Source organism: Brassica rapa, chromosome A03, assembly GCF_000309985.2.
Source record: "Brassica rapa cultivar Chiifu-401-42 chromosome A03, CAAS_Brap_v3.01, whole genome shotgun sequence".
Classification (NCBI taxonomy): Eukaryota; Viridiplantae; Streptophyta; class Magnoliopsida; order Brassicales; family Brassicaceae; genus Brassica; species Brassica rapa.
This window is the reverse complement of record NC_024797.2, coordinates 34,266,401-34,338,489: the sequence shown is the minus strand read 5'-3', so window position 1 is coordinate 34,338,489 and position 72,089 is coordinate 34,266,401. Positions and strand designations below refer to the sequence as shown.

The 72,089-nt window shown below is 35.3% G+C and overlaps 4 protein-coding genes, 4 long non-coding RNA genes and 1 pseudogene across 8 annotated transcripts; 5 read left to right on the top strand and 4 right to left on the bottom strand.

The window, feature by feature from the left end:
- The window catches only part of LOC117132690, a 6,690-nt pseudogene extending 2,802 nt beyond the window's left edge, over nucleotides 1-3,888 (bottom strand).
- A 9,589-nt stretch (nucleotides 3,889-13,477) lies between these two features.
- On the top strand, nucleotides 13,478-21,255 carry LOC103847833 (DNA-directed RNA polymerase IV subunit 1). Its single transcript, XM_033287713.1, has 19 exons — nucleotides 13,478-14,283; nucleotides 15,222-15,318; nucleotides 15,416-15,536; nucleotides 15,602-15,723; nucleotides 15,816-15,854; nucleotides 15,946-16,164; nucleotides 16,268-16,420; nucleotides 16,511-16,606; nucleotides 16,687-18,555; nucleotides 18,620-18,789; nucleotides 18,858-18,924; nucleotides 19,010-19,128; nucleotides 19,218-19,366; nucleotides 19,437-19,699; nucleotides 19,764-19,937; nucleotides 20,003-20,140; nucleotides 20,227-20,483; nucleotides 20,547-20,658; nucleotides 20,755-21,255. Exons 2-19 carry the CDS (start codon nucleotides 15,235-15,237, stop codon nucleotides 20,935-20,937), a joined length of 4,335 nt encoding a protein of 1,444 aa, XP_033143604.1. The 5' UTR covers nucleotides 13,478-14,283; nucleotides 15,222-15,234; the 3' UTR covers nucleotides 20,938-21,255.
- LOC103847834 lies at nucleotides 21,174-28,642 on the bottom strand. The gene is made up of 11 exons (XM_033287506.1): nucleotides 24,872-28,642; nucleotides 24,729-24,796; nucleotides 24,214-24,643; nucleotides 24,002-24,141; nucleotides 23,892-23,895; nucleotides 23,566-23,820; nucleotides 23,509-23,515; nucleotides 23,124-23,245; nucleotides 22,240-22,978; nucleotides 22,131-22,158; nucleotides 21,174-22,041 (listed from the first exon to the last, which is right to left on the bottom strand). The coding sequence occupies exons 1-10, from the start codon at nucleotides 25,098-25,100 to the stop codon at nucleotides 22,131-22,133; spliced, it is 2,022 nt and encodes a 673-aa protein (XP_033143397.1). The 5' UTR covers nucleotides 25,101-28,642; the 3' UTR covers nucleotides 21,174-22,041.
- A 60-nt stretch (nucleotides 28,643-28,702) lies between these two features.
- On the top strand, nucleotides 28,703-30,114 carry LOC103829749. The gene is made up of 4 exons (XR_004456303.1): nucleotides 28,703-28,889; nucleotides 29,196-29,310; nucleotides 29,401-29,533; nucleotides 29,810-30,114. It is a non-coding gene; the product is annotated as an uncharacterized LOC103829749 (long non-coding RNA).
- Nucleotides 30,115-30,965: 851 nt separating this feature from the next.
- On the bottom strand, nucleotides 30,966-36,130 carry LOC117132764. Its single transcript, XR_004456304.1, has 2 exons — nucleotides 33,169-36,130; nucleotides 30,966-33,070 (listed from the first exon to the last, which is right to left on the bottom strand). It is a non-coding gene; the product is annotated as an uncharacterized LOC117132764 (long non-coding RNA).
- Nucleotides 36,131-37,807: 1,677 nt separating this feature from the next.
- LOC117132849 lies at nucleotides 37,808-44,230 on the bottom strand. The gene is made up of 2 exons (XR_004456487.1): nucleotides 40,163-44,230; nucleotides 37,808-38,609 (listed from the first exon to the last, which is right to left on the bottom strand). It is a non-coding gene; the product is annotated as an uncharacterized LOC117132849 (long non-coding RNA).
- LOC103873538 lies at nucleotides 38,607-40,008 on the top strand. The gene is made up of 3 exons (XR_004456486.1): nucleotides 38,607-39,178; nucleotides 39,457-39,516; nucleotides 39,684-40,008. It is a non-coding gene; the product is annotated as an uncharacterized LOC103873538 (long non-coding RNA).
- A 9,943-nt stretch (nucleotides 44,231-54,173) lies between the features above and the next one.
- LOC117132689 lies at nucleotides 54,174-55,424 on the top strand. The gene has a single exon (XM_033287505.1). The coding sequence runs from the start codon at nucleotides 54,174-54,176 to the stop codon at nucleotides 55,422-55,424; it is 1,251 nt and encodes a 416-aa protein (XP_033143396.1).
- A 3,443-nt stretch (nucleotides 55,425-58,867) lies between these two features.
- On the top strand, nucleotides 58,868-60,182 carry LOC103849314. Its single transcript, XM_033287504.1, has 5 exons — nucleotides 58,868-58,956; nucleotides 59,046-59,172; nucleotides 59,297-59,584; nucleotides 59,648-59,731; nucleotides 59,931-60,182. Exons 1-5 carry the CDS (start codon nucleotides 58,868-58,870, stop codon nucleotides 60,180-60,182), a joined length of 840 nt encoding a protein of 279 aa, XP_033143395.1.
- The last annotated feature ends 11,907 nt before the right edge of the window (nucleotides 60,183-72,089 follow it).

The following is a 72,089-nucleotide window of genomic DNA, read 5'->3' as shown; positions in this document are numbered from 1 at the left end:
AACACCAAAAGATCATCAGCAAAACACAAATGCGTGAGCAAAATATTCTGACATTTAGGATGGTAACCAATAATCCCCCTGACAGCCGCTTTATCCAGAATGCTAGACAACACATTCATACAGATAACAAATAGATATGGAGATAGAGCACATCCCTGCCTTAAGCCCCTACGACTCTGAAAAAATCCCGCCAGCTCTCCATTGACTTGAACCGAAAAAGATGGAGAGCAAACACACAGCTCTATCCAATGAACAAATTCCTCTGGCATGTTAAGAGCTCTTAGAGTATTCAACAGAAATGGCCAGTGAACAGTATCGAAAGCTTTTGCTATATCTATCTTCATGAAGCATCTAGGAGAGACATCCTCTTTGTGGTAATCCTTCACTATTTCTGTGGCTAATAGAAGATTCTCAACAAGCAATCTATCTTTAACAAACGCAGATTGATTATAAGTGATACAGCCCGGGAGAGTACCTTTCAGTCGATTAGCAATAATCTTTGAAATCACTTTGTACAACACATTGCAGCAGGAGATAGGTCTATAGTCTCTCATCTCAGTAGCATTTTCCTTCTTTGCCACAAGCGCTAAGATAGTTGCATTTTTGGCAAAAACCCTTTGCTGAAGAATGAGTGAACTGCAGTAGTGAAGTCTTTACCAATTATCGACCAGGAGGCTTTGAAAAATTCTGCTGTGAATCCATCTGGCCCTGGGGACTTATTATTTGGCATCCGGAACAACACCTCTCGAATCTCATCATCAGTTATCGGCTTAATCAATCGCTCTCTCTCAATACTAGAACACCGAAAAGGAAGGAATTGTTGCAGCTCTTCGACTGATATGGCTTGAATTTCCGGGGGCTCAAAGGATAGGAATTCACTAAAAAATCTCTCAGCCTCAGCTTTGATATCGTCCTGAGAAGTGGCCATTACACCTGATTGGCATCTTATTTCTCGAATAGCATTTATAGCCCCTCTAATCTTCACAGCATTATGAAAAGCTTTATTATTACCATCTCCCAACTGCAACCAGTGCATCTTTGACCTTTGCTTTAACACTTTCTCCTCTATCGTTGAGATTCTTTGCCACCTCTCTTCAATTATCAGTTCTTCATGAATGTTTTCCAGATTGGGGTCTTCCATTAATCTCTCTTGCTGCTTGCAGAGATTATTATAAGCCTCTTTTACCCTCATAGACAACTTTCCCAGCTTCTCCTTACTCAATCTTCTGATCAGGGGCTTCAGGGCTTTAAGAGATTTGGAAAATCGAAAAAGAGCTGAAGTAGACTGAAAGAGAGGTTGATTTTCCTTCCAGTGGTCTTCAATCATCTTAATAAAATCCGACATCTCAGCGACTGCATTAGTAAATTTAAATGGTCTTCGCTTCCCTACAGCCTCAGTTTGCAAATGAAATCTGCCTCTAAGGTGATCAGAACAGCCTCCAGCCTCAAAAACTCCATACGATTTGTCTTGTCGTTGCAGCCAAGTATCATTAACAAGAAATCGATCCAGCTTCTTACATATAAGACCCTCTTCTCTCTTATTGCACCAGGTGAATTTCGGTCCTTGACTACCAAGATCCACAAGCCTGCAGTACTGAACTATGCTCTCAAAATCACGCATCCCAGAATTAGTTAACCCCGAGTCTTGATAACTAGAATGCTCCTCCCCATCAAGAATCTCATTAAAATCTCCCATAATTATCCACTGCTTCCCTCTAAACATTGCTGCATCTTGATGATCCTTAATATCACTCCATAACTCCTTTCTATCCTCCATGACATTTTCTCCATAAACAAATGAACAAAAGAACTCCTCTGTCTCCCCTTCTAGTAATACTGAAACGGTAATTATCTGACTTGATTTGAATACTAGAGTTAGCCGCGTCTGAGGACTCCAAACAACCCAAATTCTCCCCTTCCTGCTAAACTCATAATTATTTATCCAAGACCAACCATAGAACACTGAAGAAACAATATGCTTCGCCTTACTCTCCTTTACTCTGGTCTCCAACAGACAACCAAACTTCAAATCTTTATTAAGAATCCAATCTTTAACTACACCATGCTTCGAACTTTTATTAAACCCTCTTACATTCCAGAAGAATCATGTCATTGAGAGGTTTTTTGATAGGCGTTTCTGCCTTGATTACCAGGCCCAGGTTTCTCAGGAAAGACCTTATGATTAGCTTTCGAAGATCTCGGCAAAGACGGTCGAATGTTGTTGACCAGATCAGCTTTTGTAGATTTTTGAACTGCTTTACTAATAACATCATTCGAAGGAGATTTCACAATATCACAGTAGGTTGGTGATCTCACTACGTTCACTTCCCCCTCTGCACTTTCCACTCCCTTATCTCTGTCTTCCTTATCTTTATTTACCTCCTGTTGTTTCCCCTCTTCCCTATCAATTGCCTCTTCTCTAGTTTCATTCTCTTCTACAAGATCATCCTTTTTTATTTCTTCTATCCCTGTATTCTGCTCTTCAATATCCTCCTTGTGCTGAACTACCTCCATTTGTGTTACTTCCTCGGTACTCTTCGCTCTATCCAACTCGCCATAATCATTTAGTTCATTAAGTATCATGAATCTTGATGGCGTCACCAGTTTGTCTTGACCATACGTAAGCACTCTCTTCGTTGGGCTTCTACTTTTCCCTGCATTTACATTCTTCCACCCTTCATCTATCTGCCCCTCCTCAAGTTCACCCACAACTGCCTCTATCAGAATTCCCTCTATACCTTCAGAATTAGAAGGCCCAATTTCAAGGATGCTCACTTCTTCAATGCTTTTCCCAGTCTCCTTGGCTTTCTGCATCATATTCCTCTGTATCTGTTCAGTCATACCAACCCCATCCTTTTTATTCATCACACAAGATTTCTCCACATGTCCCCACTTGCTGCAGGTTTGGCATCGAAGTGGAAGCCATGGATAACTGAATTCCACTAAGAATGACTTTCCATTTTTTGTGAAATTTATCTTAGAAGGCAGCTCTTTTGACAAATCCACATTCACAAAAACTTTAGCCAACTTGAAGTTTGAGCAAGAGGCAGTTTCAGGATGCAATCTCACTGGAAATCCTGCTGCGCTTGAGATGAAACTCAATCCCTGCCATGAGAACATGTGCATGGGCACATTTTTAAGGTGAACCCATAATGGAATAGACTTGACTTCTGGCTTCTCCTTTAGCTCGTCTGGCGTCCATTTTGTAACAACCAACGGAATATTTCCTATATTCCACATTCCACGGCGCAGAATCCTTGCTCTCATCATCGGATTAGTGACTTTGAATTTCATTGTTGTGGAGTCTACTTCATAAACTTCAACTCTTTGAGTATTCTCCCCTTGAGTCCAAATCTTGTTTACAATGGCATGAACCCTTGCAATGTGTGGCGCCGTATCAAGAAACTTTCCAACCAGAAAATCTTCCCACAAATGGTTTGCATTCTCAAGCACTGCATCTGGAATCTCTACCACTTTTTGACCTTCACGTTCATTGATATCGATTTCATACTTCTTCAATATCTTCTTCTCTTTTGCAACCTCAGCCCACGATGAACCTTTAGTAGGAACCTCCAATCTTACTCTCCCATTTACAGCTCCATCAACGGCTCCGCCAACAGCTTCACCCACAGCTTCGCCGACGGCTCCGCCAACAGCTTCGCCCACAGCTTCGCCGACGGCTCCGCCAACAGCTTCGCCCACAGCACTCCCATGATTCACAGATCCCCGTTGTATCTCACCTTCACCCTGTTTCTCCGATCCCAGTTGTTTCCCCAAATCCTTTACCCCGATTGATTCACCATGGTTCGTCTTCGTATTCCGCGTATCCCGATCGTCTTGAACCCCCATCGGAGAGTCAGACAAACCCGGCGGATCCGCCGTATCCATCTCGAAACCCTTGATCGCCAAATCGCCTTTCTTTTCGCTTTACCAAAACCCTATGCTTCTTTCTTGCATTCTTGGGTTTCTATTATTTCTTTTCATGCTTGTCTAACCATACTGGTCGCTTCTTTCTGAACATGTACATTGTTTTTACCTTTTAACAAAAAAATAATTATAGTCAGCTAACAAGTTAACCACATGGGTGTGGTCGGATGGCGCATGAAATCCCAAGTGTCCCTAACGGACTTGGATTCAAATCCGTGCCAACTCAGATTTATCCATCCATGTGACAGGTGACATGCGTATCTAATTCCCCTTGCAAACAATCGGGTCTGGCTGGTGCTAGTGGTCAGGCTCCCAAAGAATTAGTCGGTTGGGTCTCAATCCGCTGGATATCCCGGATTATCAGAAAAAAAAAGTTACATCATTCAAGTGTCTGAAACACATAATATTAATATGAAATTTGTTTCCCCTGTCTAATACGTTGTTTCTAAGGAAACTTGATTTTGATTATGAAGATTTATTTTTCGTTTGCCTGCGTTGTATCTTAAAATGTTTTTTTTTGTTTCAATACACATTTCAGGTGGTAAAAGGAGAAAGAAAAGTTGACAGTTTATCAAAAAAAAAAAAGGAAATTTTGACAGGAAGCAATGTATACAGAGAAAGATACGTAAATCCTTTAAATACTGAAATAAGAATCTTAATATTATTTACAAGTTGGAATAAAAAGAAGGAGAAAATTTTCAAACTAAAAAGAAGAAAGTACCTCCTGCACACCAGAGATCATGAGATTCTAGTGGAAAATTATATGTCGCTTTACAAAAAGGTAGGCCCTTCATATTTTTGTTTCCTACCACGATTTGCTTACAAAACTTGTAATCAACTGACAACTATGTATCTTCTGTGTCGGTTCAAAAAATTGTTTCTCTTTTGAACACAGAATTGATTTCTTAAATTGATCTATATTATAAGTGTATACTTTATTTCTTTCCAAAATCAGCTAGCTAATAGTACCATATTGTAAATGAATCCGTCTCATCAAATGTATGATATGATGCATGATAAATGATGCACCTTAAAAGTTGATAAATTAGGAAAAAAATAAAGATAAAGGAATAAAAACTAACGAATATGTATACCAATTGTCGATTTCATGTTGATGGCTGATCAGGTACCAATGCAAAAAGAGAGAATCGAGCGTAGAAACTACGCCTCAAAAAGACTAATTGTTTGTTATACGACTTATATGATATTCGGGGGCATTTGTTGAATTTATAGACAACATTTTAGTTTTCCAAAGTTATTATACATTCATGGAAACTCGTTGCATCTTTAATATTGTACTAGTAATTTATAAATATAATAGGGCTGTTCAATATGGTAAAACCGAACCGTACCGAACCGAACCAAAATAGACAATATGGTTTGGTTTTGGTATATACCATATAAACCGAATGGATATAATTTTATAAAAACCGTAGGATTTGGATATGGTTTGGTATATAACCGATTAAACCGAATAAACCGAACAAAACCGATTAAAAGTAGAAACACGTAAATATGTATCTATTTTATAACAATACATGAAAATATATTTGTTACATAAGTTAAATTTGTGTTAATAACTATTACTATAATTTTATAGTAATAAAGAGCCTTAATTTGTAAAACACTCGAACTATAATTAAATAACAATACATCGCAATTCAGATATCTTATTTTCTAAGTCTTCTTTTGATATTTTTGCTTTATTTTAGTCTTCACTAAATTAATATGAAGATTATAAATTTGATGGACAATAATTAATGGAAAATTTTTACAACTTTTTTCTTATCTGTAAACAAACAGAGTTTCGTATTCAATTGAAAAAGCATGACTTTAATGAACAATAAATAGGGAAGAGTGAAAAAACTTTTCTTTCATATTTCTGTTTTGTTTCATATTTTTATTTTCAAAATTTCAAACTTTGATTTTAGTTATAGATTTGATTATTTTATTTGATGGTAGAAGCATTTTTATTTTTTTTGTTCATTTATTTGAACATGTAATATATTTTAATAAATGATTATGTTGACAATATGACTCTAAAATTCATATAATATGATCTCAAACTAAATAATTATGTTTTTTGGTATAAAACCGAATAAACCAAAAACCGACGGTATATAAACCGAACCGAACCGAAGTAAATATGGATTTAGAATGGTAGTTATATTTTACTAACCGAAATACCGAAAACCGAAAAAAACCGAACCGAAACCGAACCGATATCCGGATTGAACACCCCTAATAATCAATGATCAAATCAAGGTTAGAGGTTAATAACCTAAATTAATCTGATGGAAAAGTTCGTTAGATAAAAATATGCCATGTCAAACATCCAAACCGAAGCCTAGGACCAACTGGCCAACATGCATTAACCCATAAAATATCTATGAATCTAGTTCTTCAGTTCTTCTTATAATTTTCATTTCTGCTTGGTCAGAATGAGTAATATATGAATATCTAGTCAGTCTTAGTTTGTTCAGGGTATCATATTACATTTCGGTTTCCATGTGAAAACTTTATTCGGATTTAATCCGATTGATATGTCTAATTTTATTATTTTCAAACCAGAGACTAATTGAAACTTGGATAATTAAAAAATAGTGTTGCTCAAAGTTACTAGATTATAAATCATAAACATTCATAAAGTTCAAGTTCAAATGCCTATAACTATATCTTGTAATAGAAAATGGCTAGGTTTTTTCAAACACAAACTATATATACATGCATGTACTATACTTTTATACTTATATAACACAAACTATAATCTGATCGTTTGTGTTTCCGCCGGTGTTGTTTTTCGTGAGTTTGTGGTTGTGACCTTGATGGATTGTGGTCTTCTCAAGTCTCTGTTTTTGAGTTCAACTCGTGCGTCTTCGGGTTCTTGGTTATGATTGGCGACCTAGTGCAGTTATGGATTTCAGTTTGAGTTCTTTTGATCTTTAAGTATTTCAAGTCATTATCCCTTGTTTGTGTTAGTCTCTAGAGTAAGGTTTCTATTTATGTTTTTAATATGGGTCTCTGGGATTTTCGATATGTGAAATCGCCGGTTATGGTCTTCGGAAGAGTTGCAACTCTTGTCGACTTTTGTCATGCAAAGATGACAAAAAAAAAAATCTGATCGTTTGTATTGCATAACTCAAGTTGAGTTCAAAACATACACGTGTAAGTAAATTGCACATGCTAAAAGTGTAATGTTATTTTAGCGTAAACCCACCCTTTCAGTTTCAGTGCATGTAAGTTGTAATTTAAATGTACACCAAAAAATTGATGACTTTGTAAGAAAATTAAAGGAAGAAGGAGATTGTTGAGTTTACGGTTGTATCCCTCTTTGACTTCTGCGTCACACTTCCGCTTCTATCTTTGTAAGATTATCTTTTTCTTATTATTCGAGGAGCATTGATAAAAAATAACATTGACTTTATCATTTTTTAGGTGTCATCACCATATATATTCTTACCTCATTTTTTTAAAAGTTCTTTCTCAACTAGAATAATTACAAACAAATGCCACTAGTAATTACATTATAGTATAACATTTTCCATCAACATTACATTACATTCGGATTAAAAAAACGTATATTTAAATAAGGCAACATATTATTACCATTCAAAGAGAGACTTTATTGTTTGTTCGAAAACTTGGAATTGGTTCATTTAAATAAGGTAATAAAATATACGTGTGTTTATAATCATTTACGCTTGAGTAAATAATTGGTTCTTTAAACTTCTTTATAATCTGTTCGTTACGGTTTGAATTGGTTCTTTTAGCTTGATATGCCGATTTGTAAGAAAATATCATAACCAGTATTGCAGTTCATATCTAATCCTGCAACAAATTAACCATGTTTATCATAATGTTTTGAAAAACTAATATGAGCTTCAAATCGTTTTAGGATCTTTTAGATTCAAATCAACGAAAATCCTTTTTTTATTCCCAAAACTTAATGCTTCAAATTTTAAAGGAAACACAATTGACTTGATCACGTGATCGAATATATTATAGAAAAAAATGAGAATGTATAGAGAAAGATATACATTTTTATAGTATCACATGGCTGATGTATTTTTTTTTACAGTAACGTCGTCATTAAGTGTGTCGCTTATGGTGCACTTGCTCATGTTTTCAATGATTTATGGAATTCTATAGATGCAGACATAGTATTATGTGTGTTTACAGTGTTGAAAATTAATTAGGGACAAGGTAATATATTGTATTTATTGTATATAATAAATCTTTTGGAGCTGATATTATATGTATATCTTGCTAATATTTTTCATTTTTCATAATAAGGCCGACTTAAGAAGGTTACTAATATTGATGGGTTTTCCAAAATTGTCTTCGACCCCACTAGTGTTCCAGAAATTGATGCTTTATGATTGAGGTAATACATGCATTCACATATTTTGTTAAATAATGTTTTTAATTTCTCAAGATGATCTCTTTGCTATTGCTCATAATAGGATTGCAAATGAAGACTTGTGAAGATATTATTGACAGCAGTTATTTTGTCTCTATTTTTCATTTTCTTTTGTTTTCTGATACATTGTTCCTTTTATATTTTATTAGACTATTGCTTATGTTTCATTTAATCTTATATTTATAATTTAGCTTTATGCAAGCAAATATACAATTTAATTTTAAAGTCCATCGCATATAAATTTATATTGACATACTAAAATTCTTAGTTATAACTCGTACTTTTTTACATTTCTTACTATAACTTTAACTTTTATTATGTCTACATATAAAAAGTTATAATACTTTTAAATCTACTCGCTCTGCGCCCTGCGCGGGTTATCACCTAGTTAAAGGAGTTATTGGGAGATGAATTTGCATAGAATTGGTGAATTTTAAGAGTTAATAGATTTTAAGAAGTTATGTGAATTGTGAAAATTTATATACATTGACTTATGAAAATTGATCATAATATTTTTAGATTGATATAAATTTTTATGAATTTATATTACCTCTTTTCTGTATTTTTTTTTGTAAAATAAATATAGAATCTATTTATTTTTTAAATCATATACCATGATTATTTATTTTTTTTCTTTCAAATTAAAAAGTAAATAATACAGATACATACAAAATTGAACAATAAATAGCCATTTTAAAAAGATTTGTCACAAAAAGAGCATTAACAAAATGACCAAAAGAAGTTTCATTAAAAAGTTAAAAGACTATTCTACCTCTTGTTGTATAGATGTATAAGTAATAAAAAAGTTGTTTTTATATAATTTTAAATTATATGTTTTCAAATTCGAACATTTTTATAATTTTTATATTTTTTTTTATTTTGAAATTCAAAAAATATTTTTTAACTATTTGTTTTAAAAATATTTTAAAGTTATTAAGATTTGTAAATGTAATTATTAATATTTATATTAAAAATATCATATTTTTAAAAATAATTATATATTCAAAAATGTGAAAGTATATAAATGTAATAAATTATAGTTTTGAACATATAATTTGGATTTAAGGTGCAATAGATATTTGGTAAGAATAATTATATTGTTTTCTAGTTTTTTTATCACAAGGATTTTGAAAATCACATGGATACATAAGATATTTTGAAAGTTGAGTCTTATGAGTAAAATGAATATAGTTCATCTCCCAGTAATACTAGATTTAGTTAGAATTATAGAATCAATAATAAGTAAACTTTTTGAATAACAAGGGATTTGAATGGATTTTAAAAATTTGTAAACCAATAACAATGGTTCTATTAAGATTTTTGAAATCCAAGAACCAGTAACAATTAATTCTTATAATTTTCAAAGCTCATGAGTATTCACTTACCAATAACCCCCTTAAAGACTTTGGGGAAAGGTAAAATGAAAAACAATAAATTTGTTTTATATTGTTAATTTATCATATTAATATAATTATTCGACGTATATATTTCAAACATGCTTCTCTTGTAAGTACTGTTTGAGGTAGGACCCTTGAGAGGGGCCATCAAGTTGTCAAATATATATTTTCTTTTCCATTTGACCAAAAAAAATATATATTTTTTTTTTCTTTTCCAAACATAAATCTGTTTTTAGCAAATATCTCATTAGTGTAAAACCGGTTGATGAACATTAAAATTTAAAAAATATCTGATTAGTTTACAACAAACTGGAACATTTTTATATATATTTATATTTTGACAGGTATAAATTATAATTTTTAATTGTTTTTTTTAACTGGTCTCGAACTCAAGAAAAAGAAACGACAGCTACTATAAATAGTTCAGAAGGTAGACCCAAAAAAATAAATAGGTTTAAAAAAGATTGAGATTTCTAGTAGAGGGAGGATTTTAAAGTTTTGCATTTCCTTGGCACATTCAGAATTTATACAAATAAGGCAATTTAACTACGCAGAGAAACAAATAAAACTAGAAAATAATAAACCTAGGAAATAAGTAAAAAGAAACTAGGTGGTTGCCCGTCAATTCGTGGATATAAGTTTTGTAAACAAATATATTATGTAATATCATAAATTTTGAATAATTAATAGAAACATTAAAATATATAATTTTAGCTTCAATTAATTTGAAAATCAGTCGTAAATTTCTATAAATTTGATGTAAAAATAACTGATTATTAGTAATATAAAATGCTTTTGGAATTATATATGTAATTATCACATCAACTTCTGTAACATATATTATGTATATTCTTCGACCTCTATTATTTTCTTGTTTTTATTAAAAAAAATTATTTTCCTATTTTTTTACTTTTTTGTCAAATATTTATTTCTCTCTCAAAATAGTAATTAAAAACATGCAATCAATGAATTAAAAATCCATCTTAGAACTCTTTTCAATCATAACATTACATTATTCATTATATTATTTTAATTAAATGCAAAATATTTTTAAATCAAACTTTCACATATTCCGTTAAATATAATCCTTCCGATCCTCAAAGCCTAATTATTTATAAAACATATATGGATATTATAAGAGATTAGTAATTATTATAGACACGGCTATATTTTTATATGAATATGAAATCATTATATTGATTTTTATAAATTATTCTATATTCATTATTTTAAGTAGTATATAAATATAAAAATAATTGATTAAAAATTATTACAGTTTCTATATTATTTAAAAATTAGCTTCGATTAATTATTATTTATAATATCATTTATGGTACTTGTCAAGTGATAGTAATTAGTTTTAGACTTACTTTTTATTTAGATTTAATTAAAATAATTTAAAATTATAAAAAGTATTGTTCATTATATTATATAGTTTATAAATATAAAAAATAATTGATTAAACATTAATATTATTTATATAATTTCAACAACTAGTTACCATAAATTAATATTTTAAATATAATTTAGATTTTTCGGGAAGTGATATTAATTGGCTATAGAGTTTTTATTTATTTTAAATCTAAAGTAAAATAAATAAATTTAAATTATAGACCACGCAAATTATAATAATTATTTAAGACTTCACAAATGATCGATATGTAATCAAAAGTCACTTAACTGACTTCTCGTTTAATATATATCAGAATTTTTATTTTCTATAAATATTTTATAAACTCATTTAAATAATTTTAAATTAAGATAAAATAATTTTATAAGCCTTGATAGATAATTTTATATAAGAATATGAAATTATTATATCGATTTTTCTAAATTGTGTTCTACTAATTATTTTACGTAGTATATAAATATAAAAAAATAATAATCAAACATTATTACACTTTTTATAATTTTGACAATTAATTACCATTAATTATTATTTGTAATATCAACTATTTTGTAAATGATATTAATTTGTCGTAAACTTATCTTTTATTTTAGATTTAACTAAAATATTTAAAAATTAAATAGTCTTTAACCAATCAAATGATACCATTTTCAAAGTACAATTTTTCATGTTTACACTAACCACTTTTATCCTCATCATTAATGAAGGATAAAAGACATTTATAACCATTTGATTAACTTTGACAAAAAAACATATGGTTAACTTATCTAAACTTAAATCATCAACTCTTAACCCTAAACCATGAAATATCAACTCTAACCCCTAAACCTTAAACCCTAAACCCCAAAACATCAACTCTAAACTCTAAACCTTCAAATCTAAACCCTAAAGCATCAACTCTAAACCCTAAACATAAATCATAAACCCTAAAGCGTAAATCTAAACTTAAAACATGAACTCTAAACCCTAAATCATCAACTCTAAACCCTAAACCGTGAGACATAAACTCTAAACCCTAAACCCTGAAACATCAACTATAAACTCTAAACCCTAAACCTTCAAATCTAAACCCTAAAACATCAACTCTAAACCCTAAGCCCTAAACTCTATATTTTTCTGAAATTTGAACCCTAAACCCTAAAACCCTAAATTTCCAAATCTAAACCCTAAAACATCAACTATAAACCCTAAACCTTAAAACCCTAAACCCTAAACCTTCAGATCAAAACTCTAAAACATCAACTCTAGGGTTTTAGGGTTTAGGATTTAGAGTTTTGGTTTGAGAGTTGAAGGTTTAGAGTTTAGAGTTGATGTTTTAGGGTTTAAGGTTATTTTTTAGGGTTTAGGGTTTACAGTTTACTTTTTAGGGTTTAGGGTTTAGTATTGATACTTTAAGGTTTAGTATCAATGGTTTATGGTTTAGAGTTGAAGTAGGGTTTAGGGTTTAGAGTCGAAGGTTTAGGATTTAGGGTTTAGAGTTGATGTTTTGGGGTTTAAGGTTTATAGTTGATATTTCAGGGTTTAGGGTTTAGAGTTGATGTTACAGGGTTTAGGGTTCGTATTTCAAAAAAAAAGGTTTAAGATTGATGGTTTAGGGTTTAGGTTTCGTATTTCAAAAAAAATATAAGGTTTAGGATTGATGGTTTAAGATTTAGATAGGGTTTATGATTTGAATTTCGAAATAGTATAATTCGAAAAAAATTAAAAAAATTATTTTTTATATTTTTATTTATTTAAATATTTAAATATATTTTGCCACTTAATGAAGACGATATTTTTGAAAATGTCCCCGTAGCATCTCTTATATATTAAAAGAGAAGCATTGTAATAAATGCGTTCACACTAAAATAGACACATGTCGCGTGTAAAAGCATTGTAATAAATGCGTTCACACTAAAATGAACACATACCACATGTAGAGAGATTTTCAACCAAATTCTACATAAATATGTTCACACTATGTACTTTACGTTTTTTTTAATATAAAACTCACATGCATGGTTTTTCTTTACGTTATTTTTACTGTTTACGAATAGACATGGACAAATTATTCATAAATTTTAATTCGATTCGTTATCCATTTTGGTTCGAACCGAAAAATCCGGATATCTGTTACTCTACGAAACAAATCAAATACTAAACTGCAATATTCGTAAAAAAGGCAAATTACAAATATCAATATTTATAGGAACAAATAGATATATATATATATATATATATAAAGAATCATATATAAGTTATATATTATAGTTTATATAAATTTTACAATATTTTTGTTTTTAAATAATTTCATTTTAACAATTTTATTTTTCATGTATTATTTTGAAAAAAATGTCATTTAATATTAATTAACATTATATTTATATATTTATTAACCATATTTATATACTTTTACATACACATATATGTGCACATTGACGTGAACACCTTATAACTAAGTATTTACCACATGTGAAATATCTATGTTTTTTGGAAGTTAAATATTTTTTTTCTTAATGATTCTTTCACTATCGACTATATTATAGTAAAATGATTTGTCTTGATAATTTTCTTTTCTTTTTTTAACTAATATTCATTTAGAAACTATAATATGAAATCATTGGTTCGACATCACCATTATCTAAGATTCATAAGATGAAAACAAACAAATAATAGTAATTTTTTATTATTAGAGGAAAAAAACCAAAAACATCAAACATTTTAACCGAACAAACAAAATAAATATTGATTTAAAATGATAGTTATATTTTAGGAGATTAAAAACAAAAAAAACAACCTAAAACAAAACCGATATCCAAATTAAATAGATTAATGCCTTCTTATTGAAAATAAGGAAACTAATAATCATATTCCGCACAACGCACGTCGGATACCTAGTGAAACTAGTAAACTTAAAATTTCCCTTGTATAACTGACATCTAAACAAAAGGATACCCAAAAGGTCAAAGGGTAATTTAGATATTTACATTGCATCTTCTTCCTTTTCTTTTTTACATTCCAAAGTCTGGTTTTGGTTTTTAAAGGAGATTATTTGTTCTTCCGCTTCCTCTCTCCTCTCTCTTTTGTTGTCTGCCGTTTCCTTGCGGGGGAGGAGAACAAACGTCGACTTAGCCTCCGATTTCGAAAAAACAGTAAGCAAATTTGACTACATTGCTCTCAATTTTCAATCTTCTTCTGCTTTCTTTCTCTTCTTTTTCATCTTTACGATTCTCTTTGTTGATCACTCTCTCGAGAATTTAAGTTGTTTTTTTTTTTTTTGATCGATTTTCATATGTGAAATCTAATTTCTTTTACGAAGCCTTGAAAGATTTTCGATGATAGTGTGGTATTCAGCTTGTTTCGCTTATGCATGTTTGTTTAGTTTGAAGATCGTCTAATGTTTTGCAAAGCCTTTCTTGAAAATGGGTTTTTATCTTCCCTTGGTTTTCTCTCAAGACTCGATTAGTGGGTTTTTAGCTTTTTTTTTTTTTTTTTTTGCTAAGAATGAAAATTTCAGTGTTAATGTGTGGTTAAAGCTAGAACCTTTTGGTATGTGTGTGTACTTGTTTGGAATAGATTCTCCTTTTACAGGGTTTTGTAGTAGATTTCTCAGTTAATCTTTTTGTGTGCTCCAAAAGTTTGTAAACTTTCGATAATGTGTGTTTTCAAAGTTTGAACCTCTTTCTTTTCTGTGTCTTGTACGAACAAAAGAAAGTTTATTTCCAGGGTGAGGAGAGAGAGAGAGAGAGAGAGAAAGAGTAGATATCCTTTGTGGGTTCATGCTAGATTCGATATGTGATCCAATACTAAATCTCCATTAAAAAAAAAAAATCAATCTTGTTTTTGATAGGCCAGTGGGAGAGACATACTTTGCTCACAGTTTTTTTGTCCATACCAATACTTGGTCTATCTTGATCAGCTCCTAGAGAGAGTTGTCTGGTTCTGTGTGATTTGTGAACTGTTAAAAAGATTGTTTTTTTTTTTTTTTGTTCCATCTTCTGCACATTGGATATGTCACCAGTGATTAAATTTGATCACTAGAAGTTTTTGATAAAACAATTTGCCTTACTGATGAATAATCTTGTTGGAGGTACTTGTGCACCATGGAAGAAGAATGCGAGGAGCTTCAGGTGCCCATGGGGACTCTAAAGTCCATAAGGTTTAGCATTTCGAATAACAAAGACCGAGTAAGTGCTGCCCTGAATATTCAATAAAACCTATAGCTAGCTACATCTTTTGTTAGTGCGTAGAGAACTTAATGTAAATGGTATATTTGTATTACAGAAGAACATGGCTGTGATGGATGTTGAAGCTGCAAATCAGGTTACTGATTCCCGGTTAGGTCTCCCCAATCCAGATTCTATTTGCAGATCATGTGGCAGCAAAGATAGAAAAGTTTGCGAAGGTATTAATGAATCCAGTTTTGGTGATATTATTTGCATATTAATGATTGTTTTTGTTTCTGTTTAGGGCATTTTGGGGTTATTAACCTCAAGTACCCGGTGATCAACCCGTATTTCCTTAAGGAGATTGCTACATTGTTGAACAGGATCTGCCCTGGATGTAAATACATGCGGAAAAAACAGTCTCAGGTTCAAGAGATTTATTTACCAACACATTTTTTTTATGTCAGGGTTGTGTTACTTAACGATGTGTGACTAACACTGCCTTTTGCTTTGTACAGAGTAGTGAAGACCGGCCTGAGAGATGTAGATACTGCACTGTAAGAAGAAGAATCTTGAGTGCAACTAACTTCCTCCTTATAAGTTGTCTTTCTTACAGTTTTTTTTTCTTTTTCTTTTTGAATCTTTCAGTCAAATACAGGTTACCCTCTAATGAGGTTTCGGGTAACGACAAAAGAAGTCTTTAGACGATCCGGAATTGTCTGTGAAGTGAGTGAAGACAATCTGTTCAAACTCAGTAAACGGGGATTATCATCACTACCTCCAGATTATTGGGAGTTTCTGCCTAAAGACTCTAACATCGACGAAAGCTGTTTGAAACCAAGCAGGCGGATTCTAACTCATGCACAGGTAGGTATACAAGAGTGACATGTTTAAATATCCATATCCTCAGTTTTTTTTTTCTTTCTGTTTTGGTCTGAATAAACTTTTTCACTTTCTGTTATTCTGGCAGATTTATGCATTGCTGTGTGGGATTGATGAGAGGCTTATCAGGAAGGATATCCCCATGTTCGACTCTCTTCCTCTGACATCTTTTCCAGTTACGCCAAACGGTCATCGTGTATCCGAAATGGTCAATCAGTTCACCGGGGCTCGACTAGTTTTTGTAAGTAGATGAATCTTGAACTGTTTTCTTTTTGATGTAACATGTCTCATATGTACTATGGTTTGTTTTTTTTTTTTTTATTACGATTAGGATGAACGGACTCGTATCTACAAGAAACTAGTTGGCTTTGAAGGAAATGGGCTTGAGCTGAGTGCTCGTGTGATTGAATGCATGCAGTATTCAAGAGTACGCACTAGTTTGTAATAGACTAAGCTTCTTGTCTTTCTTGTAATCCTCTGTCCATTCTTGTTTTTTTTTTGGCACAGCTCTTTTCAGAAAACATGTCACCGAGTCAAGAATCTGCAAACCCTTACCAGAAGAAGTCAGACACTCCCAAACTGTGCGGTCTAAGATTCATGAAAGATGTGCTGCTTAACGAGATCGGTGACCATACGTTCAGGACAGTAGTGGTCGGTGACCCTTGTCTCAAGCTTAACGAGATCGGTATACCTCGGAGGATCGCAGAGAGGCTTCAAGTATCAGAGAATCTCAACGACTGGAACAGAGAACGCCTCGTGACTTCCTGTTTCCACAAGCTCCTCGAGAGAGGAGAGACACACGTGAGGAGAGGAGGAAGCTTGGTGGCTATCCGAGTCATCGACGATCTCCAAACAGGAGACAGCATTTTGCGGACGTTAAAAGATGGAGACACTGTGTTGATGAACAGACCGCCTTCGATTCATCAGCACTCGCTTATCGCAATGTCGGTCAAAGTCCTCCCTACTACTTCCGTTGTCTCCCTGAACCCTATCTGCTGTTTACCCTTTCGCGGTGACTTCGATGGAGATTGTCTCCACGGGTACGTTCCTCAGTCGATCCAAGCCAAGGTTGAGCTTGACGAGCTTGTGGCTTTGGATAAGCAGCTTGTTAACAGACAGAACGGTCGTAACCTGCTTTCGTTAGGACAGGACAGCTTGACAGCGGCTTATCTGGTCAGCGTCGAGACGAACTGTTTTCTGAACCGAGCTCAGATGCAGCAGCTTCAGATGTACTGCCCCTTTGAGCTTCCTCCTCCTGCGATTATCAAAGCTTCGAGCAGTGAGGCGCAATGGACGGGGATGCAGCTGTTTGGGATGCTTCTGCCTCCAGGGTTTGAGTATACTTACCCTCTGAACGATGTGGTTGTAAGCAACGGAGGGCTTTTGTCCTCCTCTGACGGGTCTGGTTGGTTACGTGACGGTGAAGGAAACTTCATCCAGGGCTTGCTGAAGGAACATAAAGAGAAAGTGCTTGACATCATGTACTCCACTCAAGAAATGTTCTCTCAGGAGTTGCAGATGCGTGGGCTGAGTGTTTCTTTAGCGGATCTGTACTTGGCCTCTGATCCGGAGTCTCGGAGGAACTTGACAGAGGAGATTAGTTACGGATTGCAAGAAGCTGAACAAGTCTGCAACAAGCAGCAGCTTATGGTCGAGTCCCGTAGAGACTTCCTCGCGGGTAATGTAGAAGATATGGCTGCAGATTTGGACCGCTTCTGCTACGAGAGACAGAGATCAGCGACCCTCAGCAAACTTGCGGTTACTGCATTCAAAGATGCTTACAGAGACGTCCAGTCTCTGGCGTATAGATACGCCGCCGAGTCCAATTCGTTTCTGATCATGTCTAAAGCTGGTAGCAAAGGGAACATGGGGAAGCTTGCTCAGCACAGTATGTGCATTGGTCTACAAAACTCTTCAGTCGCATTGTCCTTCGGGTTCCCGCGTCAGCTGACTTGCGCCTCCTGGAACGACCCCAACAGCCCGCTTCGCGACGCAAAGAGACAAGACCAAACCGGGCATGAGTCATTTGTCCCGTTCGCAGTCATTGAGAACTCGTTTCTAACGGGTCTGAATCCTTTGGAGTCTTTTGTTCACTCCGTGACGAGCCGTGACAGCTCATTCAGCGGTAATGCTGATATCCCCGGGGCGCTTAACAGGAAACTGATGTTCTTTATGAGAGACATATACGCTGCTTATGATGGGACAGTGAGAAACTCTTTCGGGAACCATTTAGTTCAGTTTCGTTATGAGACTGAAGAAGACATAACGGGTGAAGCAGTTGGATCACTTTCTGCTTGTGCTCTCACTGAGGCTGCTTACAGCGCGCTTGATCAGCCCATTAGCCTTCTTGAAACTTCGCCTCTCCTGAATCTTAAGGTTTATTACTTCTCCTTTGACGTTTTTTATATAACATTATTACCACTTTCTTCTTCTTGTGCAGAATGTGTTAGAGTGTGGGTCGAAGAATGGTCTAAAAGAACAGACGATGTCTTTGTATTTGTCTGAAACGCTTTCTAAGAAAAAGCACGGGTTCGAATTCGGTGCACTGGACATCAAGAGCCACTTGGAGAAGCTCAGTTTCTCAGAGATTGTTTCAACGTCTATGATAATGTTGGTAGCGTGAAACTGTCTTTTCTTTCAATGGCTTCTCCTAACAAATGTTTATCTTTGGTTAATAGATTTTCTCCTAGGACAAACACAAAGATGCCTATGAGCTCGTGGGTTTGCCATTTTCACATCTCCAAGGTACAAAACCACATACATGTGTGTCTATATATGGAATAATATTCTAAAGGAATTTCCTTTTTTTTTTTTTTTTGTAAATGTGCAGAAAGTTCTGAAGCAGAAACAACTGGATGTCGAATCTGTTGTCTCTTCATTAAACAAGCAGTATGCAAACAGGAAGAAAGAGCTGAAGCTTGATGTAATTGATTTGGAGATACAAAGCACGTAAGATACATCCTCAAAAATACAGTATTGGCATTTTTATGTCTATATTCAATACTAATCTGTTATATATTTTATGTGTTGTTGATTAGAAACCACTGTTCTTGGGATGATAAGTCAATGGAAGATGATAGATTCTGCATCACAGTTACTGTTCTTGAAGCCTCCACACACTGTTCTTTGGAACTTGATGCTATTCGACTTGTCTTGATCCCTTTTCTTCTCGAATCTCCGGTCAAAGGTAAAAAAAAAAAACGGACAGTTCTTGTTTTGTTAGTAGTACGAGTTGTGTCATATGATGTTTCTTGCAGGCTACAGAGAGATTAAAAAGGTGGAGATCTTATGGGCTGACAGACCAAAAGCGCCGGAAAGGAACAAGAAACATATGGCGGGTGAGCTTTTCGTGAAGGTTACAATGCATGGAGTTCGTGGCAAAAAGAACATCTGGAGCGCTCTTCTTGAAACCTGTCTTCCCATTATGGATATGATCGATTGGACAAGAAGCCATCCTGATAATATCCGACAATGCTGCTCGGTTTATGGAATTGACGCTGGACGTAGCATCTTCCTAGCGGTTAGTTTCTTTTGTACAGTTTGTGGGAGTCTTGCAGCTTCTAAAGTTTTGGTGATGGTTGCAGGATTTGGAGTCTGCTGTGGCTGATACTGGTAAGGGGATGCTGCGAGAACATCTGCTTCTTGTAGCGGATTGTCTCTCCGTTACGGGAGAGTTTGTGGCATTAAACCCCAAAGGTTGGAGTAAACAAAGACAGGCTGAATCCACTCCTGCACCTTTTACTCAAGCTTGCTTCTCGGTATTGTAAACTAAACTCTACCAACTTCTTTTTCCGGTTGTGACATTTGGTTTAAATATCTACAGAGCCCAAGTCAATGCTTTCTCAAAGCTGCTAAGGAAGGTGTTACAGACGAGCTTCAAGGATCTATCGACGCATTAGCTTGGGGGAAAGTTCCTTCTTTCGGGACTGGAGATCAGTTCGAAATCATCATCTCCCCAAAGGTAATAACTTCTTCTTTAACATTATTGTTTAGTCACGACTTCTTGTAAAGGTTTTTAAATTAGTGGTGTATTCATGCGTTGATTAGGATCATGGGTTTAGTAGTACACCAGTAAAAGTGTATGACTTTCTGAGTAGTACAGCAACGCTTCCAAAGAGAAAGGCAAGCTCCTTGCCCAAATCAGACAACTTCACGGTCCAGCCGTTCCCCTTACTCGATACTGCTCTCTCCAAAGCAGTGAAGACACTCGATGGGAAAGGACTCACCAGGTCGCAGCTCAGAACGATCTTTACATGGGACGACATTGAAAAGCTTTCCCGGTCACTGAAACGTATTCTCTACAAGTAAGGAAACAAAATAGTCTTTTCTTGCTTTCAAACCTTTTGACATTCAGATTCTTTTGTTAGTTACGAGATCGATGCTACGTTGAATGAGAGGGATGAAAGACTTTTGATGATGGCTCTTCTCTTTCACCCCAACAGAGATGAGAAGCTAGGACCAGGCTTCCAAGGAATCAAGGTAAATCATCCTAAGAACAAAAAAAAAAAAAAAAAAAAACTCTTTATATGTTTCTTGAAAAACATTAAAAGATTCTGACCTGGTTTTGTCTTACAGGTGGCTAATTCTAAGCATGGGAATGCTCGTTGCTTCGAGGTGGTGAGAACAGACGGAACAACAGAAGATTTCTCTTACCATAAGTGTGTGTTGGGAGCGACAGAGATCATTGCCCCTAAGAGAGTTAACTTCTACAAGGCCAAGTACCTTAGAAACGGTACGGTGCAGGCCGGTGCTATCTAAAAAAAACAAACGATCTTCTGTTGATATAGTATGGAACAATGTAGGATGGTGTGTGTATTAAGAAGGTGATAGATAGAAAGATAGATATAGGGGAAAAGCTTGTCTTTGCTCTAAGCTTCTTTTTGCTCCTTTCACTATGTGATACCTTTGCCTTCAACCTTAAAAAGGCTTAAAGGTTCATTACTTAGTGGAAGCAGCAACGAGAAGCTGGCAAAGCTGGGCTTCTGTTCTGTTTCTTGTTTCTGTTTCTGTGTTTGTAAAACTCTTTAATGTTCCGTTCCCCGGTTTAACTATGAATGAAATATCCGGTTATGTTTTTTTGTCCTTTCTTTTCATTCCTATAACATCTTCTGCTTCTTTTGTGAGAATTGGAAACTTATTTTGGTTACCTAAGTGTATTACTCGGTAATGCGCTGTTTTTTCCTGGTTGGTCTCAGTTACCAATTCGGCACAGTCTATGAAGAGAAATTAGATGTTCAAGTTTTAGGGAGCCAACTCTATTTATTATAGCTCATGGGTTTACCTGTATCAAGAGTCTCATATTTGACATAAAGACACATAAACTTAAAAGATAATAGCACCACAACCTTTGCTGCATACTTTTATCATATCTCATCACTCCTTGATCCATTTCAAAGTCATTCCAAGTTTGTGTTTCAGTTCTTCGAACTGTGTTGTCTACAATGGCTTAGTTACAAATTTATTCATTAACCCATTGAGAACCATGTAGTCCGAGGAACTAGAAGATAAACTTAATACACTTTGAAACCAAGCAAGCAAGCAAGCAAGGAGTGGTGAGACATGATATGATCCATTTACAAAGTGAAACGAATATTTATTGAAACCACTTGAAAAAGAGGCAATGACGACAAAATATAAGACATAACATCTAGCTAATGTTGTGGTGACTTTTAATATAAGACATGACTTTTAAACATCATTACCGGGTTTTTAGTCAGCACTAAACCAGAAAATGATAATAGGTAAGAAGGAATGCAATTTACGGGAGAGTCATCGTCTATATCAGGTTGTGACTGAGCTCTAATTAATGCCTTCTTGTAACTGCTTGATCTTCTCAGGATATCTTGTAGGCTCCCTGAAAACCTGTTCACAAGACAAGGCATACAAGTTTCATGAGCATAATATATTTAGTTTGTGTAGCTTATAGATGATACCACTAACAAGTCACTTACTTATTTGTTACTCCGTCCAGATTGTTTCCTGCTCAGATCAAATATTAGCGTGTCAGATAGAGAGAAAGGAGCATGAAGTTTAAGTTAAATTGGGATCTATATAGGTTACCTTAGCTTCCTAGACATAAAAGTCACATCACTGCCATCATTTGGAACCCTTGACTGCAAAGGATCTGTACTTGAGCTAGCTGGTTGTTGAGCTCTACTTTTTTTCTCTTTCGGTTTCATTGAGCTCAATGAACCATTAGAGGAACCGCTTGGATGAAGATCAAGCCCCTTCTTCTCCTTTTTAGATTTAGCCCCACCAGCCACTTGATCTGGTTTCTCTTGATTTTGGCTGCAACCAAAATTGTCTCCCATATCATCAGTTAGACTTTTCTTGGAAAGGCTCTTATCCACAGCATCATCAGCGCACTTTCTCAAAAGTGAAGCATCGCTCTCAGCATCTTTGATGAGAGGGGTCTCCTCCGGAGCAGCATTGTTTACCTCAACTGAAAATTCTTGGGAGTCTGCAACCTCCAAAGCAGCATTGTTTACATCATCAACTGACAATTCTTGGGAGTCTGCAACCTCAAGAGAAGCATTGTTTTCCTCGGTTTCATTTCTGATAATACTATCAGGCTCTTCTCCTTCCACAGCTTTGACAGACTCATCAACATTGTGTGCATCAGAGGAAACGACCAGAGTTTCTTCTTCTTCAGCTGGGGTCTTGGATTTTTTGGTCTTAGTATTAGACTTCACTGATTTAGCCTCATCGGCATTGGCTTCAGCATTACTGGCCTGGATATTATCTGCAGCACTTGGTATAGCTTTTCCACATCCCAAAGTATCATGAATCGTCTCAGTTTCTACACGAGAAATAACATCACCTAATAAGTTAGAGAATAACAACACTCAGCCAAGAATCAAGAATGACATTATGAGTTGATGAGATAAACTCCGAAGAGAATTGATCTTAGAGGAAAACTATATTCAGCAAAGCATTGAAATTACCTTTCTGACTTGCTTCTGTAGAAGAAGGAATGCCTAGATTTTCGATTGGAAGAGATTCAGGAGTAGCATCAACAGAATCAACATTTGCAGCAGGAACTCCTTTAATCTTATTCACAATATCTCTTCAAGTTGTAATTGAAGCAGCAGAAAAAGACTGACTGATGGCATCTTTGATCTCTTCTTTCTTCTTTTTTTTCTTCTCTGTATCTGGTCTGGTGGTAACCTCACTGACAGTGTCCAAATGATTTGTTGTGTGTCTCACTAGATTGTCAGTTTCAGTTTGATCTCTTCCCACATCTTCGATAGAAGAAATCTGAACCAGCTCATTTTCTATAAAGAATCAACAATAACATAATAATGAGTTATATATAATACAAACTACTACCTGAGAACTGAACATAAAGGATAACTAACTAGATTCAGTAACGAACTGAAATATTACCTTTTTGAGTTGCTTCTGCAAAAGAATCATCAAGATTTTCTCCTCTAGAGATTGGAAGAGATTCAGGTACATTTCCAGGAAATTTACCTATCTCATTCACAATATCTCTTGAAGTTGTAATAGCAGTAGTAGCAGAGGATTGATTTGCTTTATCTTCTGATCTCTTCTTTTCTGCGTCTGGTCCGGCTGTTAGCCTACTGTTAGTGTCCAAATGATTTTCGGTTTCAGTGTCATCTTCCACAGATTTCTCAATTTCTACACAGAATCAGAAATAACAACATTATGAATTCATAACAGAGAGAGCTGTGAACGTTAAGGGATTTTACCTTTCTGAGTTGCTTCAGCAAAAGGGTTACCACGATTTTCTCCTCCAGAGGCTGGAAGGGATTCAGGAGTAGCAGCAACACTATCTACATTTGAAGTTGTAAAAAAAAACAGCTGCAGAAGACTGATTGATGTCATCTTCTGATCTCTTCTTCTCTGTATCTGATCTGGTTGCTAAATGATTTGCCTGGTGGCTAACCAGATTATGAGTTTCAACATCGTCTTCCATAGATTTCTCACCCATCTCAGTTTCTACACAATAAAATTATGATTAGATTCAATAAACAACAGATGATCAGTATTCTCTGATCCAAATTTGTATACCTTTACTTGTTGTTGTTTCCGGAAGAGTATCATCATCTAGTTTTTTTCTCGGTGAAGATTCAGTAGCAACAACTTCAAGCTGAAGCTGAACATTTCCACTTAACTCGTGACTCCCATCAACATCAAATTCTGAAGCAGCAGCAGAAGATTGATTAAGATCATCAACCTTTGTTTTTTTCCAACTCTTTTCTCCATCGGAAAGTTCCAGTTCCCTCTTCTTTCTTGTCTTCTCAACTTCCAAATCTTCTTCCTCGAAAAGTAGAGAATCATTCTTGTCTTCCTCATGGATTAAACAATTTTCAACTTTGACGGCAGCATCAACAAACACAAACAAACAATTACGACCGATGCCGTTGAAAACCATACTCAAGAGCATAGAATCTGGCAAGTGATAATCAAAAAGGAGACCCCTCGTATTCTCACGATTAACCTAAATTAAATTAGGAGGTCAAGAAAGAAACAAAACCACAACTTAGCTAAAACATTATTAAAAACACACACACTGATGTTGCTACCTTAACCGCAGATATATCAATTTCTCCAAGTTCGGGAAAACACTCATGATGCTCCTTGCATAGTTTCACTATATGTATGGTGAACCCAGAATCATCATCAGATCCATCGAATGGAGATTGAAGTGAAATACACTTTTACCTACCTTTGAACTCGGAGATGGTTTCACGGTCGTGAAGGAGAACCAGGAGATGAGTGTCTAGGCTGGTCTCTACGTACACGCAGTTAGTCTCCCGCGTGTCAGATTCAGCCATTGCCGAGGTTGGATTTGGCGGGGAAAGAAGATGAACAGGTTGAATATCGTTTAGATTAACAAGTCGCTTGGTTACTCTCAAAGTCAGACGACATTTATATAATGGGTAGTTAATCTCCATTAAATATATTTTTAACGTGTTCCAAAAAATATATATTTTCCCACATCTTTTTGTTTGGTACTCTTAATTACGTAAAAAGAGGTAATAAATTATTCAACCATATCTATGCTACTACTAAATGAAGAACAATATAAAATGATTCGGTTTTATCATGTTCAACTTCTTTTAAAATATTTACTAAAAGACTTTCTCGTGTTTATGCACAGATTATAAATATTTATAAAGTAAATATATTATAATAATTGATTGAAATTTACTTTAATTTAAGTTACTTCATAATTTGTATGTATAATTTATATTAATAATTTTATATTACATTAATTACACATATAATTTTAGATATGTTATATCTCGTCGATTTTGTTGCTCTTATAATCAATTTAATTCTCATTTGGATATATTAGATTTCATCTATTTCTCTAAATTCAACTATAATATTTTTTTATTTTAACTAAATTAAAATTTTGATTAATTTTCTTATTTGCATTTAGGTTGATTGTTGTCTTAGATATTTAAATATATTTTAGTAAGATTATTATTTAACTTAAGATTATTGTGCTTAAAATGAAAAAAAAAACTACAGTTCCAAATTACATATATTAATATAATGATAATATTATAAAGTCTCATGCATATATATAAATTTTACAAAATAACTAAACTGTAACAGTTGGTTAATATTTTATTTTTATTTATTAATATGTTTTCAGTCATCCTATAATTTATATTTATAAAGTGGATATATCATTAGTATAAAATTATATATTTTATTGTATTTAAATCTATGAATTTAGGTATAAGTTGGATTAGTTGAGTCACTCATGTTGTGAGTACATATATTGAGTTACATTTATTTTTTCAAACTCAAGCTCAAGTATAATTATTTCTGATTATAATTAAGTCAAATCAAAATATTTTTATTTATTGCTTAAATGTGCATGTATTTTCATAAAATTTATCAAATTATATGTTGATTTTTTTTAAAAATATTAGAAAATAAAGCGGTGATCTATAGGGTTACATACATAAGTAACTGACAAATTTTTAGAAGCTCATGAACGCATATCAATATTTACAAACATTCAAATATTTCATAAATTCTAAGAAAATTTATGCCTTAGATTTATTGAATGAAAACTGAAAAAATATTTTAAATAATTTTATTGACGTGGACACTATTATTGTGTATCTGCATTAAAATTCATTTTCGGTATGCCACACAGAAATCACAATGAAACAACATTAAGTAATACTTTTGTTAGAGTTTTTATAGGAAAACTGTTCCTTTACTGATTGAAACGAGTATTGATTGGACTCTCTTGAATGATATGCAGTGACGGACAGAGAAGAAAACAATAGAGTGGTCGAGGAAGGTCTTCGAACAGATGGAATAACTGTTGATTTGAATATGCATCACCAAAAGATTTTGCAGGTCTGCGAGAATCTTCTGCAGATTCTTCGCTTTCATCGCAATCATCTTCATCTTCCACCTTGAGTTCTGAAGTAATCAGCAATGGCTTTCAAAGATATGAGGTATTGAAACTGTTTTTCTACTTCATGCTCAAATACACGATGGAGATATTATACTTTCGGAATCTAGTGTTGTTACTTCATACTATTTTGGTTGGACAACAAGCTTTGTTGCAATCTTCCTGGCGTGCCTTGACCTCACAGTGCTACCAATCAACATTCTTGTCGGGAGTTACATCAGTAACATGTTCGAAGACAGGTACATGTTCGAACCCTTACCTCAAACTGAAATTCTAGATCATATGCTTCTTGGTGCTTGATATGCATTCATCTCTAACTGCAGGCAAATCCTTTTGACATCTGAGATCATAGTCTTTATCGGGATTCTCTTCAGTTTTAACTTGTTTGTTCCATACACCGTACCACAATACGTAATCTCTTGTCTAGTAATGTTTGTCGCTGCTGAAGTACTCGAAGGTATACAAGTAAACAAACCTCTGTCTATATGTGTTTTCTTTAAGAAGCAACTGTTTCTAATGGCTTTTGTTTTGTCTATATAGAAGTATTGGCTCAATTGAGTTTATTAGATGAGTATAATACAGTATATATACTGTGTACAAGCTGTATACTAGGGATTATACATTGACTAAAGTACCTTATCTACTTATCCTCTACACACCCTTTGGCACTTATTTTTGTTTTTATATTTGTTGTCAAATATATTTTTTGACATTATATTTTTTACTTATTATTTTTCTTTTTTGTTTTGTTTATAATAAGAACATATTTTATATCATCTTTGTATATGTCTAACTAAAATTATTTATTATTTATTATTATTCTTAGAGATTATAAGGTTGTATTAGCATGATATGATTTACATGATAGAAATGGTATACATTTGTTAAATGTTAGCTCAATTTTTTTATTTATAGTAAGTATATTCGAGTTTTAATTGTTGTGGTTAATTTTAGTACTCAAGACATCGATTATTTTACATTTTGTATATATTGAATGTACTTGTATTTTAAATAAAATTTCAGTTTCCATGTATAATTAGTGGCTGTTTTACTTATTCTATTACCTCGTATATTGTTTTCATTTGCTATATCGAGTAATATAAGTATTAATTTTAAATTTACTATAAATTTATTATGGGACAGAAAAAACATAATATAATATATGTATTAGTTAAAAAAGTATCGTGTGCTATAGTTTTGGATCAAGATAGATATATTTATTGAATCATTATGTGTTTTGTGTTACATGTTGTTAATACTTTTTTTTCTTCTGGAAGATATCTATACAATACTAAAAGCAATATATAAGCCATGGAGATGCATGCCACATAGGATTAAAAATTCGGACCAATCAGAGATTGGCTTTTTGCCATGTCATTTGAGCTGAGTTATAATGAGCATTTCGTGTGGGCTTTGTAAAAACAATAATTCAGCCCATCACCACCCTTTTGACAAATTCTTTTACGGCTCAAGTTTTGAGAGTCAATAACTCTTCCACTCCGTCTTCTCCTTTTTTTTGTCAATCTTTTTTTTTTGTCAATCCCACTCCGTCTTCTCCAATCCATGAGTTTTAACGTTACTTTGAACTTCTCCTCATCAATCAATTATCAACTTTAAATTCTTCTTCAGTTTTTCGTTCCGCCTCCCCTTTCTACTCCTCCTACATAAAGCCATATGTGTAAACCTAATTGTATAAATGGCAAGCAAAATCTCAAAATCGCAAAATCAAGCACCCCGTCGCTGTCAACCACAAAGTATCAATATTGTGAAACACGTAAGGTTGTTCATTATAACTTCAATTTTTACTTTCAATAGTGGAGCATTCAATCATTAGTATCATTGCCTATGTTGTCTACGATAAGAAAATTAGTTGTTATTCTTTTGATTTTAAGAATTATATTTCAGAAAATGGCATGGAGCAATCGCTTTCTTCAAAATCTCCACCATGCCCTTACCGTATCTTCCAAGAACCATCAAGAGGTTGAGAGACTTTTAATGCCTCAAAAAGATGGAGATCGTTAGTTTTCTCTGCGGCTCCATCCCTGTTCTCGCAGGTAAATTGATTCCCGCTTTCACTATAGTTCGCTCAAATCTCAGGAAATGTACGTTATATCTCCCACTCTTTCATTGAAAACTTCTCCTGCTTTGTTTTCTGTTTGTCTGGTGTTGTTGCAGAGTGAGTGTTCTGAGGTGCCACAAGCTTCCATTAGAGACATATCTTAATCAGCCTCCACTGCTGACTGATTTTCCCTTAAAAAACTTTTACTCCTTGCCGCAATTACGTTTAGGATAACGTGAGGTATGTTTTTTTTATGTTTCCCAGTTATCTTCAAAATTCCAGGTCATTTTACAACTATATGAAAACTGTGAATAATGGATAGAGAATGAATCGCTTATGTTTATAGTGTTTTAGTTCTATTAATATTTTTTTCATGGGTATCATAGAAAACAATATGTGACTCATGAAGGGAAATAAAGTTGGACATAATTACCCAAAAAGGTTTCTCTCAAAAGTTTTGTGGCTGAAAATCTCTTAAAGTAAACACTTTTTATTAATAAGAGATCCAGAAACTTTTAATATGTTCTGTTATACTTCGAAATATAGGGGAAACAAGCCGTCTGTTCTCGACGATTACTATTCCGGCTGGTAAGAAGTCTTCTCGGGTGGTTTCACGGAAGAGGAAATGTCTAATATATGATGAACTGATAATTCCAAGCAAGTAAGATATCTTTTTGTAACCTTTGATAATTTTCATCTACGGAGTTCCTTAATATGTACGTGTGTAAAATTATATATACATTGGTTATAGTGTAGAATTATGAAGGAAATGACAGAAGACACAAATACATTGGTCATAAAACTGAGAAAGGTTCCTCATACTGACTATCATGAGAGAAGAATCAAACGTTTTGCTGATCTATCATGAAGTTCAGGGGAAAAAAGTGAGTAATTTTGTGAAACCTTCCTCCTGTCTTTCTAGAATGTTACCAAATTTCAATGGAAATGTATAAAACAGACATGCTTGGATATTTCCACACACATTTCGATAGACTACATATTATCGTTTAACTTCTTCTTGGTTTCCTTTGTCTTTCATGCACATTTGTTTTATTTTCTAATTTTATAATGCTTCGATCGTATAGAGGAGAGGCAAGAAGTTGTTACTGAAAAGTTTGAGTGTTACACAGGTCCTGAAATGTTTCTTTCCTTCACTGCAGATGGGAAGAACATTCAAGCTGGTTGATGACCAACTTTGTCCGTGGTTTTTGGCATTGCAGGTTTCACACAAACGAGCTAGAAATCTACTCTTACTTGTGTGGCTGCTTATGGTATAGATAAAAAATGTTGTAGACCTGCATTACTTATTTATGTGATAACATGAAGCTTTTTTTGTTTCACTTTCTAGCTATTGCTTTGTCAAACTTTGCATTTTGTTTTCTTGGCTTGGGGTTGTTTCTTCTACTGCAAACCGAGGTTTTAGTAAGGATTTTTTACTATGTAATACTGATTCATTTCGTAGTTAGGTTTATTATGTGTTAAACGTTGGAAAATGTAAGATTTAGAGGAAGAATGGAAAAAAAAAACCTTTTACCCAAGGTTAAGTTGATCAAAGTATCTACATATCAAATTATATATAATAGTAATACAAAAACTCAACAAACCAGACATCAATTAGTTTATCAATTTTTGAAATTGTCTTATCTTTATATTAGAATTAGAATTAGTTATAAAACTAAAGTAATATAAAATTTAGGTTATTTACTGCATAGATATTCTATGTTATTTACCAATACCATTCTCCACTTTTTCGTTCTTTTTAAAAAGGAGAAAAATATTATATGTATCAACCTAAATACATAAAAGCTTTCTTTTTAACAGAAACTCTTACAAAAAGGAAATATTAATATAGGAAATAATGGATCTCTTAAAAACTCTTTTACTTGCATAATGCATACAAAAGATTGATGTTCGATTTTTAATCAATGCATTTCACTTGAAAACTAAAACATAAATCAAAATATGAATGAGTGGTTTAATTTTATTGGGAAGCAAATAAAATTAACAAAATAATAATTCAAAATATGTGTTTAATTTTTATTAATATATGTAAAAAAATTATAACATCAATATTTTAAATTGAAAAGGAGTATATAATTAATATAATAAATTAGTTTGTTTATGTAGTATATAAATAATCCAGCTGAAGATAATCTAGGAAGGTTCTCAATAATCGACTACAATTATCCTCTTTTATTTTATCATATTTATGGTGATCATCTTAAATCAAACTAAATGTTCGCTATAGAGACCAACTTCACCTAAGGATGGACATTTTGATTTAATACGACTTTGGTTTGGTTTATTTGAGTCTAAGAAAGCTTTAACCAAAATTAATCCAAATTAGTTTGGTTTGTGTTTGGTTTAGTTTGGTTTGTGTCCGGTTTGGTTTGGTTTGGTTTGTGTTTGGTTCAGTTTAATTTTGTGTCTTTTTGTGTTTGTTCAGTTCAATTGAACCGCATATGTCATAAAGCTATATATGTTCAGTTCATTGGTAACAATTATGATGAAAAAGTGTAGAATGGATACTCAAACACATCATAGAGAGTTATTTAAAGACTTAGACCAAGAGCACCACTCTTCACATTATATTCATTTAGTAACAATCTTCATATGTAATTTACAAATTGTGAAAATATGAAATTAAATCATCACCATATATAACTTTCTTAAACACCATATTATAACTTTAAAATAAGTCATCAAAGCTACAACCCAACATAAAAGTAAAGACTAATATCTTTGGGACGAAATAAGAATTCTTAATTTAGAAAGTCATTATTGGTTTATATGATTTAAATATAATTTTTTGGTGATGGTTTGATTAAAATTGTATTATAAACTGGTTTGGACAGTTATATTTTTATTTGTAGTGTGTTTTCATGAACTGGTGTGGAAAATAATATTATCTTTACGTTTGGATCAAATTATTATCATGGATACATCGTATGTAGTTAAAACAAAGTTTAAATCAGCTGTAAAATTTACAATTGTTTTATACACCTCAATAAATAAGATAAAATTTATTTTAACCCATAACTAGGTTTAGTTAACTTTTACTCATCTTATTTATCATTTTATATATGATTTCCAGTAATAACCAAAACCAAATGGTGAGTTATTGAATTTTTTTAGATACAAAGCAATGAATAAATATAAATCTATTTAATTTTTCTACCAATTTAATAGTTGAAAAATTGATTGTAATATATATAAACAATTTATATTAAAATATAAGTGTAAATTTTTTAATTTAACTAAAACTTATACGCATACCCCGGGCGTAGCCCGGAAAAATCCCTAGTTGGTTATAAAGCTTCCAAAAAAAAACTGAAGAGAACTCAACTAAGTAGTGAAGAACAAATAATAAGCAGAGACTAATCACCATGGCAAAAATAAATTGTGAACCTCGTTTTTTTAGTTTATATCCAAGTTTATTCAATATTTTTGGCCGACGCAAATTCTTTACTACAGAACATTATTATATTTTGTGAGTATATGTTGATGTTATTGTCGATGAGTTAATCATTAGTGGGTATATGTTTATGTTATTGTCGAGTTAGCTTCTGCTAGGACATTTGCTAGCATAGTGTAACCATACTAAACCGAATTTAATTAACAAAAAATATATATTTTTATTTTAATTTATTGCTAGTGTAATGTAACCATACTAAACCTGATTTAATTAAAAATATATATTATTTTATTTAAATTTATATGCATATATTTACAAATACAATATTAACTATCATTTTTTCAATATACAGATAATCTGAGTTATAATGTTATTTCAAGTAAATCCGGTTTGAAACCGAATCCAAATCCAATTCCAATACCAACCTGAATACAATCCAATATGACATCAATTAATCAGAAAAGAAACTAAAATGAATTACAAATGGTTTAGGACTTGGTTTCAGTTTATATATTAAATCGATAAAAGTCAACCACAAAAAAAACATGTAAATTCATCTTCTTCATAAACTTGGGCATATAACTTTCGACAAAGAGGACCATAGATCTAATTGCCGAAAATCCACCTTCAAATCAAAAATCACCATCCGAAAATCTTTAAATCCCCGTAAAAGCCAAATATACAAACCATGATCATCTTTATTGATTTTTTTTCAAATGCAAAATTACTGATGTATATTAAGTGTCACTTACTTGACGGACAACAGTAGAAGAAACATAAACCAAACTGAGATCACGATAAGGTATAGGCACTGATGCACATCACAAAGCTGTAAGCATCGCAACTTATGTTGTATGGCTTACCATCAAGAACCTAACCATAAGTTGCATTATTACATACAGAAAACTTATTTGAAGACGTAATTAGCAATTTTTTTAACTTACGAAAGTTGCGATGGTGACGGTTGAATCTGAAAGTTTGAAGTGGTGCCCTGGAGGAGCGTCGACTGTGAAGTGGAAGAAGGATGAATAAGATGGTAAATATATATAATCAGTAACGACACCTTAAATCGTAAAAATATGCAGAGAAGATGGAGAGGCCAACCTTTTCATCATTCAAGAGTATGTCAAGTTGTCAACTCCATTAGCTCTCCTTTCTTCATATCTCTTGCTTCCATAAATGAAAGAGAGGCGGGACCACTGTCTGCGGAGGCGAGACTGAATTGGGTGAGGCACTGGTATTTGAGGAAACAAACAAATCTGCAGAAAAACATAGACAAGTGATGAATACAGTAGACACATACAATCTTCACCAAAACAGGATACATAAACCATATCAATGTCGTCATTAACACTTACATTGGAAGGCATCTCACCAAAGGAGCTCTATCTCTTCCAAGTGAACGAAATGTTGAATTATCTATTCCAGTGAATCTTCATAAATCAAAGCTAGTATTATCTATTCCTGCTCAAACCACAGGGTCCAATCCCCTCCGTTGAGCCAAGCAAGAACCGCCATCTTCATTGCCACTATTGTTGAGCCAAGCAAGAGTCACCGAAACCGTGAGATGCTCGGAAGATCTGTCCGAGTCGGACAATCCGATAGAGTCAGATACGATGGTCTCATTATGGCTCAGGCCCTTTCACCTGTAAATCACCATCATTAAAACGATTTAACAGGTAAAAAGAGAGATCGATTCTCTGCTTCCCAAAATCATTCAAAAGTCAACACCCAACAACATGATAATAAGTTTATAGTTGTTAAGAGTTGTGAAGATGATGTTAAGTGGACGAAAGTTGACCTTTTATAGGTGTTATCCACCACCTCCAGAGAGATAGGCAGCAATGAATCACATTTTTTGTGGTCGAAGAAGTAAAGATGGTTGTTAATAGCAATTTCAGAGGAGAATAACTTCATACGAAATGACGCGAAACGAAACTCGACCATGGGGGATTCCTCATGAAGATTCGGGTACGAAAGGACGCAATGAAATTCCATTGATAACTCAATTTCAGTCATCTAGATTCCAATCTCTCGAGACGCCATTGACGGAAGAACACAAACCCTAGTTGCAGCGTGAAAGTAAGGAAGAGGGCTTCTCAGGTCTTGGGCTTAATTCCTATTATTAACGGAAGCCCACAAATTCCCTTCTTTTTTTTAAATGAAACACGGAGTTGTGATGTAAGGGACATGTGTCGTTCTCTCCTCTCTCTATTTAGTGACATGGCAAACTGAAAACTAACCATAAGTTGCATAAGTTGCATTCTTACATACAGAAAACTTATTTGAAGACGTAATTTTTTTAACGTACGAAAGTTGCGATGGTGACGGTTGAATCAAGTGCGTCCTATGTCTTCAGAAAGGTGAAGGATCCTTGCCTTAGTGAGATTTGGCTGATAAAAGTGCATGAACTGATCAAAAGGGTCGATCAGTCCATCAGTACGGTCACTGGTACGTGCAGTATGAGCCAATCGAGCCAAAAGAGAGAAGTCTCGATCATTTTGTGAAACCTCATGATCCAAGTCAAGTCTGGCATGATCTTTCTCAAGTCTGGGATGATCTTTCTCAAGTCTGGCATGATCTTTCTCAAGTCTGGCAGAGTGAAAAACATGAACCTCGGTTGAAATGTTCAGAACGTCCTGAACTCCATGCTGAGCTGGTTCCATGAAATGATCCGTGGACTGCGGCACATCATTCCCTTCCTCTTCAAAAATATTTGTCCTCAAATCTGAAAGGAAAAGGATTATAAGCAAAAGAACCATAATCAGAACGTTGCTCACCTTGAGTTCGGTCCAGTTTGTGAATGGAAGAAGATCCTTCTTTATGACCACAATTTTGCTCTCCACCTGACCCTTTCTTCGGTTCATGTGCATAGTCATCGAAAATTGGTAAAAGGTCTTCCTTTTCTGGCTCGGTTTCAACTTTCTCCAAAGTCACCAACGATTTCTGTTTTTGGCACTTGTTGGCATAATGACCTACCCTATGGCATTTGAAGCACCTGGTAGAAAGAGCCTTTCTTGTGGTTTTCACAGCCATGATTTTATCAGAAGACAACACATTAGTTTTCAAATCAGAATTTGAAAGAGAAGAAGAATTACTCTGTTGTTTTGGTGCAGAAAAAGTGTTTGTATTTCCCTTCTTTTTGAGTTGTCGGACAACATGAATCACCTTATGCAACATCTTTTCCAAGCTGGCATAAGTCTGAAGCTCGTTCTGATCAGGCACATCACGGTTGCTTCTCTTGGCTTTGGTGAAGGGATGATCACCACTTCTGACCCTCTTCTCATCATCATCGAACATGTTTTGCCTCTTTCTTTGGTTTCTTTGTTTCTGCACAGAATCAAACCCATTAGAAGAAAAATGTTTCTTATCTCCAAAAATCAATTGCTTTTTTTCAAGCACGGTTTTAAAAGGATAATAATCATCTTGTTGTAGTTTTGAAGCCTGATTTGATTTCTTGTGAAGTCCATACATCCTGAAAACACTTAACAAAAGAGTTAGCAAATAAAAATCCTCACACTCTCAAAGTGTTTAGCTCACGATTTTTAGGTGATCACTCAGATTCTTTCCACTGGTTCAAAGGATGATAGGCAGTCAAAATTCAGCAATCAAAACCCAAAACAAACTTTTGTGGGAAAAGAAAAGAGAAAGAAAGATGAAGAGACTTTTGATATGGATCCGCTTTAACTGTCCTAAGGCTGGGTTTCTCTTCAGCCAGCAGGGTTTCTCTTCCACCACTCTCCCTGGATTTCTCTTCAGAAGTGATTCAAGCCAAAACTTTTTTTATTTTATCGATTTTTTTTTTAATAATAGGCGATCACAAGGGAGTAAAGGAACAGCCCAGATCCAAGAAATAAGAAAAGAAAAACGTGGAGAGATGAGAAGATGAAAGATGAAAGAAAACAAACCAGCCAAAGTGGCTCTGATACCAACTGAAGAACCCTAAGATAGGAGGATCACTTTAGCTGGGTGTTGGATATGATCCGAGAAGGCAAACGACACTTCTGGAACTGAGATGGATTGAAAGGATCGTCAAGAGATGTGGAATGACTCTTGATATACCCACGATCTAAGGCTAACCACCAAAGAAAGAATGAATGTGTTGGCTAACCACCAAACAACACACAAAGATGAATTGGCTGACCACCAAATCAACAAGCCGGTTCACACCAATGAACTAGCTAAAGAACTCTCTCTCTCTCACTCAGAGAAGAAACAAAATAAACAACCAAAACTGAACTGATTTTATTGATGAAATGGACTATATATTTATAGTGTTTTGTAGATCTAGGAATTAAATGAAAAAGTAGATCTAGATCTAGATCTAGTCTTTAATACGAAAATAAAGAGATATGACTGTTCGGCTTCTGTCCAGATTCTTTGTATCCTGAAGCATGAACCGCGGTAAGGAGAACGACGGATGTGGGACTGTCCGTATGAACCACCATGTCCGGATCATGAACCAGACTGGACCAAGTGCGTCCCATGTCTTCAGAAAGGTGAAGGATCCTTGCCTTAGTGAGATTTGGCTGATCAAAGTGCATGAACTGATCAAAAGGGTCGATCAGTCCATCAGTACGGTCGCCGGTACGTGCAGTATGAGCCAATCGAGCCAAAAGAGAGAAGTCTCGATCATTTTGTGAAACCTCATGATCCAAGTCAAGTCTGGCATGATCTTTCTCAAGTCTGGGATGATCTTTCTCAAGTCTGGCATGATCTTTCTAAGTCTGGCATGATCTTTCTCAAGTCTGGGATGATCTTTCTCAAGTCTGGCAATGGCATGATCTTTCTCAAGTCTGGCAGAGTGAAAAACATGAACCTCGGTTGAAATGTTCAGAACGTCCTGAACTCCATGCTGAGCTGGTTCCATGAAATGATCTGTGGACTGCGGCACATCACTAAAGATGCTGATTGTAACTCACACTCGTTCTTGCCGGTTTAGGCCCTAATTTTTAATGAAGTAGTTTGTTGTTAAAAAAAACATATAAAATATTAGATTCATAAGTATAGTTATATAAAACACGTTATCAACGAGTACTTTCCTCATAATTTTACGTGAAGGAGAATATCGTGGAACCAAACATGAAACATGATGAGTTGTTTATACCATGGACCATATTCTGAGTTTGTCATACACTCAAAAACACATTCAACATTTGAGGCACTTTCCTTTGGTACTTGATATCTGCTCGGACAAAAATACCCTTCATGAGAGCTTTGGTGGTTTTGTTATTAGTTTAACCCTATTTCTTTACTTGTTTTTATCTCAAATATTAACTTTTTATTCTCTATATTTCGACATCTATTTGTATATACTTTAGAAACTTAACATAGAAAATATTTTTGTAATTAAAATATTGTGGATAGTATTAAATGGATAAGACATCCACAAAAAATATGTATATAAAAATAAATGAACTGTGGACAAAGAAAATGTTGACAGAAAAAGATGTGGATCTATAAAATATGAACACTCGTCTAAAACTTGTTTGAACACTCGTCTAACACTCGTCTCACTTTTTTAGCTAAACTTATATTTTTCTTTTGTTTTGTTTCTTACCGACGATTCAAGTTGTCTTCCTTTTGCACACTTGTATGGATTTTCTTAGCTATCAAAATAATTATCTAGTGCAAGAATCATACACCTTGACTACACTACACTACGATTCCCAGCAGCAAATTACTTTCTAAAATTATCAAACTGATGGCACAATTTGTTCTACCTAGAGGTTCGGTTTCATCATCTTTGTGGACATGATACTTAGCCAGATTCACTGTTTTAATTACAATAAGGTTTCTTACCAGTACCAAATCTCCAAGACCTTGCTTTACGGCTATTCAAACAAAAAAACAAACCGAACATTCCATTTGCAAACACCCAAGCTGGTTGGAACTCAGCTGATCTTGGGTTTGTTCTTCCAGGAACACCAAAATCATCCACAATACCGTGAAAAAGTAGAGTTTCAACATAATGGCAGTATAAAAGAATCTCTTCTAGTTACTCTAATGGTTCTTGCATGAACAGCATTAGACCTTGACTTTACTACGATCCTCTCAAGTATTAGGCATCCTTTAGTTAAACTCAACATGAATCACCCTAAAGCTCTGACTTAGCATTAACAAAGCATCACACCCGTCAAATGCAACGCCTGGAAAGTCCTAACATAAGTCGGCGGCGTCAAGTCAATCACCTCTACAAAGGTTCGGATGCGGCGAATGACGGATCAAGATCACACGTCTCCCGAGGATCTAAGCGCTCGATTCGAAGCTCTTGACCCAAGCTTCAATCTGTGGTCGCCAATCAATCACTTGGATGAAATACACTTGATCCAAGCTCTTCACCGTGTTCGTGGCTGACGGAGACGAGGCGGGACGGCGACATGAAAAACCGGTGCATTCACGGAGGAGGAACTCGGGGTCTTGAGATTTGACAAGTAACCCATCTTCTGAAGCTTCTACGAGAGCTTCCCTGGGCTTCTTCAATTTCGTCATGGATCGAGAAAAAGCGAGGAAGATTAAGAAAGGATCTAGTTCGTTCTTGTTGTCTTCAACAGGACCGGAAGAAAAAAAAGTAAATCAACAAAATTAGGGTTCATGAATTTGGTATTTGGGAAAGTGGTTCCGATTTGATATATGAGAGAGAACAAAGAATCTAAGGGCAAGATTATCGGTGTCCTTAGAGGGATATCTTAGCAATTAAACACTCATAATTAAATGAAAAATAACCAATAAAAACAAGGACGCCTCTTAATTAAGAAGTTTTCGGTGTGGTCCTTACGAGCCACGTGTAGGTCTGAGATTCACTTCGAAAACAAATTGGTTCTCTCTCGAAGGCGATTCAAGCGGCGACGATTCGAGCGGCTCTCTCGACGGCGGTTCTCTCTTGACGCCACATCTCTCTCGACGGCGCTTCTCTCTCAACAGTTCTCTTCTCGTTGATTTTGATCGCAGTCCAGAGGATCTGTTGTTTCATCCACAGCTTTTTCTGCGATTCAAAGGTGAATAATCTACCTGTTTTGCTGAAGTTAATAACTTCATCGGGAGTATCTTCGATCCTGACAGCAAAGGCCGCACGGAAAAGCTCAAGGAAATGGATCCTATAAATTTTGAAACTGTGAGTTACAACATGCTTGTTTGCCTTTTGGTTATATGATTTGTGGGACTGTGATACATCCATAATTTAGGTGATTTTTATCTTTATAGTAAGCCTGTCACATAGCTGAATCTAATAGTAACGGCTGCAGTCTGTAGATTTTGTTTCATAAACAAAGTTTGCTTGGTAGTACCCTGATTCTGTGGAGATGTTGGCCAAATAAACAACGTTGGTTCAGTATTTTCTTGTTTAAGTTTCCTGGTGCATATACGTAGCTGCCAGTTGATTGTTCTTGGCAGGTACTGATATTGATGAGAAACCTCACAGTGAATATGTCAAATCCTGATTTCGAACCTTCTGTAAGTGTTAAATTTATCATAACTTCCATGCTTGTTAGAAATAAGTCTCCTTCGCTCTTGTTGTGTGTTACTTCTTTAAGCATTCTGGTGATTAGAATGAGGATTGTTGTGCTTTCTAAGACTTATATTACACACACTGAAACAGATGTAATCTAACCTTGATATAGTCTGATGTTGCAGAGGAAGGTTCAGAACACTTAAGCTCTTAGCTCTTGTATGGGATCTTTGGCCAAGAACCAAACAAGTGATATATCTTTCTTGATGGGCTTCTTGCTCACAACAACTGTGTATATCAACTGATATATATATATTTATTTGTTCATGCGTTTTGTAATTTGTAGTTTTCTTTATTGGTTATTTCTTGTCATATATTGAAACCAAAGGCAATGTATCAGCTAGCAAATGCCACTAAATTCATAAAGAGACACATGAGTCTGTTTGTATCTTATTAAAAGTCCTACCAATAATCAACTCTTTTGTGATTGTCCTTAACTTTGTCTCTTACCAACCAAAAATTATTTAAATAAGCTAGGGACTCAAAACTAAGGACAATCAATAATGTTGCTCTAATAGTTTACGTATCTTCGTCTAGTTTGAAAATAGGAAAGTGTATAGTTAATTTAGTATAAGGGTATAAGAGACAAACCGTATGCAATATGTGTGCACGTGTAAAATGTATGTAAATAGAAACTTAAAATGGGTCTGTATATGTAAAAAATTCAAACATGATAGTAGTTTTTCTAATTTCGTTTTACCAAGTCTTGCATAAAAATTTTTGAAAGTGACATCTAGTGACACTTTAAACTTTGAAGAATTTTCACTAGCACTTTAAATCTTTAAAGTGGCATTTATATCACAAAAAACCTTCAATTTGATTTACGTGTTCATCAAGCCAAAAACTGACATGTACAACAGGTAATTATGATGATGTGTCGGTTTAAAAAAAAAATTATTAATAAATAAAATAAATATTTTTTTTAAAAAATTAGAAAATTAAATAAGAAATCAGATAAGTAAATACAAATTCAGAAAATTAATTAAAACTACAGAAAATTGAATAAAATTAAAAAAAAATCAAAATAAGTTATATTAAATTAAAATACATAATATTAAATAAATAAATAAGATTAAATTGAAATACAGAAAGTTAAATGAAAGAAAAAACTAAAAACTAAAAAAAGAATTCAAAAATAGTTTTTTCTTATTACAAGTTTTTTTTTATAAAAACAAACCTATCATTGCTGACAATAAAAATTTCAAACATATCACTGATGACGATGGTGGTTTCTCATATAACCATTAACAATGACGTTTTGTCATATCTCTAACGATAATTTCCGATATCATTGTTAAAATTATGATGTTTTCGGCAACCATCATTCAAAACGATAGCTATGTCAAAACTTCACTGTAAATGATTATGTGAGAAACCACCATCGTTATTAGTGATATGCTTGAAACTGTTATTTTCAACGATGACATGTTTGATTTTTATTAAAAATCTTATGATTACAAAAACTATTATGAATTTTTTTTGTGATTTTTCTTTAATTTTCTGAATTTTATTCAATTTCTGTATTTTTATTTAATCTTATTTATTTATTATATTTTTATTTAATTTATGTAGTTTAATTTAATCTTATTTGTTTTTGAATTTTTATTTAGTTTTATGAATTTTTTATCAAAAAATTATTTTTCTAATTTTTTATATTCTGAATTTTTATTTAATTTTCTGAATTTTTATTTGATTTTCCATTTTTTTTAGTAATTTTTATGATTTTTACAATTTTTTTATTAATTTTATTAATTAAATAATTATTATTTTTTCGAAAAAACTGACATATCATCATAATTACCTATTGTACAAGTCAGTTTTTAACTTGAAGAACAAGTAAACCAAGTTGAAGGTTTTTTGTGATACAAATATTACTTTAAAGGTTTAAAGTGCTAGTGAAAAAACTTCAAAGTTTAAAGTGTGACTATGTGCCACTCTCAATATTTTTATGCGATTTTCCCAATGATCAAATGAAAAGTCTTCTTTTTTTGGACGGCAAAAGAAAAGTCAATATTTTCCAAAAATGAGAAAATACTGAATTACAATTACGTAAGTGCTTTTAGTTTGCTTGGTCGGTGTACATTAACTTACTAAAAATAAGTATTAAGGGTGAATATTAGTTTTATCTTCCTTTTTCTTCCTTTTTTAGTATATGTGATTAGTTGGGTTTTTATCTTCCTTTTTTAGTTTTATTTATTTTTAAATGACTAAACTTTATGAACTACGATATAGCTTTATTTTTAAAAGTTAAAGTCAGTATTAAGTTTCTATTAAATTTTACTAACCATGTTTTACCTTTACTTTTAAAGCTACAGTAAGAAAAAGAAAACAATTTTTTTTATGTATTTTAGGGTAAAAACTTACATTTTTCTTTTACATATGCTGTAAAATCTGTAAACTAAAGAACAAATTATCTATAATATTATATAAATTAGATAATCATAATAAAAATATCTATTAATATTTAATTTTAATTTTAGTTTTTTTTTAAATTACTGAAATATTTTAAATAACATAAATACTATTTAAATATTGCATTTTAAATAACAGTAAATTTTGATAATTTATAAAAAAATATTAATATAATTTATCTTAATTGAAAAAATAATTCTTTTATATATACATGACATATTTTACATATTTTATTAAAATATTTTATTTTAAAATATCTACAGCATATACATTACAACTACAATTAACAAATTCACCTAAAACAAATGTCTTTGCAAAAACAAACATACAGTAAAAACTTTAACAACCAATTTACCTACAACTAAACTTATACATCGAAATTTTTACAGCCTCAGTCGAACAATTCATCATCATTATATTCTCTTTTCAAGATAAAATTATAACTCCAGAATATTATTTAATTATTTATGTTCATTTATATATATGATATTCTTATGTAGGCAGATCTTCTTTTTTTTTTATGTAGGCAGATCTGGATATGAATAATTGTTATTTTGGATCTAACAAATCCAAATTTAAAATTTGGTATCATAAAATTGTAAGATATGTGAACATTTTTTATCGGTACTTGATGCATTTATTTTTATTTATTTTTAATCAATTTTTAATAAAAATACATATTAATACTAGTTTGAATTAGAAAGCAACAACAATTAAACAAAAGGTGATGTACTATAGTTTCCTATTTCAAGTAATATTGAAATATTAATTTGGTAATATATTTGGACAAGGCAACAATAAAATATAAGAACACTAGGGTCGGTCCGTCCTACGGGCGGGATATACTTTACTTGTGATTTAGATTATTATTTTATGTATGATTTTGTGGTTGGCGTTTAAGGTTTGCATTTGCAAAAGATGTATATGTTAATGATTTTTGTCTTTTAGAAAATTTTAGGCGAGGAGAAATTATACGTGAGAAAATATGTTTTGCTTGTTTACAATAGTTTTTTGTCCAAAAGAAAACAATAGTTGTTTCTATATTAAAGAGACATGTCATTGATATGTTGTGAGGACTTCAAATGGTTTTCATATTGTTTCCTTTTACAAAAAATTTATATCATATTCGGTGCGTTAATTGTGGTTTGTAATATTTTAGGTTCGGAAGGATTGGAGTGTGGTAATTTTTGTGTATGTTATAAGGATAATTTACTTTCATGTTGAAATAATAGTCTTTCGACGTGCTATTGGAATGGAAGTGGTGATTATTTGAAGTTGCATTTCTTATTAAAAGTAGAATGTTATATTGAGTGCAAAGAAGGTAGTAAAGCAAAGCTAATCAAAGTGAGAAAACATTGAAACATGAAAGTGTAAGAACTGAGTTGTGGTTGATAAGTGTAGGCACTTGTTACTCGCCGTAAAACCAACTCCAAGAACTTTTCCACTTGTTTATACTAATAACAACCACTGCATTGATTTGCAGATTATTGAGATGGCACTTTCTCGGTGGCATAATAAAGATCATATTAGTTCCATAACAAATTTTTTTCAATATAGAAACGTCGCATAATGAACATTTGGTTAGTATTGATATATACTATTTTATTAATTTAAGTTGTTGGTTAGTTTGTTTGTAAGTAATTTTTGTTTTAAATTTTTGCTTCTATGGCATCATCACGTGAGTTGTTATGTTTTGAATAATTTGTATCTAACAACTAATGTATATGACTCTTTTTGAGGTTCTCGTCAGCCGTAAGGCCTTTGCATAATTTTTCAAAAAGGAAATCTCAACTTTGGTGAGAAATTGGCAATCCAGACATTAGCCATCCAGTTGGGTTGGAAATGGTTTTCCGGATTGGAATGTTGTTCCTAGTGTTCATCGGTCTCATTTCTTAAGTTTACTGTTGGGTGATACTCAGTTTTGGTAAAATAAGCTGTTATTGTTTGTCAGGAACAAATATGAGCATCTCTGAACCGTTTCTTACTTGGTCTTACTCTTAAGCAAATGATTTCAGATTCTGGGGGGAAGATATTGATAATAGTTTCTATGTTACATTCGAGATCAGTTACCAAGATGTTTTTATTTTCAATATTTGGAGGACCAATTGGTAGAAATTAGTTTCTTTGAAGAAATCAATATTTCTTGTTCTATAAACATAGATAATTATTTTTTCTAAACAACTAACATACTTTCTTAAAAAACTTACAAAATTAATATTTAGATTTTCATTACCGAGGTACTAAAACTATGTATTTATCATGCACATATCCATATATTTTTTATTAGTCAAAGATAGTTGTAAAGAAAGTTTCATTTTAATCATTTTAGTTTTTTTTTTTAATTTTATTTATATAGGCAAAGAAAATTATTTACAGCCAAATATATGGGAATATAATCTCTTATAAGATTTCAACAACATGACATAGAATCTACGTTTTGACACATTAACACTTACCAGTTACTACCAATTAGCATCACAATTTTCTGTTATTTATTTGATTTATTTTGTTTTATATAAAATTTGATTCTCATAATAAAATATGAGCAGGTATGGGTTATCAACGGTAAGATGTGTTTTGAGAAAAATAAAAGTTGCTTTCGACATCTTCAAGAAATTTCTATATTTATATATATAATAATATTTAGAGACATATATATGCTTTAACCCAATTGTATTTATTATCTAAACTAACTATAATTTTTATTCTATAAACATGATATGTTTTCGTACTTTATGATGAAATGTTATTTTACAGAAAATAATTAGAGTAAACTTAAAATTTATTATAGTACGTTTTAAAATATAGTAAAATACACTAGAAATGTTTTTATGTTAACCAATTGATGATAATCTATGTCAGATACTCAGACAGTGAAACTTTGTAGCATAAGTGGAATTATTTTTTTGACTCAAAAAGGTAAATGACAGTAGTATTTTTCTTTTATGAAACTATTAAAAATATGATCTAAAAAGTAACGATCGCTAGGGAATCAAGTGATGAACCTAGCAGTAGCATGTGTTACTACCGTGCCTACTGAACATACAAACACATTTTTACATATTTGTAAAACTATCAAATAGGTATAGTAAAATAATAGTTGTAAATGAACTCATAAAAATAGATAAGAATGAATGAATTCAGACGAAATGTATATCTCAACAGCGTAATTACGATTACGTACACTTGTCATCAAATAAGACATATACACCAAAAGCGAAACACAGATACTAAAGCTATTTCACACAAAAAAAAAGCAAAAAAAAGAAGAAAAACAAAAGAAGAGAAACACATATATTGTTTCTAAAACTTACTTCCGATTTCTTTTATGATTATCCATTTCCTCTGTGGAATCATACATTCAGGCATTAGCGCGGCTGGATTTCTTGAGCAAGATGGCCGAAATGAGAAGGTACTTTGCTGAAGTGGACATATGGAATTTCAACATTTCAAGTTCTTCACCGTTGTCAGAGCTGTAGTTGGTTTTATGACTTCTTCCGCCTAGTGTCATCATTATGACAGCAGACTTGAGACCTTGAATTTCTATTGTTTCTGCCATAAAAACATGTGCATACAGTGAATAAATATAATAAGGAAGACATGACATTCCAATATTGTAATTTTATGCTAGAATTCGATTTGTTATCAATACGAACATAAACCAGAAGAGAATATATCTGATTCATTTTCTGACTCGAGACAAATTATTCAGAAAGAACAAATACTGAATATTTGATTGTGAAAGCCATCTAAAGAAGTGGAAAACTAAATATACCAAATTTGAATTTGAGGATTAGTAAAGAATAAACCTTGATGAGCGGGTCAAAAATGGTCAAAAGCTACGCAATCAAGAAACATTTGCTGTAAAGCTTCATATAGAGAGTTTCATATACAAGTTTAAAAATATCGTATTATTGTTCTTTACAAAGAATTCTGTGATATATATATTCTATAACTGTTTTTATCTATATAATTTTTATATTATTTTATCCATTAAATTCTTATTTAGTTATTACAGTTTTAAAAATGTAGTATGGAAGCGAAGAAGCGAGATTTGATGGTTATAGTAGAAAAATCTCGCTTCTGCGTTTCTCCTATGTACGCCTGCCACACAAAAAAAAAAAAAATTCAATGATCCAAGCGATTCAAAAGTCTGAGGAATATTTTACTTTTTTGAATCTATTGGACTGAATATTTTACCTTCCATAGCAGTTAGGGCATGTCAAGTGCTGGCTGAGATATTGCAAGCTCAAAGATAGTTCTAGCTAGTCTAGTCTCAGCAAGAGACCTCTCTAGCTCAGCGTATTTGCTCCAAGCATAGCAATTCTCTGGAGACCACTCAAAAGCTCCTAAAGCTTTCTACATCTATCTATGTTTGCCAGCTGGAGCTCAATCTCAATGTAGTTCTTCAATATCTGTTTACAGAAGGAAAAATATAACCAAAAAAAAGTATGTTAAATGAGAGCAATGAAACATATAACGTTCAAACACATTTCATGCTTACCTTATCTTTTGGAGCTTTCCCAATAGCGTTTCCTCATATCTGCCGAGCACCGGCAACCATATTTTCGCAAAGGAAAATTTGGAGTGGGGGATAAGCTTAAGACATTCTATGTAATGTTTGGTAAGATGAATACAGACAGTCAGACTAAACTGCTAGAGTGAAACACAAATGGAAGTAACTTCACAAGTTTCAGAATAGGTGGGCTTTGAGACCTGACCAGCAGTCGTACTGGTAAGCGAGAGCTGCGCTCATCCACGCACGTGCGTCTTTGATTGCTCCGCTCGTTACTGTGACGTCCGACGACTCTGTGCGGTGCTCTGAGTAAGATAGTATCTGGAGCCAAATGGTGGCGATGTTCGTGCGGTTTTTATTCCCTGCGGAGGAGTCTAGGATTGATTTGATTTGAGACTGACCGGAATTGAGAGTCTCGAAGGAGAGTGAGATATCCGAGTGGATGATCTGAACCGGTTTAGGATCTTGCGGGACCAGACCCGGTTTGGAGAGGGAGGAGAAGCAGTGGTCTGGGAAACGTGTGGTGTTACATGCTTGGCGGATCTGAGCTATTGGAGGAGGGGGAGGTTGTTGCCATGTGTTGTGACGGTTGTGGGAGGATTTGGAAACGGTGGCGTAGATAATAAGGGTTAAGAGGAGGAGTAGAATTATGAGGATGAGGATGTAAGTACGGATTCTTCCTCACTTCATCTTCATACTGAAACCTCATTTTCCCATCAATGGTGTCCTTGATCCCTTCACTACAGGAAATTTGCTCATTGATAGCATCCAATAAACGCTATCTATTAATATCGCAGCGTTGTTAGAAGCGTTTTGTCTTCCATCTCGACAATAGGTCCGAGAGCTATCGTAGCGGTTTCCTGTTATGCTACGATAGTTACTTTTACGATAGCGTTTTATTATTTTCAATAGTTTAATTTACAATAGCGTTTTATTTATGTTATTACTTTGTTTATTAATGTCATAGTTGGTACTTGTATCAGACTATACAACATTTTAGATAGCGTTTTACAAAACGTTATTGGTATATATTTGTAATATAATAGCGTTTTATTTATGTTCTTATTTGGTTGAGCACAACATTATATATATAGCATCTTACTGAGCGCTATTGTTATATATTTGTAATACAGCGTTTTATTTTGCTTTGTCGGGTACTCTACAATTGCGTTTTATTTCTGCAATAGTCTAATATACAATACAAAAATCAATTTTGCAAATTATTTTTTTTAGCCGGAAAATTTAATTTAATTTTGATATATATCATTTAAATAGAAAATTAGAATTTAATATATTTCATTTAGAAAAAAATTTAATTAATTTTATTAATCCGAATACGAAATAACATATGGTTTTAATCATAATCAAGTTTTAGCTTCATACTACCAAAACATAAACTGGAAAATTCATTCAGCTTCATGAAAAAAGAAAAAATACATTCAGCTTTTGCTCCTTATGCTCGCCGAGCCTTGCCTCTGGAAGACTCTCCTTCCTCTTGTTTTGGGCGTCTCAGTTAGGACGGGTTGCCTGAACTGTTTCGCAGGTTAGTCATAGCTCTGTGGTACATTGGATCGATGTCTTCTTCATCTTCCTCAATGCGGATCAAGTATCCAAGAGCTCTCCGGTACTGTCGTTCTGTAAGCTCGACCACATCATCATCTGCTTTTTTGTCGTGGCTGTTGGTGGAGATGTGGTATGAATCCTTTTGCAGGGAGTCCGCAAATGAGGAGTCTCCTTGGTTCTCCCCTAGCTTGCATTTATGAAACATAGAATAGAAAAACAACAATTAAATGTTGAACATAAAAAAACATTCCCAATAGTTAGCAAGAGCTCTCTCGACAGTCGAAAGAAGCAGAACCAAATATAAACCAAACTCGACAATTAAGCATTGAACACAAAGCAACAATTAGAAAATCCTTTAACGCTAATGAAAATCCTCAAAACCTATTATTAGCATTTGAATATAGAAACTGTCAATTAGAAATAAGTTTACCGTAATATGAAATCCTCAATTAGAAACCTGCAGACAGAGAAACCTACATCAGTTCCTTTGTAGAAATTGTCTCATCTAAGGATAATATGTAAGAAAGACCTAACCTTTAGGAGTCCCTGCCACCTTTGCTCGTTCGTACTTTAACCGAGAAGAAAACTACAAAAAAAATGGACCAGAAGCAGTCTTGAGGCGCCGATTAAGTATCAAAATGTGAAACTTAAGATTAGATAAAACAAATAGACGATTAATTGTACCTCGTTTCTGTATTTGCTTCTTGCGGCGCCGAAAACGCTTAACCCTGACCCAAATACCTTCACAGAAGACGGCGAAAGTAAGGGTTCATCGTCGGAGAGGGTTACAGATTTCGCCAAAGAGAGTAACGGTTACAGAGATCGGAGGCTAAGACATATGAGAAGGTTGCAGAGATATGAGATTACTTTCTTTTGAGGGAGAAACGAGATGTGAGAAGGTTTTAGGGTTACGAGATAGATTTCTTATTAGAGAGATTTTTTTCATTAGTAGGTTAAGAGTTGATGCTGGTTTAACGTTGAGATGTGAGAAGGTTAATCAGATCGTGTTGTTTAGGATAGCTATCCTGGTAATATAATATGATTGGCTGTTATGGTAAATTTTGTTCTTATGTCATTTAAACATTTTTTTTAATTTAAAATGCATTAAAATTATTTGTATAAAATTAAAAATGTGTTATTATTAATACTAATTAGATAATAATCATAAGAACATTACAATCTCTTTTAAAAATCATTTTTTTATGTTTTTTATTTATAATTTTATTGAAATATTTGTCAAGATTGAAACACTAGACACTAAAATGTATACCCTAACCATCTTAGTGGATAAAATTTAGAGTTTAGGTTTTGAATAACTGAAAAATATTGTAAGATTCGATTTCAGGTTATTATTGTTACAAAATTTAATTAAAATTAATCTTATTTTAGTTTATTGATTTTATTATGAATTATGTGTCAAGATTGAACACTATACCCTAAACTCTATACCCTGTAACTCTATACCCTAAAATATTATGGGTTGAGAGTTTAGGTTTTGATGATGAAACATATTTGATAATTATTTTAAAAATATATTTTTATATCTTAAATTAGTTTGATTATCAAATTTGTGTCAATATTGAACCCTATACCCTAAATTGTATACACTAAACCATTTAGGGTTTTCGATTTGAATGTTTGAAACATTATATTTTATCATTATTGAGCAACTGTTTTTTGGAAAAAGTCCATTTATTTTGTTTATTTATAATTTATAAATTTAATAATTTATATTTTTTGTTATTATATTGAAACTAAGAAATGAACAAGTGTACCTAAGTAATAATTTAACAAGCAAGAAAAACGCCAAATATTCCAAGTAGTACATAATACAAATTAGCACAAACTTATAATTGCTTTTTTAAAAGTACTAAGAGCATTCACGTTTTTAAAAGAAAAACATAGTAGATTTCTTAAAGTACATTCCTTGAGCATTCATATGTAAAAGAGTTTGTCATTTGGCCAAGCAACTATACTTCCTTGAGCATCAGCAATGATTTGAAGTTCTGAATTAGTTCTCCAAAGCGGTGCATCTTCAATCAGAGGAACATCAACCCATATCTTGGTTGCATTGGGGCCTAAGCGAACAAAATGAACTACATCATCTGAATTAGTCGAGAAAACACGACCTTCTGCAACCTTCTCCCCTGAGCCTTTGCAATCTAAGAGGATGCACTTATTTTTCTCGATCTTGCTGGTGTTAGAGATGTTACTTGCACTCTAAACAGAAATTCCATACAACAAATCATTCAGCCACAGAAGAAAATTAGCAACAACAATCAAGACTGAGAATGTTTAGTGTCTTACCGCATGTGATCTACTTTTCGACATCAGCTCATCTCTGTTTGCTTATACAATAGCCGTAAGAATCTTATGGATATGCCATGGGATGTTCTCATAGAGTGCATCACCAATCTTCATCTTCTTCGCATTTGGTCTCCATAGAAAACCTTCTTCATTTACTACCCTATCTACTTTGACAATAGCAGCACTAGGACCCAAAGGAATGTTGTTTACCAATTTATTTGGGTCAGTTGACTCGAGACGACCCTTAGCAACAAGTACATCCTCCTTTGACCAATCATAGTTTAGGATTCTATCGGCTTCTGCATCTGTAGCCTACAAAGGCATGTTTAAAAAAACACAAAACACACACTAGATTAGTTATCAACATGATTCCACAGCATCTTTACATATTTACTTACCGTTGAATCAGCAGTCTTATTATTTGCTGAGTAGTAGTCTTCATCCAGAATGAGCTTATCAAGATGCCATGCAATTTTCATTCCAATGGCTTGGCCAAGTGTGGTAACAGATGTCGTAGGTCTCCAGATAGGTGCTTCTTCATTTGTAACATGCTTAACTAAAATAGCACCAACATGCATACCAAGTGGAATTCGTCCAATTTTGTATGTTGGTTCAGATGAGCAGAATTCTCCTTCTCCGATGACAACATCATCAACTGAACACCAGTCTAATATCTGACACCTAGGTCCTTTGCTAAGATCACTGACCTTGGAACTGGAGACACCGTCAAGATTCTGAGAGAAAAAGAAAAGGGAAAAGTTAAACAGTAATGATTCTAACTTTAACTTCCTAACTTATAAAGCCAAAATTGATGTTAACTTACACTTTTTGATGCAGTTAATCCATGAACTACGTCCTGCAAACCACGAACTGTGTCCTGCAATTCAGCATGTTTACCTTCAAGCATCATTACATGTGAGTCTCTGGCCTGCATGAATGCTATCTTCATAGCAGTTATTCCTCTGCACATTCCTCTAATCATTCCTTGTTTGTCTTTTCATAAGACCTGACTCACAGCATCGTCGCTAACACTCGTACTGGCAGTTGATTCCATTGCACTATCAATCGTTTTGATTTTTTGCTGATTTCCAAGAATAAGACAGTAATAGCATAAGACACTAAAGATTCAGACAACAAGAACAATAATACACTAAAAAAATTAGAATGTTTACAATAGTATCTTCAAGCTCAGGCCTCACAGGTCTCCCATCTGAATGTGTATGTCATGCTACCCATACCTTATTCCTAGTCACTTTTGTATGGGTCTGAACTGTTTTTCTTCTACAATTGACAAAAGGATATTACATTATTACAAGTTCCCGGAAAGTAGAATTAACAGAATCATACCATTTCATGAGCCAAGCGAACCATTCCCTTGCGACTAGTGGTGTGAGGAATCTGCTTTCTCCTCAATTCCTTGAATTTGTAACCTTCAAATAAAACCAAACAGTAAGATTAGAATTCTCCATATGCAAACATCTTTTTAGAAATTTGTTCAACCTAAACAACCTTAAATTCTTTGCCTTTGTTCATCTTCATCCAATTCATCCAGGCTGACGCAGATTGAACATTGCTTGGTTTTAAGCTAATAATTTGTTCCATACTGCGTACAGCTCGCACATTACTAACAGACCTTGACATTGAAGACCTCCATATACACCCCATCTGCTTTAACACAACTTCTTTTTGCCACTGTTCTGTCAGTTTGAACCTCGCCTACAAAAGTTTCAGAACTTAACACAATGGTAGAAGTTATGTAAAGAGTTCTTTTACTATTTTCAGTTGAGAAAAAATACATGAATTTCCTCCCACATTGTATCCTTTGTCTGTTCATCAAGGTGTCTCCAATCTCCAAGAAGGACTGGTACATTCTCTCTCATAAGAGGACCAAGAAATGAGGAAAGTGTTATTGATCCATCCCCTACATGTTCACCGAAACCTAATAATTCAACTTTAACCTTGTCTTCATTGTTTTTAGCCACTTTACTCATCCTAGTGCGCCCTCATAGTCTCTTTGTCTTGGTCTCTCGCTGCTCACCTTGGACTGGTTCAGTTGGATGCTGCGTTCTTCTGCGTATCCTTTTTCTAGTTCTTCTCCTGCGTCTTCTGGTGATTCTCTTTCGTTTTCTTTCTCTAAATTTTGTTCAAGAGGATGTTCTTCCAATGCAGATTCCTGAGTACCAATCTGCATATCAGTTGTTGTTTCTTCTGCTGTTTGACCAGTAAGCACTACAAGAAAATAGCTCTATTGCAATAGAAAAATTGCGACGTCCATTTTCGTTGATACTTTGTTATGATTATTGCAATATTTTTGCAATAATAAATATTTGTTACAATTTCATTACAATTTTATTGCAAAATAACAACTATAACAGACATTGCATATTTTTGTTACTAAATTGCAACCTTTTGCAACATAAATAAATATCTTGCAAATTTTGCAAGAAAGATTCAATGTTTTGAATCATTGCTAATTTGCAAAATGAAAATATATAAAAAATACGTGACAAAATATGTGACAGTGATCATATTTTTTATTATATGTTTTTATAGAGAAGATTTTCGTATATTAAATATAAAACTATATAATATATATTTATATTGTATATTTAAGCATGTAGACTATATTTTTTTAAGTTTCAGATGCTTGAGATTTTGCTAATATTTTATTTTACGAATTTAATTTTGTTTTCATCTAATATGGTATAATTTACTTATTCCTATTAAAAAAAATTAGACAAAAAAAATTATTTACATATTTCTTGGAAGATAGTTATAAATTAAATATACTATATACATAACATCTTTATCTCTTATTTTTTTTTTCTTTTAACTCAAGTTAAGATACGTCCAAGATCGTCAGCAAAAAAAAAAGAATAAGAAAACAAATAAACTAGACACGTACCTTCTTCCAAATCTTTAAGCAAAAAAACTTCTTATCTCCGTCTCCACTTTTTGTCTCAAACCAGAAAACTTAACGAACCCTTTTTTTATGAAACAGAGCATATCACAGCAGCACAACAGAGACGTTAGACTTCCTGTCTTAATCTCTCTCTAAATCTTCTGTTTAACTCCCTTAAGTAAGTTGACTCCTTCTATCTTCTTATCTATTATTTTTCTCTCTGGTTTTATTAGCTTTGTAGTTTAAGTCTTATAAGGATTATTTGCTTAACCTCTGTTTTAATCCTGTAAAAAAAAACAGATACAATTTGTTGCTCTTTCTTCCTTGATTGAACGGCTCGGAACACTGACTTCGTCTACTTGTCATACGATTCTGCTCACACTCGGTATGATGAATCTGATATATGTGTTTCTTAATTTATGCTATTCAACTACAGTCTCAGAAGTCTAAATCTAGACAACTTTGAAAGGCTCGGAAAACATACGTCTACTTGTTGACTACGTGATATAGGTGCCATTCGGGAGTCTGCTGATACCTAATAAATTATTCAAAAGCAAAACTGAGGTAATTATTTGTTTGACATTCCTGGTACATGTACTTATGCATTGAGTTAATGATTTATTCAAGTTCTAGATTGTTTGGTTGCAGATTTTTTGAATTTCTAAATGTCTTCGAGTAATGCTAATCATGCTATGAGGCAATGGATGTATGCAAGAATTGATCCCAATACCAATCAGGTCTCTAATGCATTTACAGAAGGATTGAAATATTTCATGGTTGTTGCCAAAAACCATGTTTTATTTACTCAAAAGCAGAAAATATTTTGCCCGTGTATTAAGTGTGAGAATAGAAAATTTCTTGATGAGCAAACAGTCACTGGCCATTTATATAACAGAGGATTTATGGCCAATTATCTTGTTTGGGTTGCACATGGAGAAGTGTATGAGGTTGACAATCACTCACGACATGCTCAGGAAAATACAAACACGCCCACAGATGTTTCCATGCAAGCTCCAAACTCTTATGTTGAGATGATAAGTAATGCCTTTAATGAGCATACGTCCTCTCATGAAAGCATTGAAGAAGATCCCAACGAAGAAGCCAAAAATTTTTTCAGTCTGTTAAATGCAAGCCAAAATCCAATATATGATGGATGTCGAGAAGGACACTCACAATTGTCATTGGCGGCTCGATGTATGACACTGAAAACAGACTATAACTTGTCTGAGAAGTGCATGGATTATATTGCTGAAATGTTGAAAGACTACATGCCTGCAGATAACAATGCCACTGCTTCATACTATGACACAAAGAAACTGATGCGGTCTTTGGGGCTGCCTTACAAAAAGATAGATGTGTGTCAGAATAATTGTATGATCTTCTGGAAAACCGACGCAGACCTAGAAAGCTGTAAATTCTGTGGAGCTGCGAGATTCAAAAGTACAAAAAAACCTGGAAGAAAACAAGTTCCTTTTCGACAAATGTTTTATCTGCCAATAGCTGATAGACTGAAAAGATTATATCAGTCAAAGAAGACAGTTTCACATATGAGGTGGCACAAAGAACATTATTCAACTCAGGACAGTAATGTAATGAGTCATCCATCAGATGGTGAAGCATGGAAACACTTTAACCAGGTATATCCTGATTTTGCCAATGAATCTAGAAATGTCTATCTTGGTTTGTGCACAGATGGATTTAATCCTTTTGGTATGTCTGGTCAAAATTATTCGTTGTGGCCGGTGATTCTTACTCCATATAATCTACCACCTGACATGTGTATAAAACGTGAGTTTATGTTTCTCACAATATTAATCCCTGGTCCAAACCATCCAAAAAGGAGTTTAGATGTGTTTTTACAGCCTCTCATAGAGGAGCTTAATGGTTTATGGACTGATGGAGTTGAGTCATATGATGTATCGCTGAAGCAGAACTTTACATTACGAGCTATGCTTTTATGGACGATCAGTGATTTCCCCGCTTATGCTATGTTATCTGGATGGACAACTCATGGTCGTTTAGCATGTCCTTATTGTATGGGTGATACTGAAGCTTTTTGGCTGAAGCATGGAAGGAAAACATGTTGGTTTGATTGTCACCGTCTTTTTCTTCCAAAAGACCATCCTCTACGCCGAAACAAGAAAAACTTTTAAAAAAAATAAAGTAGTTGATTCTGATCCACCAACGATATATTCAGGCGAAGATTTATGGAGTGATCATGTGATGGGTTTACCAAAGACTGTTAACTGTGGAGGAGAAGGACATCCAAAAATATCGGGATACGGTGAGAAACATAATTGGCATAAGCAGAGTATATTTTGGGAATTACCTTATTGGAAACATCTTCTTCTTCGTCATAATCTTGATGTGATGCATATAGAGAAGAATTTTTTTGATAATATCATCAATACATTGCTGAATGTTCAAGGAAAAACAAAAGACAATGTTAAATCCCGTCTTGATTTGGCTGATATTTGCAATCGGAAAGACCTGCATATGACTAGTGACGGAAAAGCTCCAGTTCCATTATTTAGATTTTCTCCTCAATCCAAGACATGTCTATTTAATTGGTTGAAAAAGGAAGTTAAATTTTCTGATGGTTATTCATCAAATCTATCTTCTTCGGTTGATTTTAATGGAGGAAAGCTTTCTGGAATGAAAAGTCATGATTGTCATGTTTTTATGCAAAGATTACTTCCAATAGCTTTTGCAGAGTTATTACCTAGCAACATCCATCAAGCATTATCAGGTATTTATTCTATGTACATATAATTCTTCTTACATAAGTGATGAATACAAATATTGATAATTATTTTCTTACAGGTATAAGTTTATTCTTTCGTGATCTATGTGCACGGACCTTGGACAAAGATTCTGTGGAGATATTAACTAGCAATATCGCTATTATCTTGTGTAACTTGGAAAAAATATTTCCACCATCATTTTTTGATGTGATGGAGCATTTGAGCGTTCATCTCCCTTACGAGGCAAAACTAGGTGGTCCAGTCCAATTTCGATGGATGTATGCATTTGAACGATATATGTATCATTTGAAGAAGAAGGCAAAAAATAAAGCTAAAATTGAAGGGTCCATCGTAGAACAATATGTTAACGAGGAAATTTCAGATTTTTGCTCATATTATTTTGAAGCTTATATCAGGACTAAAAGTCGCAATGATTCTCGCAATGATAATGGAGGTGGCGTCCATAACAACTTATTTCCAGATATTTCTGAAATATTTTTACAAGGTGGAAGAGGCAGTGGAAAATCTTTGGACTTTTGGTTGGACTCAAAAGATTATCAACGTGCGCACTCATACTTCCTTTTAAATTGTAGTTATCTGCAACCCTTTGAAAAGTAAGTTAACTTTAAATTTAATATTGGTCTTAAGATTATTATATTTCATAATACACTGTGATTTTTGTATACAGATTATTTGAAGAAGACATAAAAAGGACGTATCCCACCACAAATGAGGCTCAGTTGTTTGATTTAAAAGAACATCAGTTTGCATCATGGTTAGAAAAACATGTAAGTATTAAACTGACATCTAGCAATATCTAAAATATAAAGTACCTTACTTACTATAATTATTGTATTTCTCAGATTGGAGGCGACACAAACCGCAGTATATATCCGTTATGGTTGCATGACTTGGTACACGGACCGGCAACTAAAGTAACCTCTTGGCCAATATATTTTTGTCGAGGATACAACTTCCATACGCTAGATCATGGACAAGATCGCAGTACGTTCAACTATGGTGTTTGTGTGAAAGGAACATCTGATTTAACTGAAGAATCTGAATGTTATGGAATCATAAAACAAATATTTGAGTTGTATTATCCAGGAGTTGTTGGTCTTCGAATTGTACTTTTCAGATGCGATTGGTATGACTCAACAATGGATAAAGGTGTACGCATAAACAGATCTGGGATCGTTGATGTTAATCGCTCTAGACGGTACGGAAAATATGATCCGTTTATTTTTGCTAGCCAAGCGGACCAAGTATGCTTTATATCATATCCTCGTCTAAGCCAAAAGAATAGTGATTGGTATGCTACAATGAAGATGCAACCAAGGGGAAAAGTTATATGCAGTGAGGAATTGGATCCGAGTCCTTTACAATACGAGAGTGATAATACTGTTATTGTGGCTGATCCATTTATCACAGTCGATGATTTAGCTGACCAACAAGAACAGTTTGTCAACCTGCATGATGTTCTTGATGAGGAACTAGACTCAGAACAAGATGACGAAGTATCTCAAGATTCTCAATCAACAGAAGACAGTTCAGACTTCTGAGACGTCTAGACGTGAAACTTCGACCAAGAAGATGACAAATCCTCTTTTTATTCTTTAGTTTTCTTACATTGACATCTTGATTATTACCAGCTCTCTTTTTTTTCTTTTGAAACACTTACCAGCTCATTCTTCGTTTAATTGTTTAAACTGTCTCTATTTCAGCATTTTTAAATTTATTTCTAAATTCATCGACCTATTTTTCTCTCATTTATATATTAATTTATCTCCTATTTAGCAAAGTATGAAAAACAGAGTGATGTGTTCAAAAAAAAAAAGAAGAAAAACAGAGTGTTACACTCGTGGTTCCTTGGCTCTGCGAATTTGGTTAACGATTGGGCTTATCACGGGATCGGGCCTGATTTTTCATACAGAACAGTGAGGACCCTTGACCATATGCTTTCCTTTGTTTCTTCACCTGAGAAAAAAAAAGAGCGACAGAGCGGCGATGGCTATTCGGAAGCGATCTTCACAGCCACAACAGATGGAGCTCCGGCGATAGCAGTTCAAGCTTGGATGGTGCTCTCGGACTTCCCCTGGTCTTCAATCTGCTGCAGAGAAGCTGAACCGACAACACATCCGAGCATTGGCGATGGGTTCTTCTTCTCTACTTCCTCCTCAGGCTTCTACTGTTTACATATGAGGACGACATGCATGTACAGAGTTAACTCTTTTCTATCGGTGAACTCCTCAACTTCTATAACTCTTTTCTGTCGTTTCATGGTTGTGTATGGAAACAGACCTGTGGTCCTGACTCTTTTCTGTCGTCTCATGGTTATATTTTCTTTCTACTACTGCCGAAAATATAGTTTCTTGTTGTTACTTGAGAGTGACAACGTTTACTGGTTTTCTTATAGTTTTTTATTCTCTTTTCAAGCATGTATGTGCTCTGTTTTGACTGATTTTCAGTAGATGACTTTGTTTAATTGTTTTAACGGTTTGAACTTTGCAATGGTAAATTCAGTTTTGGTAAGTTATTCTAGTTTCATACTAAAAGTTCTATACTTTTGAGTTTTATTTGAAAATTTATTAAATAGTTCACAAGAAATGAGCTTGTAACTACGAATATATTTACTTTTTAGTCAAATGTTTTTCCCTCCTTATATTTCATTTGCCGCTTCACTTTAGTTTGTTTAGAGAATATTATGCTAAAAAGATATGGATATACCAATATCGGGAGGTTTAGATTTTGTTATTTTCATATGCATATATATTTATATACAGCCTATACTGTGTTTTTAACAATCCAGTAAACTTCTGCATCGCAGTTCTTTGAAAGCAACTCATCTCCAGATGGCAAATGAGGGTGAAAATCATGGAGCAGCCCAACCTATGAATGTCTTAGGTGTTCTTAATCCTTCCAGAGTGAGTGGATCATTGTGGTAAAAAGAAAGATACTGTATATATATTTTATATATATGAACCTCACGTTATTGTTTAAGTTACCTTATATTTTTGCTTTTGTTTATAGGTTCAAACGTGATTCCGTAATCACTAGTGAGATAAGAACAATCATCCGATCTGATTTTCCTGGCCCGTATAGAAACTGGTCAACTACCCCGCAACATGTAAAAGAGCGATGGTGGTTCACATTCAAGGTATATCACAAAACATTACATATACAAAAAAATTAAAAAAAAATCTTGTTTTATGTTTCCATTGGAATAGAAATACTTATGCCATATGTATAGCGCTCTTACATTTTAAAAAAATATATTTTAGAGCAAATTCTTTTGGAATGACTTGACTGAATCCGAGGTGCGTAAGATGTTTTGCAAATGTGCTGCGACTAAACTGATCGATATGATCAGCCGAGTAAAAGAAAGAGGTAAACAGCCATATTGGATCCTTGATGATTACTACAAAGACTTGGTTGCCTACTGGGGAACAGATAAAGCTAAGGAAAAAAGTAAAAAAGCGTCTAAGAGTCGAATGTCAGATCGAAACGGGCTGGGACCTCATAAACACCGAGCTGGCTCACGTTCATATGCTAGGGTTGCCGATATATTGGTAAGACACTTGTTTTCATATGTACTACTTTAAATATTATTTTCTAACACTTCTCTTTTGTAGAAAGAAAAGAACGGAGATGCATCTTACATTGATGTTCTTCGTGAGACACACAAGAAATCAGACGGGTCATTTGTGGATGAAAGGGCAAGGCTAATTAGTGAAGGATTTGAAAAAAAATGTAGCTGATCATATGCTTGAAGATGATATCCTAGTCACAGAAGAGCTAACTTCTGAGAAGAAGAATCAAATGTATTTGAAGGTAATGCAATAGTTCTAAAAATGTTTTTATTTTCCTAGATTTCTTCATAGATTTTTTTTGTCTTACATATATTATATTCTACAGTTGGTTGATTCAACACAAGGTCGTGTGTTTGGTCTTGGAGCTCTTCTTAGTGAGGTTTCCCTCAATGCTAAAATGCCAGTCACCATTGAAACCCACTTAGAAAGTGATGAGTTCAAGAAAAAGGTGGAAGACATTTCTCAAGAAAATGAAGATATCAAAGAAAGGCTGAGCAAACTTGAAGGCTTGGAGAAAATGATTGCCATCCTTTGTCCAGCTATTCTATCCAGGGGTGTCAACAACAACCAAGTTTAAATTGGCTGCTTTTGTTATTTTTCGAAGGTTTTATTAGTTTTATTCTAGTTTTAAATTATTGCTGGATTTTCTCTATTAATGCATTGTTGATTTTTTTGAATATTTTAGTTTATTTAATAAAACTGGTCATTTGACTTTTGTTTATTATAAAATATATATATATATATATATCATAAAAGTTAAATAACACATCGAATATTGCTTATAAAAAAACAATTAATCTATGCAACGTTGTTGATATCTACTAATTTTATTAAAATATTAATTGTTAACCATATAGTAGCCACGTCAAAAAATATTGGCAACAAATGTACTATTTAAAAATAATTATAGGAAAATTTGCAACAAAATTAGCTACATCTTTTATATAGAAAATTTTGTAACAATTTTAATTGCAACGTTAAAATTGTACCAAAATATTTTTCTATATATTTTGTTGCATTAATATTACTAAATTTCAGAAAACAATAATTGCAAATTTGCAATGTTGTTTGCTATATATTTTACGTAGCAATGACTTGCCACCATTTATGGTTACAAAATATGTTGTAAATATACAACAAAATTGCTAAAAAAAATTGTTGCCATAATATGACATATATAGCAACATTTCAATTTGTTGCTAATTTTGCTACGTATATGCAACAAACATGGATTTGCAACATTCAAACAGCAAGAAGTTAAAATTTGTTGCAATTTTATTGCAATTTTATATTTGCAACAATATATGAGCATATTGCAACAATATATCATTATTGCAATAGAGCTCTTTTCTTGTAGTGAAGTCTCCTGCGTCTTTTTTGAGTGTACAATGGCTCAATACTCGCATCTTCGCCTTTTTGGCGCTTACTGCGACGTATAGCTGCATCAGTTCTCGGCTTCATAATGTTTGACCTGAAACTATTGTAAACAATCAGAAACTATAATCCTAACTACCTAATAATCCTAACTACCTAATAAACCTAACGACCTAATAAACCTAACGACCTAGCCCAATTATTCAACTACTAGGACCCATCACAATCAGCCCTAACACATAAACTATCATCATCAGAAGATTCATTCCCCAAATCATCATTGTCTTCGATGGATATTGGTGCAGCTACGAACTCTTCTTCGGTTTCTAACTCATGATACCCTCTTGGCGGTGCCCTCATAACAACACTCCAATTTGAGTCATTTTCTTTGGAGTAAAACACTTGTTTTGCTTGAGAAGGCATAATGTATGGATCTTGGAGAAATGCTGCTTGGTTAACGCTGAAGTTCACAAGCATAAAGCCATCTTCTTCCTTGAGACCATTCCCTTTGTTGGCCCACTTACACTTGAATAATGGAACCTGGAACATGTTTGTAGTCCAACAATATTATCTGTTGTATCACTCCAAAATAGGAAACTACGTCTGCCACGTGATTGGTATCTTTCACCCTTGATCTACACATAGAAAAAGCTTCATATGCTACTCCACTGTTATGAGTCTTCCGCTTTAAGCATTTGGTGAGAAACCAATGTCCATTGATGATATAGCCATTATAGGTTTGAGCATTATGTCTTGGACCAAATGCTAACCATCTTAGCTTGGTCGAATGCTCTTTTGAAATAGTAGGGATCTGATATAAACAAAAACATTAGACTAACGTTTTTAATTTCAATACTGAGTAAAAGAGAAAGAGATGTATAGAGAACTTTGTAAATACCTTTTCTTTTATCCACTGTGAAAACCGTTCACCATGTAACTTCCACAAAAGAGTTTGATTTCTTCTGCAACAGACGTCCTTATCTTGTAAATCTTCAAGATGCTTCTGATTTAGAAATCCAAAGAGTTAGAATTATTAACTAACAACCAACAATATTTATTAAATAAGGATTATTAACTAAAAATAATAATTTACTCGACATATAGATTTACAACTTCCGTGTTCATTAACACATATCTGTGAGCAATGTCAAGCTCTTTTTCAGATAGTGTAACTTCTGCAACCTTATGAATTGGACGCCTTTCAAGTATATGCTCATGCAAATCAACATCTTCATTACGATTTGAAGACTCTAGAACTGGTACAGATGTTTTGAGAAACTCCAAATAAAAAGCAATACATTCAGCTGCCAAGTAACCCTCTGCCATACATGCTTATGGCCTTGCGAAGTTCTTAACATACGATTTCAGTGTTTTCATGTACCTAAAAACAAAATTTGTCAGATTTTTGCTTATAACAAATATAACAACAAAATAGAAAAAATAAAATAACTATGTACCTTTCAAATGGATACATCCATCTAAAGTGTATCTGGCCACCTAAACGAGCTTCTTTAGCTAGATGTATAGGGAGATTGAACATTATATCAAAAAGAGATGGATGAAAAAACCTCTCCATTTGGCACATCGTCTCCAAAAGCTCAGACTCCACTGTTATTAGCTTCTCTGGGTCAATTACACGCTGACATAGTCTACTGAATCTACTAACTGCAGTCCTAGGTCTTTTGGCAGCAACCCTCTCAATGCAACTGGTAACAAGTTATGCAGAAAAACATGATGATCATGACACTTCAGACCACCAATCAGAGGAGGATCAAGTGAGACAGAGTTTGCAACGTTTGCACAGTGTTGGGGTCAAAAATGGTCGTGACATAATTAACACCCGAAAACCTTCGGAAATCGTATTTCCGAGAAGATAGTAAAATAAAAATATGGTTTTCGTAAAAAATAACCAATACGAAGTTTTTACGAAGAAGTATCCTTGAAAGCTCAAAATGGACAACTCAAGCTCGATCATTGCGAAAATGCCACACATGCACGCTATTCGGTCGCTACGTAACGACCGAGCGTCCGTTCCGCTCGGTCGCTACGTAGCGACCAAGCTCGAGCCAAAGCTCGGTCGCTTCGTAGCGACCGAGCGTCCGTTCTGCTCGGTCGCTACGTAGCGACCGAGCGTCTGTTCTGCTCGGTCGCTATGTAGCGACCGAGCTAGAGCCAAAGCTCGGTCGCTACGCAGCGACCGAGCGACCGTCCTGCTCGGTCGCTACGTAGCGACCGAGCGTTCGTCCCGCTCGGTGGCTACGTAGCGACCGGGCTCGAGCCAAAGTTCGGTCGCTGCATAGCGACCGAGCTCTTCCGAAATGTCGAGACGACACCAGTCCATGCATTCTCGTCAAACCTTCAATGCTATCTCCCGAAGACCGTAGCAAGCTCAGTCTATGTTTTCCGCTATTCTAAATCATTGATCAAACTTTGCGGATTAATACCACGGAAAGTTCGTTCCTTATCGAAAGAAATCGTAGTAAACGCTTCAAGTCGGAAGACGGCCCAAAGGGACCTAAAACACGACTCAAGGCCCATCCTACGATTTCTTAACCAAAACCCGTAAACAACAGCACGGTTTACGCTTGGTCCACAAGGAAAGATAAATATCAAGTTTCCGCGGATAAATACAGAAGTTTGAAGATAATTGCGAAGATCGGTTTATGCTATGACGGCTTAAGGGCAGAAGAATAAAAGCGTAAACCAACCTTGGAGCTAGTATATAAGGGGTCCTAGGCGAGGAGCGAGGAGAGACCCTCTTCAGAGAAAACTTAGCACGTAGAGCAATTTAGGCAATTTTCCGTTTTTGTATTTCGAGCTGCGACTCAATTAGGTTTAGCCGTCTTAAGGTTGCTAGAACTAGGAATCTCGCCGGCAGCTCTTGAGCCCAGGTTTATACCTTGTTGTAAACGCTCATACGCAGATTCAGAATAAGATCTACTTTGCTCTCCTTTTGATTTCTTATTTTTATCGTGGTTATTCTCGTGTTTTGATTGCTTGACGTGTGGTATTAGTAAATATCCGGGTCCTCTGGGAAATTAGGGTTTTCCTAGTTTCCTTATTTAAAGGGAAATCAACAGTGCGAATTTTGGTTCCCACAGTTTGGCGCTAGAAAGAGGGGGGATACGAATCAATCTAACCTGCAAAAGCCACATCACACTCAATCAGACATGTCAATTAACGACGCAGATAACGTGAAGACTCCTCTTAACGGAGGCAGCGGCACCGATCTCCACAGTCCAGCAGCGGACGTATCCGCGGCCAACGCACCAGCCAACGCCGCGGCGCTCGAGGAGTTTAAAAAGATGTTCGCCACCTATGAGAAAAGGTCGGATAAACAGGATAAGCTCGTGAGTACCTTGACCAAACAGGTTGAAACCTTAACGGCAAGGACTCGAGCAATCCGTCCCCGCGGAACCACCAAAATCCGCGGGAAGAGACTCGACTTCGCTTCCCTACTCGACAGATCTGGAGTTGCGTGGGAACGACCTTCGGGTCAAAACCCTAGCGAGAAATCTCCCATCGAAAAGGGGCCTCCTGCAAAGGATTCGGAGGATAACGAAGCCGAACGCATTGACCTGGATCCTAGCGATGTCTCCAATGACACCGATGAGGACGTCGACAGACATCCAAGAAGGACCGGAAGTCGATCTGCTCGGGAAAGCTCTCCGTTCGACTAACCAATGACGGAAGAGGAGGAAATCCTCTACTGGAACGAACAGGAAGAGCTAACTGAAAAGCAAACCGAGCTCACTCGCAGCAAACGCCGACAAGCTCGGAAAGCCACTGGCGAGACGTCGGATATCCGCAATCTTCGCAACTACATCACCAAGACTGCGGCGGAAGTAAGAGCCGTAAAGTTTCAAATCCATCACGCTACTAGTGCTGCTTCCGAGATCGACATGCTGCTGGAAGGGGCTCATAAGACCCCCTTCACCACTCGCATCTCAGATATGAGAGTTTCCGATCCGGGAAAGATCAAAGTACCAAAGTACGATGGTACGACCGATCTGAAGGCGTACCTTCAGGCTTTCCACATTGCGATGGGAAGAGTGAGACAGAAGGACGGCGAAAAAGATGTCGGCTACTGCCGCCTGTTCGTCGAAAATCTGGAAGGAGCGGCGCTCGAATGGTTCGCACGCCTTCATCGCAACACTATCGGAAGTTTCCGACAGCTCGCATAGGAATTTCTCAAACAATACTCTGTGTTCATAGACAGAGAAACTTCTGATGTCGATCTCTGGAGTCTCTCCCAGAGGGAAGACGAACCGCTCCGCGAGTTTATCAGCCGGTTCAAGCTGATAATGTCCAGGGTCAGCGGGATAAACGACAATGTGGCCATTGACGCGCTGAGAAAGACGCTCTGGTACAAGTCGAAATTCAGAAACTGGATAACCCTCGATAAACCGCAAATGATCCAGGACGCCATCCACAAAGCAACGGATTACATCATAGTCGAGGAAGAAACTAAAGTCTTATCGCAAAAACATAAGGCGGCAAGACCATCCTCGAAGGACATGGATCCGAAAGCAAAAAAGAAGAACTCTCGCAACGACAAGTATGTCCATCACGAGGGGGAAGATCTCCAAGGGGCGCATAATTACGCGATCAATTCGGACCAAGGCCGAACTACGGGCAATACGTGGACCCGCAACCAAGGGTATGATGAAAACACCTTTTGCGAGTTCCACCAGTCCCGAGGACACTCCACGACCAACTGCAAAGTCTTGGGAGCAAGGCTGGCCGCAAAGCTACTCGCTGGAGAGCTCTCGGAAGTAACCAGCGTCAAGGATCTCATCCTCGACTCTGATCACCCTCCAAAGACGGACAGAAATCCGCCCGCTGAGAAATTCCCTCAACGAAACCAGCCCGGGGATAAACGCGGTAGGAGGCCGGACGACAAGGGGAATGATAACAATCGTCGCAGAGTCAACATGATCATCGGAGGATCACAATACTGCGGTGATACTGTTTCGGCCAGCAAGGCTTACCAACGGAAGGCAGAGTCGAGTGCAAAGTGGCCTACATGGTCTCCTCCCCGAGATGGCCAAAATTGCTCGATCACCTTCACAACGGAGGAAGCCGGCGGCATCGATCAACCTCACTGCGATCCGCTTGTCATAGATCTCATCATACGAGACTTAGAAGTCGGAAGGGTACTCGTTGACACGGGAAGCACGGTCAATGTAATCTTCCACGACACTTTCAAGCGGATGAGCATCGAACTTGGAGAAGTAATTCCGACGCAGAAACCGCTCACGGGTTTTTCAGGCGAAGTATCGATGACTCTTGGATCAATACAGTTGCCAGTCATGGCCAAGGAGATCACTAAAATCGTCGAGTTCGCGGTAGTCGATCATCCCGCTATCTACAACGTGATCATGGGAATTCCATGCGAGCAGTTCCATCAACCTACCACATGGGTCTCAAATTTCCGACCCCAAGCGGAGTCGCAGCTATATGGGGATGCCAAAAACAGTCGCGGCTATGCTTCATCGCAGAGCACAAGCTAAGGCAAATCACGACTTCTGCAACTGTAAACGACAAACACACGAAGATAGATTGATCTTCGGCCAAAAACGCCCCAAGAAAAGACGAATTAACATCGTCTGCCGACGCAAACGCATCGGACGTCGAAACTCAACACGAGTCCAAAGCCGACGCTACAACTCAACCGGAACATCCGGAAAATAGCGTTGACCCGGCCACGATCACCACGGTCAGGGCGGTCAGCGCGACGTCTACCGCCGAGTAAAAACGCTCGCGGCATGAAACATAATTACGAGATGGCTTGATCCTCGAAAGGGGTACGTAGGCAGCTCGTCAAAAGACGAGTTCAGCTATCCCCTCGCTAAAAAGGGGGGGGGGAGTGGGTGTGTATACTCGTATACTCCCACTTAGAAAAATCTTCATTATTGTAATCGAGTTTTTAGAAACTTCAAAAACTTTTACTACAATCTACGTTGCTCCTTTTTATCAAAAACGTTTACGCTTCAGTTAAACGCAAAAACTTTCAGGACAGGCCTGGAAACATTAAGACTCTTGTCTGCGGCCTCATCCGACCCAAAATCGTAAAATTATCATCTTTCAAACACTTAAAGATACACGTATAATCCTCGAATCAACTGCGAGACGTCGCAAAGTTAAAATTCGAAGATAATGCGAACAAATTGTCCGAACGCGACCACCAAAACCTTACACCCCCTTCGTCGATTGTCCCTGACGAACACGCCAGCCGTTTTAAACAAACGCAATTCGATCACTCTTTTGATCTTCAAAACGTCCAACACAAGGACGAAAACGCGCTACAACAAAAATCCAAAATTTTGGTTTAGCATTTCCAGTTGGCTTAAAAATTGCCTCTGAGAAGATGCTCGATTCGTACCATACAAGTCATATAAGCCGAGAACCTATCGCGGATTTTAAATCGGTACGAGTCAGGAAGAAATCGCAACAGGAAAAACGATAGCCAGCTAGTCACCGCACAAACCTTAAACCGAAAGTAAACCTAGGTCTTGCCCTAAACCCATCGCATGGGTCTCAAACATCTCAATACATGATATCTAAAAGATACGAGATCCTAAACCATGTCTCTCCGTTCACATCTCAACGTTCCCGAAAATCGTAAAGATAAGTAATTTTCTACGAAAATCACGAACGAACCAACAGATTGAACGTCTCATCGGAATTAAATATGAGACGACAACTCATATTTACTTCGAACCTACTCAGGAAAATTCGAAATGCAACATTCATCATATATATAAAGCCGCGTAAAGCGGTAAGGGATTCAAAGCCGCCAACGGCCAATCCCGAAAAGCAATAAAAACGGCCAAAACAGGCCCATACAATCTTTCGAAATAAAGGCCACATTCGGCCACAAACATAGAATGGAAAGACAAGCATCTCCCTCTCAACAATCACTCCACCTCTCATGGCCCAAAGTCAAAGTCTTCGGACAACGAAGCGCCGAACGCATCCGCATGACGATCCACTTCCTCGCCACCCTCAGGAAACCTGGTCGGAACCTCTTCGGTATCATGGGAAACCAGGATGGAATCCCAGAACCCTTGGATCCTCTCGTCGATCAAGGGAATGAGCGCCTCAGTGTGGGCACGTTCGTTTATGCCGCTCTTCATCAAGCTCATTTCCTTCTCAAACACATAGTCATCGGCTTGCGTTCTCCAAAGACTTCCGACTGAACCACAGCACTCACGGAAATCGCCCACCGAGGTAAAGGCATCCTTGAGGTTCCCATACTCGACCTGAAACTGAGAGGCACGAGTCTTCATCACCTCGACAATTTCCCTTTTGCCCTTCCTTTCCGCCTTATGGATAGCCCGCGCATGATCGCGAGTAAATTGCGCTTCTCGCTCCAATACCTCGCCTTGCACGCGAGCGAGATCTCGTTCCGCTTTCTCCGCTTTAAAACGATAGACCATAGCTTCCCTATGGCTCGCTTCAATGGCCGAGCCAAGCAAGTTAAGGCCCTGCGAAACCAATTAACGCGTTATAAGCAGAAAAAGAAACACCTAGCAATCACAAATATTTTCGAAAAAATAATACCCCGTTGATAATACGAGACCCTTCCGTGACAACCTTCGACCTTCCTGTTTCATTCGTTGGTGAAGGAGCATCGAAGCCCGAGGGTAAACAAGGGAAGAAATCGTCGAAGTCCGGAAAAGGTACCTCGCTAGAACCGCTTCCGTCGCCATAAGCAAGGTCTGGATCCAATCCCGGAAGCATAGAATCGCCCATCGAAAACTCTATGTTGCCAAGATCGATATCCTTCCCCTTTGAAGAGTTCCAACCCGTCGCAGCAGCGGGGGCAGCTTCGGGACTCTGGTCATCGGGCTCGGAGTCGTTCTCCGCTTCCACAGGATCGGGACACACAAACCTTAGCGCCTTCCGAACTCGTTTCAGCGTGAAAGAAGTCCAGAAAAACGTACCATTCCTAAGAAGGTCCCTCACTTCAATGATATCCTCGGGGAACGGGGCCAGTGGGTTGATGAAGGGACGATCATTTGGCAACCTCCAGAGCAGTGGGATACAACTCTGTTCGACAGACGCAGCGTCTATACGAACAAAGAAGAAAAATTTCTTCCACGACTTGAAGTTGGAGATGAACCTCTTAACCACCAACATGAAGCTCCGAGGGACCAGCCTATACTTATCCTTATCCTTGACGAGCTGTAGCCTCAAAAGCGCGTCAAAGTGATCAACGGAAAGGGAGAGACCATGCTCGTAGCTCAGGATCAGGATTCCAACAAGGTGCTGAATGGCAAGGGGATTCAGCTGGCTGATTGCCACCTCGAAACGCTCTAACACTCGGACGACGATTTCGGGAATCGGGAACCACAAGCGACAATGCACTACGAACGCTTTGTAGCAAGTGAAATACTCCTCCGAGGGGTTATCAGCGCTTTCCCCTCGACGAGGAACCCGAAACACCACCGTGCTCGGAATGCGGTAGAACGACCGCATGATCTCGAGGAACTCGTTGGTACTCCTGCTTGGTGCCCCTTCCTCGACCGCACGATGGGTCAGGACCGGGAACGGCTTCTCTTTGGGAGGAGTGATCGAACCGTAATGCGCAACCCACCATGCCTCATTCTCGGCGAAGACCCTTTTTCGCAATCTTTTTCTTGCTCGACATTTTATACTTCTCTTTTGGGAAAATAGAAGGAAAGGATGGAGAGAAAGAAAGAAAGTTTTTCTTAAGAGAGATCTTAGAGAAAACAAGAAAGTGAAAAAATTGTGAAACAAGTTACCTCCCTTCTTATAGGCATGAGAATTTACTATTCAAACTCGTACTTTCGGATATTGATTCCATCCAACACGCCTAACTTGCCAAACATGCCTAACCGCACGCTAGGACCCTACGATGCATGGTCCTAACGGGCTGGGGGGCTAATTGTTGGGGTCAAAAACGGCTGTGACGGAATTAACACCCGAAAACCCTCGGAAATCGTATTTCCGAGAAGATAGTAAAATAAAAATATGATTTTCGTAAAAAATAACCAATACAAAGTTTTTACGAAAAAGTGTCCTTGAAAGCTCAAAATGGACAACTCAAGCTCGATCATTGCGAAAATGCCGCACATGCACGCTATCCGGTCGCTACGTAACGACCGAGCGTCCGTTCCGCTCGGTCGCTACGTAGCGACCAAGCTCGAGCCAAAGCTCGGTCGCTACTTAGCGACCGAGCGTCCGTTCTGCTCGGTCGCTACGTAGCGACCGAGCTCGGCCAAGCTCGGTCGCTACGTAGCGACCGGGCTCGAGCCAAAGTTCGGTCGCTGCAGCTCTTTCGAAACATCGAGACGACACCAGTCCATGCATTCTCGTCAAACCGTCAATGCTATCTCCCGAAGACCATAGCGAGATTAGTCTATGTTTTACGATATTCTAAATCATCGATCAAACTTTGTGGATTAATTCTGCGGAAAGTTCGTTCCTTATCGAAAGAAATCGTAGTAAACGCTTCAAGTCGGAAGACAGCCCAAAGGGACCTAAAACACGACTCAAGGCCCATCCTACGATTTCTTAACCAAAAGCCCGTAAACCAAAGCACGGTTTACGCTTGGTCCACAAGGAAAGATAAATGTCAAGTTTCCGCGGATAAATACGGAAGTTTGAAGATAATTGCGAAGATCGGGAAAAATGGAATATCTCCATTTTTATGCTATGACGGCTTAAGGGCAGAAGAGTAAAAGCGTAAACCAACCTTGGAGCTAGTATATAAGGGGTCCTAGGTGAGGAGCAAGGAGTGACCCTTTTCAGAGAAAACTTAGCACTTAGAGCAATTTAGGCAATTTTCCGTTTTTGTTATATCGAGCTGCGACTCAATTAGGTTTAGCCGTCTTAGGGTTGCTAGAACTAGGAATCTCGCCGACAGCTCTCGAGCCCATGCTTATACCTTGTTGTAAACGCTCATACGCAGATTCGGAATAAGATCTACTTTGCTCTCCTTTCGATTTCTTATTTTTATCGTTGTTATTCTCGTGTTCTGATTGCTTGACGTGTGGTATTAGCAGATATCCAGGTCCTCTGGGAAATTAGGGTTTTCCTAGGTTCCTTATTAAAACGGGAATCGACAGTAAGAATTTTGGTTCCCACACACAGTAGCCATCTGGTCCTCTGAATTCAGATAATCTCTTGCAGAATCTCTTCTTCTCTTCCTTGCTCAGCCAATAAGCAGCTGGGGGTAAATATGTTTTCTTCCCACGTAGTTGAGTGCGTAAGTTACTTCGAATCCCTATGTTCTTCAAATCTTGTCGTGCTTTCACACCATCTTTTGACTTAGCATTGTGCATCAAAAGGGAAAGAATGGCATCAAAGACATTCTTTTCCACATGCATTACGTCGATGTTGTGACGCACCGGCATATCCTAACTCAACATAGAGCAACAAAAATTGGTTAGAAAATGATAAGCATTTTAAAATTTTCTTTATACATTTTTATTTTGATAGAGTACTAACCTTCCAGTAAGGTAAATCAAATAGAATAGAACGTTTCTTCCACCTCCATTGATCAGAGTCTTCTTCATATTCTTCATGGGTAAGCTCCTCAACATCACACAAACCTAATCTTTTCCTTTTGCTTTTCTTCTCCAAAGGTTTCCTAAACTCATTCTTATAATCCTTAAGCAGCTCAAATATTTCAGCTCCTGTTTGAATTCTATTAGCAGTCCTTTCCTCCATAGTGTTGTCAAATTAAACTCTTTCGGCGCCGGTAAGGATGACCAGGCCTGAGTCATTTCCTATTTCCCAAATAGACGTACTTACGACTAAACGTCAACCACCTACAAGGTGTATCCTTCCCACATACATTACATCCTTGTTTCCCTTTTACTTTGCAACCAGACAAGGTCCCCAAACCTGGATAGTCGCTGATAGTCCACAATAGTATAGCCTTAAGTGTGAAATTCTCCTTGGATAATGCGTCATATATCTAGATACCTTCATTCCACAAATCATTCATATCATCAATCAAAGGATGTTGTTACTTGGTGCAGTTGGTCCAGGTATTAGAAGGGTTACCATTATGTTCTCGAACTTCATACACATCGTGGGAGGCATATTGTAGTTCACTAACAAGACTGGCCAGGTG

Bases quoted from the DNA above. Each gene is read 5' to 3' on its own strand.
- LOC103847833 (XM_033287713.1), top strand. From the start codon at position 15,235: ATGGAAGAAGAATGCGAGGAGCTTCAGGTGCCCATGGGGACTCTAAAG. The intron at 15,855-15,945 runs GTAAGAAGAAGA...TGAATCTTTCAG, and splicing joins AGAGATGTAGATACTGCACT to TCAAATACAGGTTACCCTCT. The intron at 20,141-20,226 runs GTAATAACTTCT...TGCGTTGATTAG, and splicing joins AAATCATCATCTCCCCAAAG to GATCATGGGTTTAGTAGTAC.
- LOC103847834 (XM_033287506.1), bottom strand. From the start codon at position 25,100: ATGGAGATTAACTACCCATTATATAAATGTCGTCTGACTTTGAGAGTA. The intron at 24,797-24,871 runs GTAGGTAAAAGT...CCATACATATAG, and splicing joins AACCATCTCCGAGTTCAAAG to TGAAACTATGCAAGGAGCAT. The intron at 24,142-24,213 runs GTATACAAATTT...TTTATTGTGTAG, and splicing joins GGAAACAACAACAAGTAAAG to AAACTGAGATGGGTGAGAAA.
- LOC117132689 (XM_033287505.1), top strand. From the start codon at position 54,174: ATGGCCAATTATCTTGTTTGGGTTGCACATGGAGAAGTGTATGAGGTT.
- LOC103849314 (XM_033287504.1), top strand. From the start codon at position 58,868: ATGGCAAATGAGGGTGAAAATCATGGAGCAGCCCAACCTATGAATGTC. The intron at 58,957-59,045 runs GTAAAAAGAAAG...TTTTGTTTATAG, and splicing joins AGAGTGAGTGGATCATTGTG to GTTCAAACGTGATTCCGTAA. The intron at 59,585-59,647 runs GTAAGACACTTG...TCTCTTTTGTAG, and splicing joins CTAGGGTTGCCGATATATTG to AAAGAAAAGAACGGAGATGC.